General features: G+C 48.2%; 1 protein-coding gene across 1 annotated transcript; it reads left to right on the top strand.

The window, feature by feature from the left end:
* Positions 1 to 14901: 14901 nt before the first annotated feature.
* RRAGD (Ras related GTP binding D) lies at positions 14902 to 49255 on the top strand. Its single transcript, XM_048845026.2, has 7 exons — positions 14902 to 15236; positions 33056 to 33351; positions 33848 to 34047; positions 34843 to 34957; positions 40891 to 41033; positions 44328 to 44476; positions 48118 to 49255. Exons 1-7 carry the CDS (start codon positions 15098 to 15100, stop codon positions 48267 to 48269), a joined length of 1194 nt encoding a protein of 397 aa, XP_048700983.2. The 5' UTR covers positions 14902 to 15097; the 3' UTR covers positions 48270 to 49255.
* The last annotated feature ends 4998 nt before the right edge of the window (positions 49256 to 54253 follow it).

Raw genomic sequence — 54253 nt, 5'->3', positions numbered from 1 at the left:
GTGGGTGTGACTGGCCTGGGGCACAGCTCAGTGTGGCAGTGACTGTGAGTGATGGGGGAGGCTGTGGGTGTGACTGGCCTGGGGCACAGCTCAGTGTGGCAGTGACTGTGAGTGATGTGGGGAGGCTGTGAGTGTGACTGGCCTGGGGCACAGCTCAGTGTGGCAGTGACTGTGAGTGATGTGCGGAGGCTGTGAGTGTGACTGGCCTGGGGCACAGCTCAGTGTGGCAGTGACTGTGAGTGATGGGGGAGGCTGTGAGTGTGACTGGCCTGGGGCACAGCTCAGTGTGGCAGTGACTGTGAGTGATGGGGGAGGTTGTGAGTGTGACTGGCCGGGGGCACAGCTCAGTGTGGCAGTGACTGTGAGTGATGGGGGAGGCTGTGAGTATGACTGGCCTGGGGCACAACTCAGTGTGGCAGTGACTGTGAGTGATGGGGGAGGCTGTGAGTGTGACTGGCCTGGGGCACAGCTGTGTGTGGCAGTGACAGTGAGTGATGTGGGGAGGCTGTGAGTGTGACTGGCCCTGGGGCACAGCTCAGTGTGGCAGTGACTGTGAGTGATGGGGGAGGCTGTGGGTGTGACTGGCCGGGGGCACAGCTCAGTGTGGCAGTGACTGTGAGTGATGTGGGGAGGCTGTGAGTGTGACTGGCCTGGGGCACAGCTCAGTGTGGCAGTGACTGTGAGTGATGGGGGAGGTTGTGAGTGTGACTGGCCTGGGGCACAGCTCAGTGTGGCAGTGACTGTGAGTGATGGGGGGAGGCTGTGAGTGTGACTGGCCTGGGGCACAGCTCTGTGTGGCAGTGACTGTGAGTGATGTGGGGAGGCTGTGAGTGTGACTGGCCTGCGGCACAGCTCAGTGTGGCAGTGACTGTGAGTGATGGGGGGAGGCTGTGAGTGTGACTGGCCTGCGGCACAGCTCAGTGTGGCAGTGACTGTGAGTGATGGGGGGAGGCTGTGAGTGTGACTGGCCTGGGGCACAGCTGTGTGTGGCAGTGACTGTGAGTGATGTGGGGAGGCTGTGGGTGTGACTGGCCTGGGGTACAGCTCAGTGTGGCAGAGACTGTGAGTGATGTGCGGAGGCTGTGAGTGTGACTGGCCTGCGGCACAGCTCAGTGTGGCAGTGACTGTGAGTGATGTGGGGAGGCTGTGAGTGTGACTGGCCTGGGGCACAGCTCAGTGTGGCAGTGACTGTGAGTGTTGGGGGAGGCTGTGAGTGTGACTGGCCTGGGGCACAGCTCAGTGTGGCAGTGACTGTGAGTGATGGGGGAGGCTGTGAGTGTGACTGGCCGGGGGCACAGCTCAGTGTGGCAGTGACTGTGAGTGATGGGGGAGGCTGTGAGTGTGACTGGCCTGGGGCACAGCTCAGTGTGGCAGTGACTGTGAGTGATGTGGGGAGGCTGTGAGTGTGACTGGCCTGGGGCACAGCTGTGTGTGGCAGTGACTGTGAGTGATGTGGGGAGGCTGTGAGTGTGACTGGCCTGGGGCACAGCTCAGTGTGGCAGTGACTGTGAGTGATGGAGGAGGCTGTGGGTGTGACTGGCCTGGGGCACAGCTCAGTGTGGCAGTGACTGTGAGTGATGTGGGGAGGCTGTGAGTGTGACTGGCCTGGGGCACAGCTCAGTGTGGCAGTGACTGTGAGTGATGGGGGAGGTTGTGAGTGTGACTGGCCTGGGGCACAGCTCAGTGTGGCAGTGACTGTGAGTGATGGGGGGAGGCTGTGAGTGTGACTGGCCTGGGGCACAGCTCTGTGAGGCAGTGACTGTGAGTGATGTGGGGAGGCTGTGAGTGTGACTGGCCTGGGGCACAGCTCAGTGTGGCAGTGACTGTGAGTGATGGGGGAGGCTGTGGGTGTGACTGGCCTGGGGCACAGCTCAGTGTGGCAGTGACTGTGAGTGATGGGGGAGGCTGTGAGTGTGACTGGCCTGCGGCACAGCTCAGTGTGGCAGTGACTGTGAGTGATGGGGGAGGCTGTGAGTGTGACTGGCCAGGGGCACAGCTCAGTGTGGCAGTGACTGTGAGTGATGGGGGAGGCTGTGAGTGTGACTGGCCTGGGGCACAGCTGTGTGTGGCAGTGACTGTGAGTGATGTGGGGAGGCTGTGAGTGTGACTGGCCTGGGGCACAGCTCAGTGTGGCAGTGACTGTGAGTGATGGGGGAGGCTGTGGGTGTGACTGGCCTGGGGCACAGCTCAGTGTGGCAGTGACTGTGAGTGATGTGGGGAGGCTGTGTGGGTGTGATTGGCCTGGGGCACAGCTCAGTGTGGCAGTGACTGTGAGTGATGGGGGAGGCTGTGAGTGTGACTGGGCTGGGGCACAGCTCAGTGTGGCAGTGACTGTGAGTGATGGGGGAGGCTGTGGGTGTGACTGGCCTGGGGCACAGCTCAGTGTGGCAGTGACTGTGAGTGATGGGGGAGGCTGTGAGTGTGACTGGCCTGGGGCACAGCTCAGTGTGGCAGTGACTGTGAGTGATGTGGGGAGGCTGTGAGTGTGACTGGCCTGGGGCACAGCTCAGTGTGGCAGTGACTGTGAGTGATGTGGGGAGGCTGTGAGTGTGACTGGCCTGGGGCACAGCTCTGTGTGGCAGTGACTGTGAGTGATGGGGGAGGCTGTGAGTGTGACTGGCCTGGGGCACAGCTCTGTGTGGCAGTGACTGTGAGTGATGGGGGAGGCTGTGGGTGTGACTGGCCTGGGGCACAGTTCAGTGTGGCAGTGACTGTGAGTGATGTGGGGAGGCTGTGGGTGTGACTGGCCTGGGGCACAGCTCAGTGTGGCAGTGACTGTGAGTGATGGCAGAGGCTGTGAGTGTGACTGGCCGGGGGCACAGCTCAGTGTGGCAGTGACTGTGAGTGATGGGGGAGGCTGTGAGTGTGACTGGCCTGGGGCACAGCTGTGTGTGGCAGTGACTGTGAGTGATGTGGGGAGGCTGTGAGTGTGACTGGCCTGGGGCACAGCTCAGTGTGGCAGTGACTGTGAGTGATGGGGGAGGCTGTGGGTGTGACTGGCCTGGGGCACAGCTCAGTGTGGCAGTGACTGTGAGTGATGGGGGAGGCTGTGAGTGTGACTGGCCTGGGGCACAGCTCAGTGTGGCAGTGACTGTGAGTGATGGGGGAGGCTGTGAGTGTGACTGGCCTGGGGCACAGCTGTGTGTGGCAGTGACTGTGAGTGATGTGGGGAGGTTGTGAGTGTGACTGGCCTGGGGCACAGCTCTGTGTGGCAGTGACTGTGAGTGATGGGGGAGGCTGTGAGTGTGACTGGCCTGGGGCACAGCTCTGTGTGGCAGTGACTGTGAGTGATGTGGGGAGGCTGTGAGTGTGACTGGCCTGGGGCACAGCTCAGTGTGGCAGTGACTGTGAGTGATGGGGGAGGCTGTGAGTGTGACTGGCCTGGGGCACAGCTCAGTGTGGCAGTGACTGTGAGTGATGGGGGAGGCTGTGAGTGTGACTGGCCTGGGGCACAGCTCTGTGTGGCAGTGACTGTGAGTGATGTGGGGAGGCTGTGGGTGTGACTGGCCTGGGGCACAGCTCAGTGTGGCAGTGACTGTGAGTGATGGGGGAGGCTGTGAGTGTGACTGGCCTGGGGCACAGCTCAGTGTGGCAGTGACTGTGAGTGATGTGGGGAGGCTGTGAGTGTGACTGGCCTGGGGCACAGCTCAGTGTGGCAGTGACTGTGAGTGATGTGGGGAGGCTGTGAGTGTGACTGGCCTGGGGCACAGCTCTGTGTGGCAGTGACTGTGAGTGATGGGGGAGGCTGTGAGTGTGACTGGCCTGGGGCACAGCTCTGTGTGGCAGTGACTGTGAGTGATGTGGGGAGGCTGTGAGTGTGACTGGCCTGGGGCACAGCTCAGTGTGGCAGTGACTGTGAGTGATGGGGGAGGCTGTGGGTGTGACTGGCCTGGGGCACAGCTCAGTGTGGCAGTGACTGTGAGTGATGGGGGAGGCAGTGAGTGTGACTGGCCTGGGGCACAGCTCAGTGTGGCAGTGACTGTGAGTGATGTGGGGAGGCTGTGAGTGTGACTGGCCTGGGGCACAGCTCAGTGTGGCAGTGACTGTGAGTGATGTGCGGAGGCTGTGAGTGTGACTGGCCTGGGGCACAGCTCAGTGTGGCAGTGACTGTGAGTGATGGGGGAGGCTGTGAGTATGACTGGCCTGGGGCACAACTCAGTGTGGCAGTGACTGTGAGTGATGGGGGAGGCTGTGAGTGTGACTGGCCTGGGGCAGAGCTCTGTGTGGCAGTGACTGTGAGTGATGTGGGGAGGCTGTGAGTGTGACTGGCCTGGGGCACAGCTCAGTGTGGCAGTGACTGTGAGTGATGGGGGAGGCTGTGAGTGTGACTGGCCTGGGGCACAGCTCAGTGTGGCAGTGACTATGAGTGATGGGGGAGGCTGTGAGTGTGACTGGCCTGGGGCACAGCTCTGTGTGGCAGTGACTGTGAGTGATGTGGGGAGGCTGTGGGTGTGACTGGCCTGGGGCACAGCTCAGTGTGGCAGTGACTGTGAGTGATGGGGGAGGCTGTGAGTGTGACTGGCCTGAGGCACAGCTCAGTGTGGCAGTGACTGTGAGTGATGTGGGGAGGCTGTGAGTGTGACTGGCCTGGGGCACAGCTCAGTGTGGCAGTGACTGTGAGTGATGTGGGGAGGCTGTGAGTGTGACTGGCCTGGGGCACAGCTCTGTGTGGCAGTGACTGTGAGTGATGGGGGAGGCTGTGAGTGTGACTGGCCTGGGGCACAGCTCTGTGTGGCAGTGACTGTGAGTGATGTGGGGAGGCTGTGAGTGTGACTGGCCTGGGGCACAGCTCAGTGTGGCAGTGACTGTGAGTGATGGGGGAGGCTGTGGGTGTGACTGGCCTGGGGCACAGCTCAGTGTGGCAGTGACTGTGAGTGATGGGGGAGGCTGTGGGTGTGACTGGCCTGGGGCACAGCTCAGTGTGGCAGTGACTGTGAGTGATGTGGGGAGGCTGTGAGTGTGACTGGCCTGGGGCACAGCTCAGTGTGGCAGTGACTGTGAGTGATGTGCGGAGGCTGTGAGTGTGACTGGCCTGGGGCACAGCTCAGTGTGGCAGTGACTGTGAGTGATGGGGGAGGCTGTGAGTGTGACTGGCCTGGGGCACAGCTCAGTGTGGCAGTGACTGTGAGTGATGGGGGAGGTTGTGAGTGTGACTGGCCGGGGGCACAGCTCAGTGTGGCAGTGACTGTGAGTGATGGGGGAGGCTGTGAGTATGACTGGCCTGGGGCACAACTCAGTGTGGCAGTGACTGTGAGTGATGGGGGAGGCTGTGAGTGTGACTGGCCTGGGGCACAGCTGTGTGTGGCAGTGACAGTGAGTGATGTGGGGAGGCTGTGAGTGTGACTGGCCCTGGGGCACAGCTCAGTGTGGCAGTGACTGTGAGTGATGGGGGAGGCTGTGGGTGTGACTGGCCGGGGGCACAGCTCAGTGTGGCAGTGACTGTGAGTGATGTGGGGAGGCTGTGAGTGTGACTGGCCTGGGGCACAGCTCAGTGTGGCAGTGACTGTGAGTGATGGGGGAGGTTGTGAGTGTGACTGGCCTGGGGCACAGCTCAGTGTGGCAGTGACTGTGAGTGATGGGGGGAGGCTGTGAGTGTGACTGGCCTGGGGCACAGCTCTGTGTGGCAGTGACTGTGAGTGATGTGGGGAGGCTGTGAGTGTGACTGGCCTGCGGCACAGCTCAGTGTGGCAGTGACTGTGAGTGATGGGGGGAGGCTGTGAGTGTGACTGGCCTGCGGCACAGCTCAGTGTGGCAGTGACTGTGAGTGATGGGGGGAGGCTGTGAGTGTGACTGGCCTGGGGCACAGCTGTGTGTGGCAGTGACTGTGAGTGATGTGGGGAGGCTGTGGGTGTGACTGGCCTGGGGTACAGCTCAGTGTGGCAGAGACTGTGAGTGATGTGCGGAGGCTGTGAGTGTGACTGGCCTGCGGCACAGCTCAGTGTGGCAGTGACTGTGAGTGATGTGGGGAGGCTGTGAGTGTGACTGGCCTGGGGCACAGCTCAGTGTGGCAGTGACTGTGAGTGTTGGGGGAGGCTGTGAGTGTGACTGGCCTGGGGCACAGCTCAGTGTGGCAGTGACTGTGAGTGATGGGGGAGGCTGTGAGTGTGACTGGCCGGGGGCACAGCTCAGTGTGGCAGTGACTGTGAGTGATGGGGGAGGCTGTGAGTGTGACTGGCCTGGGGCACAGCTCAGTGTGGCAGTGACTGTGAGTGATGTGGGGAGGCTGTGAGTGTGACTGGCCTGGGGCACAGCTGTGTGTGGCAGTGACTGTGAGTGATGTGGGGAGGCTGTGAGTGTGACTGGCCTGGGGCACAGCTCAGTGTGGCAGTGACTGTGAGTGATGGAGGAGGCTGTGGGTGTGACTGGCCTGGGGCACAGCTCAGTGTGGCAGTGACTGTGAGTGATGTGGGGAGGCTGTGAGTGTGACTGGCCTGGGGCACAGCTCAGTGTGGCAGTGACTGTGAGTGATGGGGGAGGTTGTGAGTGTGACTGGCCTGGGGCACAGCTCAGTGTGGCAGTGACTGTGAGTGATGGGGGGAGGCTGTGAGTGTGACTGGCCTGGGGCACAGCTCTGTGAGGCAGTGACTGTGAGTGATGTGGGGAGGCTGTGAGTGTGACTGGCCTGGGGCACAGCTCAGTGTGGCAGTGACTGTGAGTGATGGGGGAGGCTGTGGGTGTGACTGGCCTGGGGCACAGCTCAGTGTGGCAGTGACTGTGAGTGATGGGGGAGGCTGTGAGTGTGACTGGCCTGCGGCACAGCTCAGTGTGGCAGTGACTGTGAGTGATGGGGGAGGCTGTGAGTGTGACTGGCCAGGGGCACAGCTCAGTGTGGCAGTGACTGTGAGTGATGGGGGAGGCTGTGGGTGTGACTGGCCTGGGGCACAGCTCAGTGTGGCAGTGACTGTGAGTGATGTGGGGAGGCTGTGAGTGTGACTGGCCTGGGGCACAGCTGTGTGAGGCAGTGACTGTGAGTGATGTGGGGAGGCTGTGAGTGTGACTGGCCTGGGGCACAGCTCAGTGTGGCAGTGACTGTGAGTGATGTGGGGAGGCTGTGAGTGTGACTGGCCGGGGGCACAGCTCAGTGTGGCAGTGACTGTGAGTGATGGGGGAGGCTGTGGGTGTGACTGGCCTGGGGCACAGCTCAGTGTGGCAGTGACTGTGAGTGATGGGGGAGGCTGTGGGTGTGACTGGCCTGGGGCACAGCTCAGTGTGGCAGTGACTGTGAGTGATGGGGGAGGCTGTGGGTGTGACTGGCCTGGGGCACAGCTCAGTGTGGCAGTGACTGTGAGTGATGTGGGGAGGCTGTGAGTGTGACTGGCCTGGGGCACAGCTCAGTGTGGCAGTGACTGTGAGTGATGTGCGGAGGCTGTGAGTGTGACTGGCCTGGGGCACAGCTCAGTGTGGCAGTGACTGTGAGTGATGGGGGAGGCTGTGAGTGTGACTGGCCTGGGGCACAGCTCAGTGTGGCAGTGACTGTGAGTGATGGGGGAGGCTGTGAGTGTGACTGGCCGGGGGCACAGCTCAGTGTGGCAGTGACTGTGAGTGATGGGGGAGGCTGTGAGTATGACTGGCCTGGGGCACAACTCAGTGTGGCAGTGACTGTGAGTGATGGGGGAGGCTGTGAGTGTGACTGGCCTGGGGCACAGCTGTGTGTGGCAGTGACAGTGAGTGATGTGGGGAGGCTGTGAGTGTGACTGGCCCTGGGGCACAGCTCAGTGTGGCAGTGACTGTGAGTGATGGGGGAGGCTGTGGGTGTGACTGGCCGGGGGCACAGCTCAGTGTGGCAGTGACTGTGAGTGATGTGGGGAGGCTGTGAGTGTGACTGGCCTGGGGCACAGCTCAGTGTGGCAGTGACTGTGAGTGATGGGGGAGGTTGTGAGTGTGACTGGCCTGGGGCACAGCTCAGTGTGGCAGTGACTGTGAGTGATGGGGGGAGGCTGTGAGTGTGACTGGCCTGGGGCACAGCTCTGTGTGGCAGTGACTGTGAGTGATGTGGGGAGGCTGTGAGTGTGACTGGCCTGCGGCACAGCTCAGTGTGGCAGTGACTGTGAGTGATGGGGGGAGGCTGTGAGTGTGACTGGCCTGCGGCACAGCTCAGTGTGGCAGTGACTGTGAGTGATGGGGGGAGGCTGTGAGTGTGACTGGCCTGGGGCACAGCTGTGTGTGGCAGTGACTGTGAGTGATGTGGGGAGGCTGTGGGTGTGACTGGCCTGGGGCACAGCTCAGTGTGGCAGTGACTGTGAGTGATGGGGGAGGCTGTGGGTGTGACTGGCCTGGGGTACAGCTCAGTGTGGCAGTGACTGTGAGTGATGTGCGGAGGCTGTGAGTGTGACTGGCCTGCGGCACAGCTCAGTGTGGCAGTGACTGTGAGTGTTGGGGGAGGCTGTGAGTGTGACTGGCCTGGGGCACAGCTCAGTGTGGCAGTGACTGTGAGTGATGGGGGAGGCTGTGAGTGTGACTGGCCGGGGGCACAGCTCAGTGTGGCAGTGACTGTGAGTGATGGGGGAGGCTGTGGGTGTGACTGGCCTGGGGCACAGCTCAGTGTGGCAGTGACTGTGAGTGATGTGGGGAGGCTGTGAGTGTGACTGGCCTGGGGCACAGCTGTGTGAGGCAGTGACTGTGAGTGATGTGGGGAGGCTGTGAGTGTGACTGGCCTGGGGCACAGCTCTGTGTCGCAGTGACTGTGAGTGATGTGGGGAGGCTGTGAGTGTGACTGGCCTGGGGCACAGCTCAGTGTGGCAGTGACTGTGAGTGATGTGGGGAGGCTGTGAGTGTGACTGGCCTGCGACACAGTTCAGTGTGGCAGTGACCGTGAGTGATGGGGGGAGGCTGTGAGTGTGACTGGCCTGGGGCACAGCTCAGTGTGGCAGTGACTGTGAGTGATGTGGGGAGGCTGTAAGTGTGACTGGCCTGGGGCACAGCTCTGTGTGGCAGTGACTGTGAGTGATGTGGGGAGGCTGTGGGTGTGACTGGCCTGGGGCACAGCTCAGTGTGGCAGTGACTGTGAGTGATGGGGGAGGCTGTGAGTGTGACTGGCCTGGGGCACAGCTCTGTGTGGCAGTGACTGTGAGTGATTTGGGGAGGCTGTGAGTGTGACTGGCCTGGGGCACAGCTCAGTGTGGCAGTGACTGTGAGTGATGTGGGGAGGCTGTGAGTGTGACTGGCCTGCGGCACAGCTCAGTGTGGCAGTGACTGTGAGTGATGGGGGGAGGCTGTGAGTGTGAGTGGCCTGCGGCACAGCTCAGTGTGGCAGTGACTGTGAGTGATGGGGGGAGGCTGTGAGTGTGACTGGCCTGGGGCACAGCTAAGTGTGGCAGTGACTGTGAGTGATGGGGGAGGCTGTGAGTGTGACTGGCCTGGGGCACAGCTCAGTGTGGCAGTGACTGTGAGTGATGGGGGAGGCTGTGAGTGTGACTGGGCTGGGGCACAGCTCAGTGTGGCAGTGACTGTGAGTGATGGGGGAGGCTGTGGGTGTGACTGGCCTGGGGCACAGCTGTGTGTGGCAGTGATTGTGAGTGATGGGGGAGGCTGTGGGTGTGACTGGCCTGGGGCACAGCTCAGTGTGACAGTGACTGTGAGTGATGGGGGAGGCTGTGAGTGTGACTGGCCTGGGGCACAGCTCAGTGTGGTAGTGACTGTGAGTGATGGGGGAGGCTGTGAGTGTGACTGGCCTGCGGCACAGCTCAGTGTGGCAGTGACTGTGAGTGATGGGGGAGGCTGTGAGTGTGACTGGCCTGCGGCACAGCTCAGTGTGGCAGTGACTGTGAGTGATGGGGGAGGCTGTGAGTGTGACTGGCCTGGGGCACAGCTCAGTGTGGCAGTGACTGTGAGTGATGTGGGGAGGCTGTGAGTGTGACTGGCCTGGGGCACAGCTAAGTGTGGCAGTGACTGTGAGTGATGGGGGAGGCTGTGAGTGTGACTGGCCTGGGGCACAGCTCAGTGTGGCAGTGACTGTGAGTGATGGGGGAGGCTGTGAGTGTGACTGGGCTGGGGCACAGCTCAGTGTGGCAGTGACTGTGAGTGATGGGGGAGGCTGTGGGTGTGACTGGCCTGGGGCACAGCTGTGTGTGGCAGTGATTGTGAGTGATGGGGGAGGCTGTGGGTGTGACTGGCCTGGGGCACAGCTCAGTGTGACAGTGACTGTGAGTGATGGGGGAGGCTGTGAGTGTGACTGGCCTGGGGCACAGCTCAGTGTGGCAGTGACTGTGAGTGATGGGGGAGGCTGTGAGTGTGACTGGCCTGCGGCACAGCTCAGTGTGGCAGTGACTGTGAGTGATGGGGGAGGCTGTGAGTGTGACTGGCCTGCGGCACAGCTCAGTGTGGCAGTGACTGTGAGTGATGGGGGAGGCTGTGAGTGTGACTGGCCTGGGGCACAGCTCTGTGTGGCAGTGACTGTGAGTGATGGGGGAGGCTGTGAGTGTGACTGGCCTGGGGCACAGCTCTGTGTGGCAGTGACTGTGAGTGATGGGGGAGGCTGTGGGTGTGACTGGCCTGGGGCACAGCTGTGTGTGGCAGTGATTGTGAGTGATGGGGGAGGCTGTGGGTGTGACTGGCCTGGGGCACAGCTCAGTGTGGCAGTAACTGTGAGTGATGTGCGGAGGCTGTTAGTGTGACTGGCCTGCGGCACAGCTCAGTGTGGCAGTGACTGTGAGTGATGTGGGGAGGCTGTGAGTGTGACTGGCCTGGGGCACAGCTCAGTGTGGCAGTGACTGTGAGTGTTGGGGGAGGCTGTGAGTGTGACTGGCCTGGGGCACAGCTCAGTGTGGCAGTGACTGTGAGTGATGGGGGAGGCTGTGAGTGTGACTGGCCGGGGGCACAGCTCAGTGTGGCAGTGACTGTGAGTGATGGGGGAGGCTGTGAGTATGACTGGCCTGGGGCACAACTCAGTGTGGCAGTGACTGTGAGTGATGTGGGGAGGCTGTGAGTGTGACTGGCCTGGGGCACAGCTGTGTGTGGCAGTGACTGTGAGTGATGTGGGGAGGCTGTGAGTGTGACTGGCCTGGGGCACAGCTCAGTGTGGCAGTGACTGTGAGTGATGGGGGAGGCTGTGGGTGTGACTGGCCTGGGGCACAGCTCAGTGTGGTAGTGACTGTGAGTGATGGGGGAGGCTGTGAGTGTGACTGGCCTGCGGCACAGCTCAGTGTGGCAGTGACTGTGAGTGATGGGGGAGGCTGTGAGTGTGACTGGCCTGCGGCACAGCTCAGTGTGGCAGTGACTGTGAGTGATGGGGGAGGCTGTGAGTGTGACTGGCCTGGGGCACAGCTCAGTGTGGCAGTGACTGTGAGTGATGTGGGGAGGCTGTGAGTGTGACTGGCCTGGGGCACAGCTAAGTGTGGCAGTGACTGTGAGTGATGGGGGAGGCTGTGAGTGTGACTGGCCTGGGGCACAGCTCAGTGTGGCAGTGACTGTGAGTGATGGGGGAGGCTGTGAGTGTGACTGGGCTGGGGCACAGCTCAGTGTGGCAGTGACTGTGAGTGATGGGGGAGGCTGTGGGTGTGACTGGCCTGGGGCACAGCTCAGTGTGACAGTGACTGTGAGTGATGGGGGAGGCTGTGAGTGTGACTGGCCTGGGGCACAGCTCAGTGTGGCAGTGACTGTGAGTGATGGGGGAGGCTGTGAGTGTGACTGGCCTGCGGCACAGCTCAGTGTGGCAGTGACTGTGAGTGATGGGGGAGGCTGTGAGTGTGACTGGCCTGCGGCACAGCTCAGTGTGGCAGTGACTGTGAGTGATGGGGGAGGCTGTGAGTGTGACTGGCCTGGGGCACAGCTCTGTGTGGCAGTGACTGTGAGTGATGGGGGAGGCTGTGAGTGTGACTGGCCTGGGGCACAGCTCTGTGTGGCAGTGACTGTGAGTGATGGGGGAGGCTGTGGGTGTGACTGGCCTGGGGCACAGCTGTGTGTGGCAGTGATTGTGAGTGATGGGGGAGGCTGTGGGTGTGACTGGCCTGGGGCACAGCTCAGTGTGACAGTGACTGTGAGTGATGGGGGAGGCTGTGAGTGTGACTGGCCTGGGGCACAGCTCAGTGTGGCAGTAACTGTGAGTGATGTGCGGAGGCTGTTAGTGTGACTGGCCTGCGGCACAGCTCAGTGTGGCAGTGACTGTGAGTGATGTGGGGAGGCTGTGAGTGTGACTGGCCTGGGGCACAGCTCAGTGTGGCAGTGACTGTGAGTGTTGGGGGAGGCTGTGAGTGTGACTGGCCTGGGGCACAGCTCAGTGTGGCAGTGACCGTGAGTGATGGGGGAGGCTGTGAGTGTGACTGGCCGGGGGCACAGCTCAGTGTGGCAGTGACTGTGAGTGATGGGGGAGGCTGTGAGTATGACTGGCCTGGGGCACAACTCAGTGTGGCAGTGACTGTGAGTGATGTGGGGAGGCTGTGAGTGTGACTGGCCTGGGGCACAGCTGTGTGTGGCAGTGACTGTGAGTGATGTGGGGAGGCTGTGAGTGTGACTGGCCTGGGGCACAGCTCAGTGTGGCAGTGACTGTGAGTGATGGGGGAGGCTGTGGGTGTGACTGGCCTGGGGCACAGCTCAGTGTGGCAGTGACTGTGAGTGATGTGGGGAGGCTGTGAGTGTGACTGGTCTGGGGCACAGCTCAGTGTGGCAGTGACTGTGAGTGATGGGGGAGGTTGTGAGTGTGACTGGCCTGGGGCACAGCTCAGTGTGGCAGTGACTGTGAGTGATGGGGGGAGGCTGTGAGTGTGACTGGCCTGGGGCACAGCTCAGTGTGGCAGTGACTGTGAGTGATGGGGGAGGTTGTGAGTGTGACTGGCCTGGGGCACAGCTCAGTGTGGCAGTGACTGTGAGTGATGGGGGGAGGCTGTGAGTGTGACTGGCCTGGGGCACAGCTCAGTGTGGCAGTGACTGTGAGTGATGGGGGAGGCTGTGGGTGTGACTGGCCTGGGGCACAGCTGTGTGTGGCAGTGATTGTGAGTGATGGGGGAGGCTGTGGGTGTGACTGGCCTGGGGCACAGCTCAGTGTGACAGTGACTGTGAGTGATGGGGGAGGCTGTGAGTGTGACTGGCCTGGGGCACAGCTCAGTGTGGCAGTGACTGTGAGTGATGGGGGAGGCTGTGAGTGTGACTGGCCTGCGGCACAGCTCAGTGTGGCAGTGACTGTGAGTGATGGGGGAGGCTGTGAGTGTGACTGGCCTGCGGCACAGCTCTGTGTGGCAGTGACTGTGAGTGATGGGGGAGGCTGTGAGTGTGACTGGCCTGGGGCACAGCTCTGTGTGGCAGTGACTGTGAGTGATGGGGGAGGCTGTGGGTGTGACTGCCCTGGGGCACAGCTGTGTGTGGCAGTGATTGTGAGTGATGGGGGAGGCTGTGGGTGTGACTGGCCTGGGGCACAGCTCAGTGTGACAGTGACTGTGAGTGATGGGGGAGGCTGTGAGTGTGACTGGCCTGGGGCACAGCTCAGTGTGGCAGTGACTGTGAGTGATGTGCGGAGGCTGTTAGTGTGACTGGCCTGCGGCACAGCTCAGTGTGGCAGTGACTGTGAGTGATGTGGGGAGGCTGTGAGTGTGACTGGCCTGGGGCACAGCTCAGTGTGGCAGTGACTGTGAGTGTTGGGGGAGGCTGTGAGTGTGACTGGCCTGGGGCACAGCTCAGTGTGGCAGTGACTGTGAGTGATGGGGGAGGCTGTGAGTGTGACTGGCCGGGGGCACAGCTCAGTGTGGCAGTGACTGTGAGTGATGGGGGAGGCTGTGAGTATGACTGGCCTGGGGCACAACTCAGTGTGGCAGTGACTGTGAGTGATGTGGGGAGGCTGTGAGTGTGACTGGCCTGGGGCACAGCTGTGTGTGGCAGTGACTGTGAGTGATGTGGGGAGGCTGTGAGTGTGACTGGCCTGGGGCACAGCTCAGTGTGGCAGTGACTGTGAGTGATGGGGGAGGCTGTGGGTGTGACTGGCCTGGGGCACAGCTCAGTGTGGCAGTGACTGTGAGTGATGTGGGGAGGCTGTGAGTGTGACTGGCCTGGGGCACAGCTCAGTGTGGCAGTGACTGTGAGTGATGGGGGAGGTTGTGAGTGTGACTGGCCTGGGGCACAGCTCAGTGTGGCAGTGACTGTGAGTGATGGGGGGAGGCTGTGAGTGTGACTGGCCTGGGGCACAGCTCAGTGTGGCAGTGACTGTGAGTGATGGGGGAGGTTGTGAGTGTGACTGGCCTGGGGCACAGCTCAGTGTGGCAGTGACTGTGAGTGATGGGGGGAGGCTGTGAGTGTGACTGGCCTGGGGCACAGCTCTGTGTGGCAGTGACTGTGAGTGATGTGGGGAGGCTGTGAGTGTGACTGGCCTGGGGCACAGCTCAGTGTGGCAGTGACTGTGAGTGATGGGGGAGGCTGTGGGTGTGACTGGCCTGGGGCACAGCTGTGTGTGGCAGTGACTGTGAGTGATGGGGGAGGCTGTGAGTGTGACTGGCCTGGGGCACAGCTGTGTGTGGCAGTGATTGTGAGTGATGGGGGAGGCTGTGGGTGTGATTGGCCTGGGGCACAGCTGTGTGTGGCAGTGACTGTGAGTGATGGGGGAGGCTGTGAGTGTGACTGGCCTGGGGCACAGCTGTGTGTGGCAGTGACTGTGAGTGATGTGGGGAGGCTGTGAGTGTGACTGGCCTGGGGCACAGCTCAGTGTGGCAGTGACTGTGAGTGATGTGGGGAGGCTGTGAGTGTGACTGGCCTGGGGCACAGCTCAGTGTGGCAGTGACTGTGAGTGATGTGGGGAGGCTGTGTGGGTGTGATTGGCTACCGCCTGGGGCACAACTCGGTGGGGCACTGCCTGTCTGTGGGTGACGGGGGCGGAAGGAGTGGGTGTGACTGGGCCGGCTCGGCGCGCAAGTGTGGCAGTGCCCCTGTGCCAGCGCCCGGGGCTGGGCGGAGTGCGTGGCCCTGCCGTGCGTGTGCAGAGCGTGGCGGCGGTGCCTGTGTGAGTAAGTGACCGCCCGACTGTGTCAGGTGACTCGGGTCACGCAGTCTCTCTCGCTCGCTCCGCTGGGAGGACGCGGGGCTCTGGCTGGCTGCTCCGGTCGCAGCACCGCCCGGCCCGAGACCTGCGGGGAAGGGATCGAATCGGAACCTCCCGCGGCAGCGGCGGGGGGCGGCCGCGATGAGCCAGGTGCCGAGGAAGCCGCAGGAGGAGGAGGAGGAGGAGGAGGAGGAAGATGAACTTGTTGGGCTCGCGGACTACGGGGATGGGGCCGAGTCCTTCTCGGATGGAGACCCGGAGACCGGCGCCGACGAAGCGTGTGAGTGCCCCGCCGTGCTGGGGAGGGCAGCGCCGCCGCCGCGCCAAGCCTGCGGGGCCGGGAGCGGACCCGGTGCTGGGGGAGGGGCTGGCACTGTAGGTACGGGGGAATGAGGCAAGGCAGGGGCTGGCTGTGTGGGGTGGGGAAGGGGCTGGCACTGTAGGTACGGGGGGATGAGGCAAGGCAGGGGCTGGCTGTGTGGGGTGGGGAAGGGGCTGGCACTGTAGGTACGGGGGGATGAGGCAAGGCAGGGGCTGGCTGTATGGGGTGGGGAAGGGGCTGGCACTGTAGGTATGGAGGGATGAGGCAAGGCAGGGGCTGGCTGTGTGGGGTGGGGAAGGGGCTGGCACTGTAGGTACGGAGGGATGAGGCAAGGCAGGGGCTGGCTGTGTGGGGTGGGGAAGGGGCTCGCACTGTAGGTACGGGGGGATGAGGCAAGGCAGGGGCTGGCTGTGTGGGGTGGGGAAGGGGCTGGCACTGTAGGTATGGAGGGATGAGGCAAGGCAGGGGCTGGCTGTGTGGGGTGGGGAAGGGGCTGGCACTGTAGGTACGGAGGGATGAGGCAAGGCAGGGGCTGGCTGTGTGGGGTGGGGAAGGGGCTCGCACTGTAGGTACGGGGGGATGAGGCAAGGCAGGGGCTGGCTGTGTGGGGTGGGGAAGGAGCTGGCACTGTAGGTACGGAGGGATGAGGCAAGGCAGGGGCTGGCTGTGTGGGGTGGGGAAAGGGCTGGCACTGTAGGTACGGGGGGATGAGGCAAGGCAGGGGCTGGCTGTGTGGGGTGGGGAAAGGGCTGGCACTGTAGGTACGGGGGGATGAGGCAAGGCAGGGGCTGGCTGTGTGGGGTGGGGAAGAGGCTGGCACTGTAGGTACGGAGGGATGAGGCAAGGCAGGGGCTGGCTGTGTGGGGTGGGGAAGAGGCTGGCACTGTGGGTACGGGGGGATGAGGCAAGGCAGGGGCTGGCTGTGTGGGGTGGGGAAGGGGCTGGCACTGTAGGTACGGGGGGATGAGGCAAGGCAGGGGCTGGCTGTGTGGGGTGGGGAAGGGGCTGGCACTGTAGGTACGGGGGGATGAGGCAAGGCAGGGGCTGGCTGTATGGGGTGGGGAAGGGGCTGGCACTGTAGGTACGGGGGGATGAGGCAAGGCAGGGGCTGGCTGTGTGGGGTGGGGAAGAGGCTGGCACTGTGGGTACGGGGGGATGAGGCAAGGCAGGGGCTGGCTGTGTGGGGTGGGGAAGAGGCTGGCACTGTGGGTACGGGGGGATGAGGCAAGGCAGGGGCTGGCTGTGTGGGGTGGGGAAGGGGCTGGCACTGTAGGTACGGGGGGATGAGGCAAGGCAGGGGCTGGCTGTGTGGGGTGGGGAAGGGGCTGGCACTGTAGGTACCGAGGGATGAGGCAAGGCAAGGGCTGGCTGTGTGGGGTGGGGAAGGGGCTGGCACTGTAGGTATGGGGGGATGAGGCAAGGCAGGGGCTGGCTGTGTGGGGTGGGGAAGGGACTGGCACTGTGGGTACGGGGGGATGAGGCAAGGCAGGGGCTGGCTGTGTGGGGTGGGGAAGGGGCTGGCACTGTAGGTACGGGGGGATGAGGCAAGGCAGGGGCTGGCTGTGTGGGGTGGGGAAGGGGCTGGCACTGTAGGTACGGGGGGATGAGGCAAGGCAGGGGCTGGCTGTGTGGGGTGGGGAAGGGGCTGGCACTGTAGGTACGGAGGGATGAGGCAAGGCAGGGGCTGGCTGTGTGGGGTGGGGAAGGGGCTCGCACTGTAGGTACGGGGGGATGAGGCAAGGCAGGGGCTGGCTGTGTGGGGTGGGGAAGGGGCTGGCACTGTAGGTATGGAGGGATGAGGCAAGGCAGGGGCTGGCTGTGTGGGGTGGGGAAGGGGCTGGCACTGTAGGTACGGAGGGATGAGGCAAGGCAGGGGCTGGCTGTGTGGGGTGGGGAAGGGGCTCGCACTGTAGGTACGGGGGGATGAGGCAAGGCAGGGGCTGGCTGTGTGGGGTGGGGAAGGAGCTGGCACTGTAGGTACGGAGGGATGAGGCAAGGCAGGGGCTGGCTGTGTGGGGTGGGGAAAGGGCTGGCACTGTAGGTACGGGGGGATGAGGCAAGGCAGGGGCTGGCTGTGTGGGGTGGGGAAAGGGCTGGCACTGTAGGTACGGGGGGATGAGGCAAGGCAGGGGCTGGCTGTGTGGGGTGGGGAAGAGGCTGGCACTGTAGGTACGGAGGGATGAGGCAAGGCAGGGGCTGGCTGTGTGGGGTGGGGAAGAGGCTGGCACTGTGGGTACGGGGGGATGAGGCAAGGCAGGGGCTGGCTGTGTGGGGTGGGGAAGGGGCTGGCACTGTAGGTACGGGGGGATGAGGCAAGGCAGGGGCTGGCTGTGTGGGGTGGGGAAGGGGCTGGCACTGTAGGTACGGGGGGATGAGGCAAGGCAGGGGCTGGCTGTATGGGGTGGGGAAGGGGCTGGCACTGTAGGTACGGGGGGATGAGGCAAGGCAGGGGCTGGCTGTGTGGGGTGGGGAAGAGGCTGGCACTGTGGGTACGGGGGGATGAGGCAAGGCAGGGGCTGGCTGTGTGGGGTGGGGAAGAGGCTGGCACTGTGGGTACGGGGGGATGAGGCAAGGCAGGGGCTGGCTGTGTGGGGTGGGGAAGGGGCTGGCACTGTAGGTACGGGGGGATGAGGCAAGGCAGGGGCTGGCTGTGTGGGGTGGGGAAGGGGCTGGCACTGTAGGTACCGAGGGATGAGGCAAGGCAAGGGCTGGCTGTGTGGGGTGGGGAAGGGGCTGGCACTGTAGGTATGGGGGGATGAGGCAAGGCAGGGGCTGGCTGTGTGGGGTGGGGAAGGGACTGGCACTGTGGGTACGGGGGGATGAGGCAAGGCAGGGGCTGGCTGTGTGGGGTGGGGAAGGGGCTGGCACTGTAGGTACGGGGGGATGAGGCAAGGCAGGGGCTGGCTGTGTGGGGTGGGGAAGGGGCTGGCACTGTAGGTACGGGGGGATGAGGCAAGGCAGGGGCTGGCTGTGTGGGGTGGGGAAGGGGCTGGCACTGTAGGTACGGGGGGATGAGGCAAGGAAGGGGCTGGCACTGTAGATATGGAGGGATGAGGCAAGATGGGCTGTCTGTGAGGGGCATGGGCTGGGGTGACTGGCTCTCTCGGGAGGGCACAGAGGCAGGCACTATGGCAATGAGGGACTGCGTCTGGGTGTGGGGGAACAGGGAATGGGGCAGGGCTGGGGCTGGTTTTATGGGGATGGGGAGGAGCTGGCTCCGGATGCGGGGATAGGATAAAGGCATACACTGACTGGAGAGTGGGTAGGGGCTAGAGAGACTGGACTGGCTCTGTGGGGAGGGGGGACTGGCTCTGGGGGTAGGGGGATGGACCAAGGTAGGGTCTGAGTGTGGGGGAGGGAGAAGAGTCTGGCTCTTTGGGAATAGGGGGAGGTCCTGGCCCTGAGGATGGGATAAAGGAAGGGGTTGGCTGGGTGGGTGTGGGATGGGACAGGATTTGGTGATGGGAGGGGGTATAGGATGGGGTTAGGGCAGGGGTAAGCAAACGTTTTGGTCTGAAGGCCACATCTGGGTATGGAAATTGTACAGCAGGCCATGAATGCTCATGAAATTGGAGGTTGCAGTGTGGGTGGGTATGCGGGCTCTGGGGTGGGGCGTGAAATGTGAAGTTCAGGGTGCAGGAGGGGGCTCCGGGCTGGGGCAGGGTTTGGGGTGTGAAGGGGATCGAGGGCTCTGACTGGGGATACAGGCTCTGGGGTGGGGCTGGGGATGAGGGGTTGGGGGTGCAGGAGGGTACTCCGGGCTGGGACCAAGGTGTTCGGAGGGTGGGAGGGGGATCAGGGCAGGGGTTGGGGTGTGGGAGGGGGTCAGGGGTGCAGTCTCCAGCCGGCGCTTACCTCAAGCAACTCCCGGAAGCAGCAGCATGTCCACCCTCTGGCTTCTAAGGGGAGGCGCAGCCGGGCATCTCTGCATGCTCCCCGTCCGCAGGTGCCGCCCCTGCAGCTCCCATTGGCCATGGTTTCTGGCCAATGGGAGTTGCAGAGGCTGTGTGTGGAGCGCCCTGGTTGCCTTTAGGCATAGAAGCTGGAGCGGGGACATGGCACTGCTTTTGGGAGCTGCACAGAGCGGGGCAAGCCCCCGGCTAGAGCGCTGGAGTGAGGCAAGCACCGGACCCCGCTCCCCAGCAGGAGCTGAAGGGTTGTATTAAAACTTCTGAAGGGCCAGATATGGCCCCCAGGCCGTAGTTTGCCCACCCCTGGGATAGGGTCTGTTTTGGGAGGGTGTAAGGGATACTGAGTAGGGAGGTAGGGCAGTGATCACTGTATTGTGGCGGGAGGGAGAGTAAGCAAGTGTGAGCTTGTCAAAGTTGGCTGTGTTATGGAGTAGGAGGCAGGAAGGGAGAACAAGGTGGCTGTATGGTGAAGAGAATGTACAAGGAATAGGGATGCATTAGGAAATGTGAACAGGAATGGATGGTGGGACATGGGGACTCAGTGTTCTGGTGGGGGGAGAAGGAGAGCAGCACTGGTTATATGTGTTAGGGAATGGGAATAGGAGACATTCAAACACAAAAACATCTCCATATAGTACTTACCATGTCTTCTGCCATGAAAGTTTTCCATGTATAATATGAATGGACATAGCTTGGTGATGTTTCTTTAGAGTGCCAAGAAGCGGGGAGGACAGATGTCAGGCTATAAAAGGCAGCAGCAAGCAAATAGTTCTGTGTCCAGGGCTGCTCTGCAGCTGTGAATGTCAGTCCCCAGATTTCCAGGCTCTGCTTAAATGCCTGTGTGACTGTGTGCATATACGTGTTGCTGTGGGTGCCTGCGTTGCCATTTGCTTCATCCTTCAGTGCATGTGGAGGCAACAGTGATGCTACAAAACAAATGCTTGTTGGGAAATACATTACAAAAGAGGTAGGCCAGGCCAACACCTGTTGCTTTCACTTAGAATGTGCACTGTTTTTCCCTTGAAACACTGTTACATTTTACAAAAGAGCTTGGAGAACACTGAATATTTCAGGGAGTTGCTTTTTAAGTACAAAGCCAAATATTCATTGATATACAATGATATGGTGCAATAGGTATTATTACTTTTAAAATCACTTAAAAAATCTGAGTAAGGGATTTTCTGTGTTTTTCAAACTACTTATTTATTTAGGAAGTTTTAACTAGTTTACAAATCCTTGTCATGTAAATGTCAGAAACAAAGCAATTCATTACAACAGTTAGCTTTTGTTTAAAGAGATACAGGAATATATTCATCCAATCTTTCTGTTTAACAGGATATTACCATATTACAGAATGAACATCATTATAACACTTATGTAATTTCTAGTGATTTTATTATATTGAGTGAAATCTCTGTATACACATTTAACAGACCAGGTATGTCTATCAAATGTCAATATATATCAATATTCAAAAAAATTGGACAGGTGTCCTGGTGTTTTTGCAGGTGAATGTACTACGTCTGAATATTGAATAAAATGCAACCAAATAGCTAAGTATCTATCTGTTCTCTGTCTATTTTGCTGGATACATAGTTTTTGTGTTAATTTTTTCATAACCGCAGCCTTCCATATTTTTGAAGCATTCCTCCGAAGTTGGACTATTTTTCTTTTTACAGTGAGATGCCACCAATATCCTAGCAGCTACTAGCAGATGAGAGATTAATTCTTTATTTCCTTTGTGTGACCACTAGGAAGTCCCAGGATGATTACCAAAGGATCATTTGATAATAAATATCCAATAGTTTGTGATATGTGGCTACAGATTGCATCCCAATACTTTCTAATGACTGGACATGTCCTGCATACATACATAAAATCTCATCTTTCACCACAGTTTCTCAACATTTATCCCCATACAATCTCTCTCTCTTTTTAAGCTGTCTGGTATGAGGTACAATTGAAACAGTATCTTAAAGAAATTTTATTTTGTTGTGCTACAGATGTGTGTTGCTGATCCTCTTTGCCAAATCAAACCCCATTCCTCTGGAGTAATTTGTCTGTCCACATCTTTTTCCCAACGTGTCATATATGAACACTTTTGCTAGGAAAGCTGTCTGCAAAGATTGATATAAATTAGTTATAATTTTTTTGTTTCCTAATTGACAGCATGTTTATTTTTAAATAACTCTTAATTTGGGTAGAGTTTAAGACTTGCTGTAGACAAGTAATCCAAAGGAATTTACTGAGAAGAGAATGGTGATTATTTCTCAGTAGACCCTTGCTGTCACTGCAGCAGTTAAAAAAAACAACTCTAGAAAACATTTTTTTCATAGTAGCATAATAATATTATATTTAACTGATGAAAACAGCTGTGTCCCAGAAACATCTGGAGGAGGCAAAAGCACTGAGGGAGGGATCCCCTTATGGAATTTATCCTCTGTTGTTCCTTCAGGGGTACTCTCTTTCCCTTGAATGAACCATGAGACCCTCTTCTAAACAGGATGCTCTCTGGAATCCACAGGTGGGTAGGGCAGTTCATAGAGACTCTGTGTCTCCAAGAAGGCTCTGGCCACCAACAGCTCTCTTGGAAATTGAGTGGATCTGACCTGCCTGTTGCTTCTGAGGCCTGAAAAGGGCAGAGTCTCTATAGAGGGATCCTGGAGCTGTGTTATCTCCTTTACTTAACTTCCATTGGGCTGGAGAGAAACATGTCTTTCTCTTACCCTTGGCTTACTTGACTTACCTGTACCCTTGTCTGTGACCCATGGAGCAAACTCTGAAAAGATCAGAGTCACAGATCCCTCCTTCCCATGAAAGAGGAGTGGAGGAAGATCAATACATGGCAGATAACTTTTTCCAAAAGTTATTAGTTTGCTTTGTCCCTGTACTCCAACATATAAACATAGGGGTTATGATTGTACATGCAAAGGGAGTGTCTGAACATACTGTGGATCACCTCCCAAGACTAGTAGTTACTTGCCTTTTGGCTGAACACTGGAAAATGTTAGTGCATAAAACACAGTAATCTTCTAGCTTTCCACATATAATCATTCTTTGTTTTTCCATTCAAAGACCTCAGAGCACTTAATTTTGTAAAGCTTCACAACCCACTTGAGAGTATGTAATAAAAAATCTTCTCACTTGCAGATGGGAAACTGTACAACAAAGCACCTACGTGACTGGCCAAAAATCATACAGGACCAGAATGCCAGATCTGGGTTCTGTTCTGCCACAGACCCACCAGATCTTCTGATTCTCAGTTTGTTCTTTAGCGATAAGAACATCATCTCTCTCCCACCCCCACTTCTAGTATGTATGAACTAGGGCTGTTGATTAATTGCAGTTAACTCACATGATTAACTCAAAAAATTAACCACAATTTCATAGAATCATATAATATCAGGATTGGAAGGGACCTCAGGAGGTCATCTAGTCCAACCCCCTGCTCAAAGCAGGACCAATCCCCAATTTTTGCCCCAAATCCCTAAATGGCCCCCTCAAGGATTGAACTCACAACCCTGGGTTTAGCAGGCCAATGCTCAAACCACTGAGCTATCCCTCCCCTCAAAAAATTTAAAAAATTAATCACGATTAATTGTAGTTTTAATCACACTGTTAAACAATAGAATACCAGTTGAAATTTATTAAATATTTTGGATGTTTTTCTACATTTTCAGATACATTGATTTCAATTACAACAAAAATACAAAGAGCACAGTGGTCACTTTATATTACACCTATACCCCAATATAATGCAGTCCGCGGGAGCCAAAAAATCTTACCGCATTATATGTGAAATTGAATTATATCGAACTTGCTTTGGCCCCCCTGCTCCTTGTCTCCTGACCGCCCCCTCCAGAGGACCCCCCCCATCCCTAATCATCCCCAGGACGCCACCCCTTACCTAACTCCCCTGCTCCTTGTCCCCTGACTGCCCCGACTTCTATCCACACCCCAGCCCCCTGACAGGCACTCACTGCCAGCTCCCAGCTACGGCGCTCTGCTTCCCACCACCGGTGAGCGCGGGGAAGTTGGGCAAAGGACGCCCCCCTCACTCACCGGTGGCAGGAAGCAGAGCGCCGCGGCTGGGAGCTGGCGGAGTGAGGTGGGCTGGGGCCTTGCTGCTCTGCTTCCACTGCTGCCGGTGAGTGCGGGGAGGTTGGGAAAAGGATGCCTCGCGCACTCACCTGCGGTGGGAAGCAGAGCGACGCGGCCCCAGCCCCCTCGACTCCGCTAGCTCCCAGCTGCGGCGCTCCGCTTCCCGCCGCCGGTGAGTGTGGGGAGGTTGGGGAAAGGACACCCCTGTATTCACCGGTGGCGGGAAATGGAGCGCCGCAGCTGGGAGGTAGCGGAGTGGAGCGGGCTGGGGCCGCTGCCGGTGAGTGTGGGGCAGGATCCCTTCCCCCAAGTCCCCTCCCCTGAGCGAAGGGGCTGGGGCGTGGGAAGCAGAGCAGGCTGCTCCCAGCCCCCCGTTAATCACCCGGGCCGCTCTGGGCCTGTGGGGCCCCCAATAGTGCCCCCCCACAGCTCCTGCCTCCCAGACCTGGGCCGGGGGGCAGGGAAGAAGAGGCTTGCTTTGCTGCGTTGTATGCGAACCAGTGTTATATCAGGTTGCGTTATATCGGGGTAGAGGTGTATTTTTATTACAAATATTTGCACTGTAAAAATGATAAACAGAAATAATAATATTTTTCAATTTACTTCCTATTGCAATCTCTTTATCGTGAAAGCTCAACTTACAAATACAGATTTTTTTTGTAACATAACTGCACTCAAAAACAAAACAATATAAAACTTTAGCGCCTACAAGTCCACTCAGTCCTACTTCTTGTTCAGCCAATCACTAAGAGAAACAAGTTTGTTTACATTTACGAGAGATAATGCTGCCCACTGCTTATTTACAATGTCACCTGAAAGTGAGAACAGACATTCACATGGCACTTTTATAGCCGGCATTGGAAGGTATTTATGTACTAGATATGCCAAACATTCATATGCCCCTTCGTGCTTTGGCCACCATTCCAGAGGACATGCTTCCATGCTGATGACACTCGTTAAAAAAATAATGCGTTAATCAAATTTGTGATTGATCTCCTTGGGGAAGAATTATATGTCTCCTGCTCTGCGTTTTACCTGCATTCTGCCATGTATTTTGTATTATAGCAGTCTCAGATGATGACCCAGCACATGTTGTTCATCTTAAAAACACTTTTCACTGCAGATTTGACAAAACACAAAGAAGGTACCAATGTGATATTTCTAAAGATAGCTACAGCATTCGACCCAAGATTTAAGAATCTGAAGTGCCTTCCAAAATTTGAGAGGGACAGATGTGGAGCATGCTTTCAGAAGTCTTAAAAGAGCAACATTCCAATGCAGAAACTACAGAACCCGAACTACCAAAAAAGAAAATCAACTTTTTGCTGGTGGCATCTGACTCAGATGATGAAAATGAACATGCGTTGGTCTGCACTACTCTGGATAGTTATCGAGCAGAACCCATCATCAGCATGGACGCATGTCCTCTGGAACGATGGTTGAAGCATGAAGGGATATATGAATCTTTAGCGGATGTGGCACGTACATGTCTTGCAACGCCAGCTTCTGTGAACTAGGCAAGGGATATATCGTAATTGTCCCCCACTATTTGGTGTGGGACACAGGATAGGGACTTAAAGAGGACTATTTGAAAGAAACCTATAAAGCATGGAATTTCAGAGTAACAGCCGTGTTAGTCTGTATTCGCAAAAAGAAAAGGAGTACTTGTGGCACACCTTGATTATCATGCACATTGTAGGGACAGTGGTCACTTTGAATGAACTATTACCAGCAGGAGAGTGAGTTTGTGTGTGTATGGGGGTGGGGGGTGAGAAAACCTGGATTTGTGCTGGAAATGGCCCACCTTGATTATCATGCACATTGTAAAGAGAGTGGTCACTTTGGATGGGCTATTACCAGCAGGAGAGTGAGTTTGTGTGTGTGTGTGGGGGGGGGGGGGGGGGCGGAGGGTGAGAAAACCTGGATTTGTGCTGGAAATGGCCCAACTTGATTATCATACACATTGTAAGGAGAGTGATCACTTTAGATAAGCTATTACCAGCAGGAGAGTGGGGTGGGAGGAGGTATTGTTTCATGGTCTCTGTGTATATAATGTCTTCTGCAGTTTCCACAGTATGCATCCGATGAAGTGAGCTGTAGCTCACGAAAGCTTATGCTCAAATAAATTGGTTAGTCTCTAAGGTGCCACAAGTACTCCTTTTCTTAAAGCATGGAGTGTTGCTTTAAATATTAGTGAGCATCTCCAGTAATGTGAGGGAGCTAATATGGTATAGACTATGTACTACCCTCACTAGCAGAACACAGTAAAGACTATATACTGCTCTCAATGATTATAAATTCTCTGAGAAGGGCTTTTGTTTTGCTTTTTCTCTATAACACAGTGTGTATGCCAGTGACACTGTATAAATATGTGCAAAACTGCTGTCGATATCTGAATTCTGTCATGGCCTAAAGGCATCTCCACTGTGTAAGAAAGTGCTTCTGGATAGGTTGTTTTGCACAAAACTTGATTTGTGAATACTTCCGAAGGGCACATTATTTAACTAGCAATCTGGATTTTCATGGTTTCAGATGAAAATTAAGATAAAGGATCATGCTGCCCTCCAGTGGAAACTGTTGACATCTTTAAGATTTGTACTATGCGTAAACTTCACTTTTATAAATGTTAGCCTTTTCAGTAAGAAATATCAATGATTATACTAAGTTTATTCTGTAAAGGGAAGAATAGATTTTTTTCCCCACTACCAGAGTAAGTGAAATGTGTAGAGTAGTGTTTGTCATATCATAACTACAATTCAGTAACCTAGTCTGGAAAGTTGTAGTGACGTATCTACAGGCATTTCTGTGGCAAGCTGGGGAGGGACTTGTCATGCATTCAACAAAAGAATGTGGGCGGACAATGTATCTTCCCATTCCTCTACATATAAGGAAATCTCTAATCTTCTCAAAGGAAAATGCTCTAGCAATTCTGCCATCTCGTCATAGGTCTGAAAATATAATTTATCTATCTCCAGCTCTGAAACTTGAAAAATAAGAAAGCTAAATTACAGTCCTAAAAGCAATAGAATTCACATCAATTGTTTTTAAGTATAGTTTTAACATTAAGCAGTCTTTAAATTAGGATTTCAGAAAAAGTTGAGCAGTTTGGCAAAGTTTACCCAACATGACAATTCATTTAAAAATTCAAGTCATTAAGAATAATTGGTTTTGGACAAAATAATTTTTTTTTAATTCTTTGAAACATGCAAAAAAAAAAAAAAAAGCACAGACTAGAAGGAAAGCAAAAGACAGTCTTTCATCCAAAGTGTTTTTTATTAAATAAATCATCAAAAGTTTTTCACTTATGATCTTGAGTTGGCCAAGACAGTTAGCAAATTGCCCTATATAGGTATATCTACACTGTAATTAAAAACCCGCACTGGCCTGTGTCAAGTGGCTTGTGTGCTCGGGCGAAGGGGCTGTTTAATTTCAGTGTAGATGTTCAGGCTTGAACTGGAGCCTGGGCTCTAGTACACTGCAATGTGGGAGGGTCTCAGAGCTTGGGCTGCGGTCCAAGCCCGAATGTCTTCACCACAATTAAGCAGCCCCTTAGTCCCAAGCCTGCGAGCCTGAGTCACGGGGCATGGGCCAGCTGCAGATATCTAATTACAGTGTAGGCATACCCTATATAAACACGTGTACATACACATTGATGCGACTGTACTGTATATTTTGAAGCAATGGGAATCTTTCAAACACCTTTTTTTCTTTTTCTTTTCTAGAAAAAAACAAACTATGAAGTCCCAGAACTTTGGTTTGTTTTGTCCACAAGACCATACCTCCAGCAATGGAATTATCACAACACCATGCTTGAGCTAGGGTTTGTTATTCATGAAGAATAATGAGGTCCCTCCCTTCGCCCCCCGCACCGAATTGCCAACACCACTTTCTGCAACAACTATGTTTTACTTGGAGGGCTTTCATCCATGTATTATCCAACCTGACACTGTTTAACTCGTGATATCTAATGGGATCATAGTACAAGGGGGTATGGGTACAGGCCTTTTAAAATTATCTAAAAATCATGGGATCAGGGAGTTTATAGCATCATCTGCACTTAACCTCAGCCATTCCGATAACACTATGTCACAATCAGTGGCTGCCTAGTCTAGCTGCTCTTGAGCCAGTAGGTGGTGCCAATGTGATGCTCTGTGCCAATACAGACAAGATATTAGTTCCCCTGGAATAACACTTGAATAATTAACGCAAGACACATAGCAGGATATGCACTACATTTTTTTACATGCCTGATGTGCACACCCCAAGCATGTGTACTTCAAGTAACATACCCAATTTCTGGAAGAACATATAGGCTTGATGACAACACATAGCTTACACTTTATGGGCAAAATTCACCCAGTGCAGAGAATCTATACTACTTCAACCCCTCTTAGGTTCTTGTGTAGGTCTCCCTGCACTGACATGAATTTTTCCCGCATGCAAACAAAACATCAATTTATGTAACATTAGTCATCAAGAGGTGCCTGTACTTGTTTAACTTTAATAGTATTTCACTTTGAATACATACACTTGTGTAGCGATAAGAGTACATTAGATTACTACTCTAGAATCTTTTGTCATGTCATACATAACTGTCTCCTACAGTACTTTATAAAGATGGGCCTGAGCTACAACATTTATTTCTGGATTTCAAACCTTCCAAAGCTGGGAGATGGTTGAGTTTGGGGAGATTAGTTCAGGTCATTAAATTTTTCTCTTGAAATTGGAACTGAGTTTGAATTTCAGATGCTCAAAGTTTGACTCTGGATCCAGATTACATATTAAATGCTTGGTGATCAGAAGATGACATTCAAGTATGCCAGTCATTGAGATAATTTTCCATACCAGATTTACTTAGAGTGTTTCCCTGAATTAAGTCAATTATAAATTATGACAGTGTCATTAATTGTAAAATGTTTATTGGGGAATGAATACTATGAGTTAGATTGGATCTTAGACTGATCTCATAAAGCTCCTTTCATTGTCAGGTATCTTGCAGATCTCCCTTCCCCAGCAACTGTTTTTGCTGAAGGCATATATATGGTCCTAATCAGCAGTCAAGAACTTGCAGGATCAAATCCTTCATTTGCCATTCCTGAACTCATTCGTTTTGAATTTTGGTACCTTTTCATGAAGGTTGGTCCTTTGTCTAAAAAGTATCATTTTTGGTTTTTGGTCCAAAAGATGTTTTCAGAGAAGTGAAGGAAGAAGAGTAATTGTTACACACACAACAAGTGAAGACAATCTCTCTTTTCTGCTATAATATATCTGTACACTACACCAACAGTGAACTAACAATATGTCTTTCATGGTGGGTGTGAGAGTTCTCTTTTCTGTTGAGGTGATTAGTTGTTGCCAATGTTGTTAGTCTGCTGCAACGTTTGTTCTCTGAGGCAGACCACTGTCTGCTGCTATCTTGATCCTTCATATATGCTGTGTTCATGTGTCTGTTCCTTATATGTGCTTTATGGTACAGACAAAATGTTGCAGAACTGCATGAAAGTACTTTGTAATTATATCCAGTAACACCTTTCAGCCTAAGGTCTCAAAACATTTTAAAAACTCATAAGCCTCATATAAAGCTTTTTGTCAATTTAACTATTTCGGTTATCTTTGTAATTTACTGAAAAAGTTAAATTGTTATGTCCCTTTGTGTGGATGCTTATACTGGTACACTGGTGCTTATGCTGGAATAGTTTGTTCCTCTAAATTTCACCTCTGTTGAAAAGCAACCACCTCTGGAGTTTAATACAAGCTGTCTAATAGCACACAGTAACATCTCTTCTGTTGGAGATCGAACTTCCAACAGCCCAATGAGCCTCAACGCTGTGCTGAGGCTTTGGTTCAGTACTGGCCTAGAAGGAAGACTGCTGCCTGCTAAGTTGCCACCTTCTCCTCCTGAAGCACCTATGGCATGTATTTTCTTTAGAGGCTTACAATCCTGCATAGGATGGTCTGTAACTCTAGCAGACTGAGTCAGCAAGAAAAAGTATTATTCTACTCTTCCCCCTTCCTCCCACCCCCAACTGGATAGAGCCAGTAGCTGTCTGGATAACCAACAATAATCCTTGCTATTGGATAAAGAGAAATTAGATTATTTTAAAAAACATTTTTAAAGTATTTCAAGTTTAATTAGACAACAAAAGGACAGTGATATTAGAATCACATTGTTGATACTTTTCAGAGGAACAGCCGTGTTAGTCTGTATTCGCAAAAAGAAAAGGAGTACTTGTGGCACCTTAGAGACTAACCAATTTATTTGAGCATGAGCTTTCGTGAGCTACAGCTCACTTCATCAGATGTTTACCGTGGAAACTGCAGCAGACTTTATATACACACAGAGAATATGAAACAATACCTCCTCCCACCCCACTGTCCTGCTGGTAATAGCTTATCTAAAGTGATCAACAGGTGGGCCATTTCCAGCACAAATCCAGGTTTTCTCACCCTCCACCCCCCCCCACAAACTCACTCTCCTGCTGCTAATAGCTCATCTAAACTGACCACTCTCCAAGTTTAAATCCAAGTTAAACCAGAACATCTGGGGGGGGGGGGTAGGAAAAAACAAGAGGAAACAGGCTACCTTGCATAATGACTTAGCCACTCCCAGTCTCTATTTAAGCCTAAATTAATAGTATCCAATTTGCAAATGAATTCCAATTCAGCAGTTTCTCGCTGGAGTCTGGATTTGAAGTTTTTTTGTTTTAAGATAGCGACCTTCATGTCTGTGATTGCGTGACCAGAGAGATTGAAGTGTTCTCCGACTGGTTTATGAATGTTATAATTCTTGACATCTGATTTGTGTCCATTTATTCTTTTACGTAGAGACTGTCCAGTTTGACCAATGTACATGGCAGAGGGGCATTGCTGGCACATGATGGCATATATCACATTGGTGGATGTGCAGGTGAACGAGCCTCTGATAGTGTGGCTGATGTTATTAGGCCCTGTGATGGTGTTCCCTGAATAGATATGTGGGCACAATTGGCAACGGGCTTTGTTGCAAGGATAAGTTCCTGGGTTAGTGGTTCTGTTGTGTGGTATGTGGTTGTTGGTGAGTATTTGCTTCAGATTGCGGGGCTGTCTGTAGGCAAGGACTGGCCTGTCTCCCAAGACTTGTGAGAGTGTTGGGTCATCCTTTAGGATAGGTTGTAGATCCTTAATAATGCGTTGGAGGGGTTTTAGTTGGGGGCTGAAGGTGACCGCTAGTGGCGTTCTGTTATTTTCTTTGTTAGGCCTGTCCTGTAGTAGGTAACTTCTGGGAACTCTTCTGGCTCTATCAATCTGTTTCTTTACTTCTGCAGGTGGGTATTGTAGTTGTAAGAAAGCTTGACAGAGATCTTGTAGGTGTTTGTCTCTGTCTGAGGGGTTGGAGCAAATGCGGTTGTATCGCAGAGCTTGGTTGTCTTTTGCATAGAAATACAAGGAAGATCACTAGGCAAGTGCTTTCTGAGTCTGTGTCAAGATCCACAAAATTATCTCTCTTGAATCAAAATGACATAAATGAAGGCTAAACTGCAGCCTGGTAATCACTTTCTCTTTGCATTACTAGTGGGACCATCGTTTCCTACCTACATCAGTACTATGACAATCTGTCTCTGGTGTTGTTTTTGAATGCTATGGCTGTTAACAGATAACATGCCTGCACATATGCACAGATACATACATACATATGCAAGTTTTCAAAGCTGGGTTGCATGTGAGAGAATACTGTTAGTTTTTTTTTAAATAAAACCAAATAAGAAAGAAGCAAATTGTTTAAAACAAAGCATTAATCCAAAAAGAGAGATGCTTCTAACATTTCTTTGATAGTTACACAATTGTGGATGGAAGGACTGAGTCATAAAATGAGAGTGCAATAGAAAATGATCTTGGTTTGTTTTTTTTTTTAGTTTGAGCTGCAGTGGCAGGTGTTATAAGAATGAAGATTTTTAGACTAGAGCTGTGGACAATAGCTCCCCTGTGCCAAAAACTACCTGATAATTTTATTATCTGTGATTCTTTTACAGTTTGTGAGAGGCTCTCTGATCTCCACCTCATGCACATATTCCTGAGGTGATACATGATAGTGTGTATTCAGTCTGGGTGAAAAGAGGCACGTGCTCCAAAAGATTTTATTATCTAAAGACATGGTATAACAGGTGTCTAAAATAAGCAATCAGGATGGGTGGATGAGGTAACAGTAACAGAAGCATGTTTCATCAAATGTTGGTGAACCGTTCACACACAGCTAATCAGCAGTAATAGCAACCTTCTACCTACTGAACCATTTTCAGTCAGCAGTGACTTGTAGGCATTGTCGTAGAGGTGCCTTTTTAGGAAAGATCTGAAGGAGAATAAGGAGGTAGCCGTACGGATTTTGACAAGGAATCTTTCCCTTGTGTATAGGTAAGCATAAGAGAAAGAGTGAAGGGAAGCCGATAAGCAGGTGATGAAGACTGGCATCCTTGGCAGAACAAAGGCAGGGATTTATCTCATAACAGAACAGTTAATTAGGTAGGTCTAAATTAAGAAAGGCCATTAAAAAATCAAGGAAAAGTTTGTACAGTATTTGTTGTGGTGGAGGAGGGAGAGCCAATGGAGGGACTCGAAGAGGGGAGTAATGTAGTTAGAGTGACAAGCCAGGTAGAGTATCTCAGCAAAAGTAATTTGAAAAGAGTTGCGGGGTTGCAGCAGTCAAGGCCAAAAGGAGTACGTATTCTTAAAATCCTATACTCCAAAGCAGCTGATGCAGGTAGAGTGAGAGTCTGAAAGGTTGCTGGGTTGCAGACTTACTGTAAAAAAAAAAATGGTGATCTTGCTGTGGCTGTAAGGCTTCAAGCTGGGGAGAAATGAAAAGCGATTATACTTCTGGCTTTATATCAATGAATGGGTACATTTTAAAGCCCTCTGTCATCTCAGTCACTGCAAAACGTGTTATCACTTTACACTGTGGAAAAATATATGGCCTCACTGGGGACTTGCAACACACATTTGATTCCCCCTCATGCCGTACTGTACATCATTTAAAAATGTTCATTGAGGCTTCAATCCTGCAAATGCACAGCACACAGAACTGTGATTTCTTCAGTGGGAGTTCTGCACATGATGATTTGCAATATGAGGTCCAAAATTGTCAGCACTGATAGGTCTGGTCTATTAACTCTGTTCTGATGCCAATTACAGTGCAGTACAGTAGTAGCATACCAAATTCTCATTCTAGGGCTGCTGAGCATTCAGGCTACATGGTGGGCATCAGTGAGCAGTAAGATAAATAGTGAAGTGACAGCAGGGAGTGATGGTCCTTAAGAGTGTACATTCCCTAACTGGATGCTGGTTATTTCTATTACTCCACAAAAACACAGCTGCAAAATACGTATCTGATTATAATGCAAATTAGACCTAGATGTTTTTAGGTTGTGGGAGGCATGAAGAGTTTGTTTTTGTGTGAACATGTGTGTTTGATGCCACCTAATAGCTCTCTACTCAGGTATCTTGCCCTGAGCACTCTTCATCTTTTTTTCAGGTGAGAAGTAGTAGGTTCTCAAATATTAGTTTAGGAGGGGGGAAGAAATCTTATTTTAAATATCTTTCTTTCCACTTTCTGAGGTTGGCAGTTGTAGTCTAGGTGCAGATATAAATGCACGTAAAATAAAGTACTGTAATTAACACTGCAAAATGTAAATAAATATAAAGTGCATATAATATAGTATTTAATATAAATACAACTGTTGTAATTTATCCCTGCTGGAGTGTATCATTCTGCTTATTGTGTGGTTTATTCAGTTTTGGATTTCAGTGACCCCTTCAGTACTGAAGTTAAGCCAAGAATCCTACTTATGGGACTGAGAAGAAGTGGGAAGTCTTCCATTCAGAAAGTTGTCTTTCACAAAATGTCTCCAAATGAAACCCTTTTCTTGGAGAGCACTAACAAGATCTGCAGAGAAGATGTTTCCAACAGCTCCTTTGTTAACTTTCAGATATGGGACTTTCCTGGGCAAATTGACTTCTTTGACCCTACATTTGACTATGAGATGATTTTCAGAGGCACTGGAGCACTGATATTTGTCATAGATTCTCAGGTAAAGAGAAAGTTATAAGGGTGGTATTCAGGTCACCTGTTTGTCTTCGTTGTTTTTCTCCTCCAGCTATAAGCAAATGGAATGGCAAACATGGAGACAGTCAAATTTTCAAAAGCACGTAAGGGACTTAGAGCCGAAGTCCTGTTGACTTTTAATGGGACTTAAGTGCTTTTGAAGACTATAACCACCAATTACAATTAAGTTGATAGAGTTGGTTTATTTTTTAACCTCTTTTTTGCAAATAAAGATTCAAAACCTAGTTTAGTTTTTATTTTAAATGCAAAAATAACTAGTCTGCTTTAAAGTCTCTGGTTCCTTTCATGGAGTTGCTAGTGACGGCAATTGGACTTTGTGCAGATATAGGCCTTTATGATCCCAGAAGTTTAAAACAAAGGAATTTTGAACTGTAGAAGTGTCTGCAAGTATCTTATAAAATTTAGCTTTTGTCTCATAACTGTTTGTCGTAAGGTTGTGGGTTTTATTTTTCCATTATTAGGATGATTATATGGAGGCCTTGGCTAGGTTGCATCTCACTGTGACCAGAGCTTATAAAGTGAATCCAGACATCAACTTTGAAATCTTTATTCATAAAGTGGATGGTTTGTCTGATGATCACAAGATTGAAACCCAAAGAGACATTCACCAGAGGGCAAATGATGACCTTGCAGATGCTGGATTAGAGAAAATTCACCTCAGGTGAGTGAAGCAACTGTGCACAGAGTCTGCTGGAAAAGAATAAAAGCCATGTTTATTGCTAAAGCCAGAACCCAGAGCAACCTATCTTATAGACAGTTTATCACTTTCTAATCTATTGAAGTAGCAGGCAACGAGAATTTATTAGATATGACTATTAAGGGAAAAGGTAATGCCTTTGACTAAATTATTCAGTCTGTAGAAAGAACAACAGGTTATTTTAGCAAATAATTGAAAATAATGCACTTCAACAAACTGGGAGCTACAGGACATTAAAAACTTTAATGCTGTTCTTGGGACTTGTGAAATAAGAAATGCCATCATAATGCATATAGTGCTTCACAAACATGTTAATTCATAGAGTAGCTAATCACTTTGGTGGCATTTTTTCATTGTTAATTTCATCCCTACTATTTTCAAGATGTAAAGCAATACATAAAAGCTATGTAATATTGCTCTCCTGGTATACAGAAAATGTTTTCCAGAGGATATTGAAGTGAGAACTACATCATTAAACTCCAGATATAGCACAGATTTGCAGTATCTATGGTTTTATGTATTCATATTGTATACTGTCATGCTAAATATAGCCTTGAAAATATATGTAATTGTTTTAATTATTGACTTCAGTTTGTTGAAGAGCTGTGTTTTAGAAACATTATGCAACTTCTGATCACAAGGGAAAAATGTATAACTTCAAGTACTTTGTGTTTCAAAATATTTTACACGCTCATTATGACAGATTCAGAATGTTCCTTTTATATGGCTAAAAGGAAAATATGGTGACATTTTTTCCAGCTTTTATCTGACAAGCATATATGATCATTCTATATTTGAAGCCTTTAGCAAAGTGGTACAGAAACTGATTCCACAGCTCCCAACCCTGGAAAACCTCCTTAACATCTTTATCTCAGTAAGTACTTTTGTGTACTTTCTAGATTTTTGCATAGAACTGATTGAGTACAAGAAAACTTGTGATTTATTCTGTAACAATTGAATCCTAAAAACTGCTATGTGCCTTTTTGAAAGATGCTGTGCACACCCAGTTTCAAGTGAAGTTAGTAGGAGCTGAGGGTTTCTACCTCATGAAGGATTTGCACCCAAATGCCTGCAAGATTTACAGAACAATGTAGCTGCATTTTTTCTAAACTGAAAATATTTTGAGATCGTCAAATTATTTTTCAAGGTTAGATGGTGCATAGAGTGAGCTGACAGTCATCCCTCATCTGTTTAGACATTGGTTTGAATGTGACCTAGGTCTGTGTGGTATGGCTTCTGTCTGTTTGTTTTTAAACAGCACTTGACATTTTCATAAATTATAAGGCCAGAAGGGATCCTTGTGATCATCTAGTCTCACCCATTCCCAATCTCCCATTATCATAGACAGTGATTGAAAAGGTGGTGGTAGTTCAGTTCTGGAGGCACTTGGACAACAGTACTAAGATACCGTACTGAGCATTATACAAGATCTGAGACAGACAGATAGCCGTATAGCAGTATCCTGGATAGGTTCCCATTTGGGTGACAGCCTTCACTGATGTTGACAACATGCCAGTCATTAAGAATCAGGGTCATAAATAATCTTATGTTGGGATCAGCTGCCCGTTCTGGAACTAGCAGAGGGTTTGTGCTGAACCATTCTGCAGCTCTTGAGATGATTGACCATAGGCTGTTTCTTCAGTGATGGAGGGATGTTCTGGTGTGTCTGGAGATGCCCTGTAGGTGTTTTCAGTTATGCCTAGAATGCAGGAATCAGTTGATAGTGATGAACAGTTCTCTATCAAGTCCTTGAAAAATGGTGTCCTTGAAGGATCTGTACTGAGCCTCCCATGTTGCGCAGGGTATATCTTGCCAAGGAGGCTTGTCCAATTCGTAAACACAGGGTAAAGTATAATCAGTAAACAGTGACATACAACTGCCTCTCTTTTGCCTTTTGTACCTGGCTAGCTCTGCAACATATGAACAACACTGTAGGTGTGATGGCTGAGAACTATCTTATCTTCAGTGTTGGGAAAATCAAATTCTTACTCCTGGGTAGAGGTAAACAGATCACAAAATTAAGAGGCTTGTTCTTCCTTCACTTCAGATATAATAAATCAGATTAAGAATCTTGATATCAGTTTTGATCAGGCTTTTTCCATGGGAAGCCATGTGTTGGAGATGAAGGGTGTTTTTTCAGCTGAGCAATATGCACAGGTTATGTTTTCACTTATCCCACTAAGACCTTCCAACAGCAATAGTGATCTATTGTAATGATTCTGGGGGTGGAGTAGTTGTAGCAAAGTTTCTCTGTCACTGGGAACTCTTTCAGAATGCAGTAATATATTTGCAATCATGATCATAGTATGCCTGACCTGTAGTCTTTATAGACTACCTACTGCTTTCCAGGCAGCCAAAATAAACTAGCACTGTTGGTCCTTAACTGTGTAGGCCTTTGCTACATACAAATCCTTCCTTTTGAGCCTCAGTCAGAGGAATGTTTGTTGTTTGGTTTGGTTTTTAGCAGGATTTTGTTTATTTTTTATCAGAGTATCCCCTAGGATATAGAATTTGTTTGGTCCAGGGGAGATAAAAATCAATAACTTTTTGAATTAAAATCAAACTAAAGCTTACTTTTGTTTTTTAAATCTGACACTCTCTTAAAAAAACTGAAATTGGATTTACAACAATCTATCTAAAGGGTTCAGTTCAAAATCAGTTTAATACTATGGAATGGATCAATATGTGACAAAAAATGCAAAATACTAGAAATCATTATGTGTCCTGTACACTGTATAGCTTATTGAATAAAAATCCTAAATACAGCTGGATGAAAACGTTACAGGCCTGACTGTGGAATGACTTCTGATATTCCTTAAAACTCCATATATATTTAGGGACAAATCCTGGCCCCCTTCACTTTGAGGATAGACACACAGTTTGTTTCTGTTCCTTAATTAGATAAATGTCATACATCATAGCTATCCCATCACTAAGCAACACAGCTTGAATTTCAGATATTGAATATCTCTAATCAATCCACAGAGTAAAGAAATGTGTCAGACATATTTGATTACTGAGGAAATGGTTATTTGTTTTGTTTTTCGTTTTTTGCTTGCAGATATTTAGCAAGAGAAAGACGCTAAATGAATGAGAAATTATTCATTATGAATTACTCAGCTATATTGAGAACTCTTGGGAAAATCTCAGTCCCAGAGCATTCTAAGGGGCAGTTACTGCAAACACTCACTACTGGACGTAATCCATGTGAGTAGTCCCATTGAAGACAATGGGACTATTACCAGACATAGTGCTTGGTAGGCATTTTGGAGCATGGAGTACGTCTTCCCTTTATGGAGAACACTTAGCATGTTTTAGATTTTAATACAATCTAAGTAATAAGCAATTTTTAGGGTTGTGTCCCAAGTTACTTGTGAATGCTTAGATCCTTAGTCTGCTGCTGTTGAAGTCAAAGGCAAATTTCCATTGAGTAAAACAAAAAGTGGGAGCAGGTATTTGCTTTTGTTCTGTTTTATGGCATCCTGAACACTTGGGAGGAAGTAACAACAAAACCTATGTTTTAAATAGCATAATCCTTCATGTGACGGGAATGTACTGGCAATGTCTTTTTAACTTTCAAGCAGTGAAATACTTTGTTGATTGTAAAATTATAAACACAAAACATTAATTTCTAACATACCAAGTTCAGTGGTTTTGTTTCATTCTCACAACCTAACTTACATATCCTATATATATGTACTATATACGGATGAATATAGTAAGATGAGTAAAATTATCAAGTGCCTAAGTGCAATTTCCAAAAGTAACGTAGGGTATGTGTGCAGCACAACTAAACACCTATAGCTGGCCTGTACCAGCCAACTCGGGCTCGCAGGGCTTGCGCTGCATGGGGCTGTTTCACTGCTGTGTGGACATCTGGACTCAGGCAGGAGCCTAGGCTATAGGACCCTGCAAAGTGAAAGGGTCCCAGAGCTCAGGCGTCAGCCCAAGCACAGAAGTCTACACAGCAATGAAACAGCCCCGCAGCCCAAGTCTCGCGATGTTCACAAACCTGACTTGGCTGGCACAGGCCAGCTTCAGGTTTTTTTTCCCCTGTGTAAACGTACCCCTAGGCACTTGGTAGCCTACATCTCATTGGATGTGAATGAGATTTAGACCCCTAAGCCAATTACGCACTTTTCAAAATTTTATCTGATATCTATGAAAATTAAAAGTAAATATTCTCCATTTTTACAAGAATTAATTTTGTTAAACCAGGTGTCTGCATAAAGAGACGTACATTTTACTAAGCCAAAGATTTAGCTTGGTGGATTGGGAATATTTCACTTTAAAATACATCAAACAGTTACATGTTGTTGGCTCTAACACCTGCTGATGAAAGTGAAGTTTTCGTTAGGAAACTTTAAAGATAAAGTTGATTTTTAAATTAAGCTTCTCTACAATAGATTTAAACTGGTGATTTTAATTGCCTTAGTTTAAATCGATTCTCTCTAGTTTCACCTCCTTTAAATCCAGGGCAGCTGGATATTACCTCTTCCTTCCATTTCTTTTTCCTACTTATGTATTATCACTCTCTCAGATTTGTTTAATATGTTTACTTTTAATGTGTGTTTACATTTTTGGATATATTAGAAACTATTTTTATGTTGTACAGCACCTTTCTTATCTGTGAAGTGTTGTGGGGTACTCTGAAAACAATAAAAGACACCTTATTTAGAAGTGGGCCCAAACTAGAATCACAGGTGCACATCCCTGAAACTTCAGTGCTGATTTTTTTTGAGGTAAAACAAACTTGACTCGCTTTCTTAAAAGCAAAACAGTATATAAGGCACAATCCCATCAAAGTCTGTTAGGGTATTGTCAGTGTTTTCAACAAGGGCAAGTTTGAGCCAATGATATTTCAATCATTCTTCATACACTTTCCTAAAAAGTAACATAATGCTGATATTCTATGCACTTCCTATTATTATTACTGGAATATTTTAGGGTATTGACTTGTTACTATATCTTACCTGACTAACTAACAATATATAATGATATTGATCCTTCTTGTTTCATATTTTCAGACTTCTTTTTCTGTGTATGTGTATGTGTACCCTTTTTTGTACTGTCGCTAATTTTATCTGAGCAATTTCTTCTTTCCTTCTGAATTCTCTCATCAACCCTCTCCTTTCTCCACTAAAGGTATACTATGTTGATTATGCCCTCTTAGATTATAAAACTCTGATTTTACATTTATCTTTACTCTTCTTTACTCTGTATTTCTCACACTTGGAAATACAAAATAGAGTAGTCATTTTAATTCTTTTTACAGAACTTTTCTATTCAGTTTCATATTCAACTCATGTATGAAACTACAATATTTGAGTTTCAAACACTGCAGGAGACTAAAATAATAGGGGATTTAAATAATTTAAATTGAAATTAAAATCTTGTGTTTTTGTAAAACCTGAATTTTTAGATGAATTTTGACATCTGCTGAAGTACATGAGGAATTTTTGTGTTAAAATGAATCTTTTTTTCTCTTTTTAAATTGTACAGATGCCATTTTGGTCAGATGTGACAATCAAATATTATTTTTTTGTTCTTGGGTTTTGAGGAATTGTAAGATATCCAGAGTGTGTAGTCTGTAAATTTCAATATACTAGAAAGTGTTATTAAGAACAATCTATGGTGTATGTTTTCCAATTGAAATAAAAGAAATTCAAGCCCATGACACCTATTATTACTGATGGGAGTTCCCAGGATTAGTCCCCTTTGTATTGATGGATGAATTTAGGTCCTTTAAAATTAAGCTGCCCAAAATGTTATGGGCTACTGTGCTGAACAATACCCCGAGCTGAAATCCCTTAATTCCTGGAAATGGGTGAAAGGTAGCAGGAAAGTCACTTTAATCTATAAATATTTGTTAAATAGTTCTTTTGAAAGAAAACAGGACTGAGTGAAATGATTGTTAACTGAGTTTGTCTGAACTATCAAAACTGTTTATCAGAGGTTTTCAAGGCTTCTGATGGAATTATGGAATTGCTGTAGCAACAGTTCAGACCTGTATTAGGCAGCACCCATAAATGGACTTTCTTCTTATCTGAAACTTACTTTGATTGGCAAGTTTGGAAAAGTTGCCTCTCCTTCTGGATGTTTCTTTTCTGGGGAGCACTTGGCAATTTTGTCATGATCCCCACTGAGAATTTTCCCTTTGTTTCAGCCGCTGGTGCAAATCTTTATTGTTAACACTATGTTTTAGTCATGGGTATTTTCAGTAAAAGTCATGGACAGGTCATGGGCAGCACACAAAAATTCACGGCCAGTGACCTGTCCATGACTTTTACTACATACCCCTAACTAAAACTTGGGCTGGAATGCCGCCGGTGCTCTGGGGAGTGTGTGTGAGGGGGTGATCTTGGGGCCCTGCAGGTGCTGGGGGTGTGTGGCCAAGGATCCCCGCTGGTGCTGGAGCATAGTGGGTGGGCTGCGGCATGCAGCTGGGACCCTCACTGGTGCTGGGAGGAGGGGGTGGTGCTGGTGGGGGAGGGGATTGGTGGGTCTCACAAGCTCCCTACTGGGCTCCGCATGTCTGCATAGCTCCAGTCAGGAGGGCTCCTCGCGCTGCTCCTGCCACAAGCACTGGCTCCTCAGGCGCAGCTCCCATTGGCCTTAATCCTGACTGTGGGGGCGCCTCTATGCGTTACCATACTATAAATATGAAACTGCTTTAATGTATGGTTAATATGATTGCATATTAATTTTCACTTGTACTTGCTGTCTGTGTGGTAGGGGTGGGGTATACAAGCTTGGTATTATTTGAAGAGACGTATACCTTGAAAGGATTTTTTTCTTTGTTTCTAGAATTCTGGGATTGAGAAAGCATTTCTGTTTGATGTAGTCAGTAAAATTTATATTGCAACGGACAGTACTCCAGTGGATATGCAAACTTATGAGCTCTGCTGTGATATGATAGATGTTGTTATCGATATTTCTTGTATCTATGGGTAAGTAGATTGTTGTTAATCATGCTCGTTAATCTTGTTTGGCCACCTTGTTAGGCTAGAATACATAATATGGTAACTAAAAACTGACTGTCGTACAGATTGGAATGACTTCGAAACATTGCAGATTTACAGGCAACACAGTACTTACTGTATGTCGCAGTGAATGGGAAATCGCCTAAAGTATCCCAAATACCTGTAATCCCACAGAGACTTTAAATATGCTATGATAATAGCTAGAGCCTTACCTAATACACCATCCATTTTGGTCAATTTCATGGTCGTAGGATTTTAAAAATTATCAATTTCATGGTTTCGGATATTTATATCTGAAATTTCATTGTGTTATAAGCATGAGGTCCCAACCCAAAAGAGGGTTGAGGGGAGGTCTCAAGGCTATTGTAGGGGTGTTGTGGTGTTGCCACCCTTACTTCTGCGCTGCTGCTGATGGAGGTGCTGCCTTCAGAGCTGGGCAGCCGGAGAGCAGCGGGCAGCACAGACATGGGAGTTGCTTGATGTGTGCGGGGTCATCACTTTTTTGTGGGGGAGAAAGGGCTGGCCTTATGGGTGGGTGACCGCCTCTGGCCCCGTAGTCAGGGGGTGCTGTGGATCCCCCCCTTGCCAGCCCAAGGGCCCTTTAACCCTTGAGCGCTGGGGAGGGGCAGGTCTGGGGACAAGGTTCCAAAAGCTTTGTAGAAGTGGGTGTCCACCAGTACCAGGCAGGCTGGGGGCAAGGATGTTGTTGCGCCTCTAAACTGCAAGCCTCGGGCAGACACGGATCAGCACTGGCAGTTCCCCCTCTGTGAAGCGCAGTCCCAGCTGGCGCCACTTCAGGCCTGCCTGAGGCTTGCAGTTTGGGGCGGACAGTATCACCCCCAAACTATGCCCATGTTAAAAGTGGTGGGGCATGGCGCCCTGGTTCTGGTGCAGTTGGCTGGGGGCACCCCAGCCGGAGGCTCCTACCATGCGCCAGGCTCCAGCTGCTAGTCCTGGCTGGGCTGGGGAGGGACAGGACTTCTGCTTCTCTTGCAGGAGCCACTCCTGGCACCAGGTCAGATCCGCTTCCGGGACACTGCCTGGCTGCAAGAAGCTCTGCTCCTGCTCTCTGTAAAGTGACCCCTCCCTCTGTGGCTGGGGAGCAATGGGGGCAGGAAGCGGGGTGGGGGCGCAGAGCTTCCGGCAGCCAGGGAAGGTTCCCAGCGGTGCGTCTGACCTGGCCCTGGGAGTGGCCTCTGCAGAAGAAGAGGAAGTCCTGTCCCTCCCCAGACCCGCCAGGACTGGCAGCTGGAGACTGGCGCATGGTAGGAGCCCTGGCTGGGGGACCCCCAACTCTGCCCTTCCCTGTCAGATTTCACAGGGGAGGCAAGATTTCATGGTCTGGGATGTGTTTTTCATTGTCATGAATTTGTTAGATCCCTAATAATAGCCATTAACATAGAAATGGGGAGGGGAGGGGACCATTCTTTTAAAATGACATTCTTTTGTGAATCTCACTGTTGAATTTCACACACAAATGCTTGCCATTTTGTTTTAAAGTGCAGCTTCCATTACTATTCTTGTTTAGTTTGCCACCAAATGGTACTTGAGCATATGCTACTCCTTGCCTCCTTCCTCCTCGTACTCTTGTTCCCAGCTATCTTGACTTTCATTTTCCCATCCCCTTCCATTAGCAATCTTACACTTCACTGCTGTAACTGTAAATCTTCTAAGGTATCTGTTATAGCTTGATCCTGAGATATGTGGAACATCCACTGTTCCCACTGAAGTCAGGATCATAGTGAGGTAGAAATAGAGCATCCTGGAACACGGCCCTCTAAAGGCTAATCCATAAAATACTCAATAAAAAGTGTGTGGTGGCCTTTGGTACCTGCAAACACTGCAATAGGGTCTTTAACGATAACAAGTGGGCAAAGCTCTTTCTAAAAAAAGGATCCTATCTTAAAGGTACCAGTTGAATCATTTGCCTGGCTCTCAAAGTTCTACAGTCCTGTTAAACGTATAAAGCATAGTTTTGGCTGAGGTACAGTACACTTAGATTTTTAAAAAGGGAGAAAAATTGTAGAATGTTCTTATAGTTTATATTTTATTACAGATTGCACACGTTCAGATGCTTCACTAATCTTACAAAAGCTTGTGCCTTGCAGATACATACAATACTTCGGGATCAGCTTCTGTAACATTATATTTTAAGGAAAAAGCTGCTGCTGTGTACATCAAAAATAAACAGATCTAATTTATTACTTGTTGTGCACCATTAGTGGACATGGCACCTTAAACAGTATAGGTGTGCAAAAACTGTGACTGTCCCATGCGCTCTTTAAATAACGGTTTAGCATTTGTGACCAGTTAAAAATCTCTGTTTGTCATCTTATTGAGATATAGTGTAGCTTAGATACATAAGGTAAGACTTGGGTATAAAGATTTTTTTAACTGATTAGGATTATTTTAGCTTGCAGAGATGTGCGAGAGTGAGAAGAGTAAGTGATTGAGACATTAAACTGCAGAGATGCTGCTCTGATGCACATTTGACCTTTCCCCAAATACAAGATCAAGAGGCCATATAATGAATTGAAGACAAATGTAAAAGCAATAAAAGGAAATGCATATCCACAGAATGTGGAATCTTGAACTTGCTGCCCCAAGATATTGATGCGAATAGTTCATGAAACTGAGGCGCCCATTTAGAATAATAAAATTGCTATGTGCATTTACACTACTGGGATCAAATTACAAGGTTTATCACAGGTATTTGCTGATTATCAGCTTGAGTCAGGAAGAAGTCTCTCCTCTTGGTATACTGTTGCATAAGTAGGTGCATTGTGGGGAATTTAATGCATTGACTTGAACTGTCAGTCATCTGCCACTGCCCAAATCAAGTTACTGAACTCAGAATTATCAGGCCAGAATAGAGTAATTGTTTCACAGTCTTTGTTTGGACTAAGGTCAGAGTGTTGTATATTAATAAAAATGCAAACAAGTTTGTGGTAGATTGGTCTATAACAGACAGGAAAGAAGTGTGGTTTTACTTCAGGTATGTGACAGTCAGGATATCTGGGTTCTGTTCCCAGCTCTCATAGACTTCCTATGTGACTTTAAACAAGTCCTTTAATCTTCCTCTCTGTCTCCATTTTCATAGTGTGTAAAATAAGGATAATACGTATCTCACAGTGAAGTTATGAAGCTGAATTTTTTATAAGCACATTTTGAGGTATTTAGGTGGAATATATCTATACAGATAAGTAATTTACATTTGTCCAGTGACTTACTACATGTTTTTTTTTTAATTTTGCCATTTAGGCTCAAAGAAGATGGCGCAGGAACACCTTATGACAAAGAGTCAACAGCAATCATAAAACTGAACAATACAACTGTCCTTTATCTAAAGGAGGTGACAAAATTCCTTGCTCTTGTTTGCTTTGTAAGAGAAGAAAGCTTTGAGAGAAAAGGTATTTTTTATTTTTTGGTAGTAATAGATTTTTTACTTTCTAGTGGTATCACAAATATAAAATAAAAGCATATTTTGATATGGCTTACATATCATTGTGCTTAAAAGTATGAGGTGTTTGTGTTGCCACTCAGATAAGATGAAATGATAAATACATTAACAACTTTCCTGTATGAAAGAAAGCCTTACAATCAAATGTCAATGCAATAAGACTTCCATTTATACTAATACAAAAATAATGATTGTTTCAGCACACCCTTACTAACTTTGCATTGCACTTATTGGTATTAGAATATGCAATTGTAATATCTTATCCACACAACCCAAGGGAAAATCATTTGAGTCCTTACTTTTCAATAAGAAAAGACTTGTTTTGTTATTGCCTCTTCAAGATTTTTTTTTAAACTGCATGTTTGGAAACCAGGCAGTTTTCAGGTTTTGTGTATCAGGTACTAAGCTTGTGAGTGACCATTCTGACTCTTGCCAAGGTGAGTATTAACAAATCTAGTTCACTGTCCAGCTGTTCATTGTCCTGTGTGTATTGAGCTTTTGGTCTTAGTCAGATTCCTAGTGGAGAGGTATCTGTGTGTCTCACAATCCACCCTTACTATTGGTTCTAATAACCATACTTGACAGTCTCATAGACTGAGCTGTGAAGAATGAACTATTGTTGTAGCCCTAGAATGCACCTCCTCCCTCCCTCTCAAGATTACTGTACGTAAGCAGGTCAGTATGTAGTAGTCAGCAATACTGGTGCTATCCCTGTTCAGTGAATTGATTAGAGGACTTGTCTCATTTTATGGAATTCCAGTCATAGTGGGTATCTTATCAACATTGAATGATTGATTGGTGTTGGTGTGAATATATAGCTCTAGTATCTTTGGTGTTGTCAAACTGGGATATTTCCTTAGCCCTGAAGCTGGAATTAACTTTTATATTTTTAATATTACAAGTTGTACTAACACTAATAGTCATCAGAGTAACAGCCGTGTTAGTCTGTATTCGCAAAAAGAAAAGGAGTACTTGTGGCACCTTAGAGACTAACCAATTTATTTGAGCATGAGCTTTCGTGAGCTACAGCTCACTTCATCGGATGCATACCGTGGAAACTGCAGCAGATATTATATACACACAGAGATCATGAAACAATACCTCCTCCTACCCCACTGTCCTGCTGGTAATAGCTTATCTAAAAGAGACTGGGAGTGGCTAAGTCATTATGCAAGGTAGCCTATTTCCCCTTGTTTTTTCCTACACCCCCCTCCCCCCCGGACGTTCTGGTTAAACTTGGATTTAAACTTGGAGAGTGGTCAGTTTGGATGAGCTATTGCCAGCAGGAGAGTGAGTTTGTGTGTGTGTGTGTCCCCCGGGGGGGGAGGGGGGAAAAATGGGGAGGGTGAGAGAGCCTGGATTTGTGCTGGACATGGCCCACCTTGATTACCGTGCACATTGTAGGGAGAGTGGTCACTTTGGATGAGCTATTACCAGCAGGAGAGTGAGTTTGTGTGTGTGGTTTTTGGAGGGGGGTGAGGGGGTGAGAGAACCTGGATTTGTGCAGGAAATGGCCCACCTTGATTATCATGCACATTGTGAAGAGAGTTGTCACTTTGGATGGGCTATTACCAGCAGGAGAGTGAGTTTGTGTGTAGGGGGGTGGAGGGTGAGAAAACCTGGATTTGTGCTGGAAATGGCCCAACTTGATGATCACTTTAGATAAGCTATTACCAGCAGGACAGTGGGGTGGGAGGAGGTATTGTTTCATGATCTCTGTTTGTATATAATATCTGCTGCAGTTTCCACGGTATGCATCCGATGAAGTGAGCTGTAGCTCACGAAAGCTCATGCTCAAATAAATTGGTTAGTCTCTAAGGTGCCACAAGTACTCCTTTTCTTTTTACTAATAGTCATGACATTGTAAAGAACTCCAAAGCAAGTCTGCCAGGCTTAACCCAAATTTTGCTGTACTTGCGCTACTGTGTTAAGACCTTCTCCAGTATATCCTTTTATTATGGTGAATTTTTCTTTAACTATACTGCATTATAGTGTACAAGGAGTGTAATTTTGGGGTGCTTATTGAAAAGGCTACACTTTAGAAAACAAAGCATGTAGTGAACAAACAATGCTTAATAGGTTTGGTGCTAGATCAGGGGAGGGCAAACTACAGCCCATGGCCAGATCCAACCCATCAGGGCTTTGGATCCGGCCTGCAGGATTGCCACCCCCATGACACCACGGGGCTAAGGCAGGTCCCTGCCTACCCAGGCCCAGTGCTGCTCTCAGAAGCGGCCGGCACCTGCGGCTCTGTGCTCTGCCCTCGCCTGCAGGCACCGCCCACGACAGCTCCAATTGGCCGAACCCGCACCCCCTCCTGCACTGCCTGCCTTGAGACCCCTGCCGCACTCCGCACCCCTCCTGCACCCCAACCCCCTGCCCTGAGCCCCCTGCTACACTCCGCGCTCCCTCCCACACCCCTGCCCAAGCCCTACATTCATTGCCCTGCATACAATTTCCCCACCCAGATGTGCCCCTCGGGCCAAAAAGTTTGCCCAGCCTTGTGCTAGATCATTCATTATTTTATATACTTTTATCATGTCCCCTTTTATTCATCTCCTTTCTAACAATCCCATTCTTTTCAATCTCTCTTCATATGAGAGTCTTTCCAGGCTCTTTATCATTTTTTTTCCACTCTTCTCTGAACCTCCACTGGTTCAGCAGTAACCTTTTTGAGATTGGATGACCAGTACTGCACACAGTATTCCAGCTGATACTGCAACATTGATTAATATAAAAAGCATTATAAGATTAACCATCCCATTCCTTATGCAACCTAACATCTTGTTCGTTTTTTTTTAACATATTTGCACACTGATCAGAAGTCTTCTCTGCAGTGATGCCCAGGGCCCACCTGTGAGCTGATCCAGTTAATTTAGAACCCTGTTTGCTCTATGAGAAGTTTTAAATGTTTTCCCTCCAATATATATTACTTAGCATTTATAGACATGGAATGTCATTTGCCATCGTGTTGCCTGTTCACCTACCTTGTTTAGGTCTCTCTGAAGTTCCTTTTAGTCCTACTTGGTCCTGACTAAGGCTATGTCCTGGCTACAGTGGAAGGGGTTTTTCCATCAGTGTAGGTGATTCACTCTCTGAGAGGTGATCGCTAGGTCTCCCGTTGACCTAGCTGCATTTATAGAGGAGGGGGGTTAGATCAACTTAAGTACATTACACATGGCACAAAACTTTTTCCAGCCCTGAGTGATGTGGCTAGGTTGATCTAATTTTTAGGTGTAGACCAGGGCCAAGTTAAATAATTCTGTCACGTGCAAATTTTGCTACCACCTTCTCTCTCCACCGCTTTTGCTTTTCAGATCATTAATAAATATATTAAATAATATGGGAATCTAGTATAGAATCATTAGCTACTACACTGTAAATAATTCTGTTTTAATATTAAATGTGCTTTTGCAGTAAATGAAAAATTGTTGTCCATAAGATTGACTGACTATAGCCCAAGGCCAGTTAAGTGAGTCATTAGTAAATAAAATATGGAAATAACTTAATTTGATATTGTATTTTAATATTGTGTAAAGATTTTAAAATTAAAAAATCTTTTTTTTCCTTTTTGTCTCCCTCTTTTTCTAGGACTAATAGACTATAACTTCCATTGTTTTCGCAAGGCCATACATGAAGTATTTGAAGTGAGAATGAAAGTAGTGAGATCTAGAAAACATCAGAGCCAGATGCAAAAAAATAAGAGAACCACCCCTAATGGCACACCTAGAGCACCACTGTAGCTGAAGTTCTAATGGCATTGTTGACAGCAAGGCTCTTGTTGCACTGACTGAAGGGGAAGAGAAATGGGACTGATGTATTACATGGATTTTCCTCCCAACGCCTCAAAAAAACACTGTTTAAACATTTTTATCCAGTCAGTTTTTTCATATACAGTGAATACTTTGAGCAAAATATTGTATATAAACATTGAGGTGAATATATGTTCTTGTAAGGATTCTCTGAATATATGCTGTAAACTTTTTTTCCAGGTCATATTAAGAAAAATCAGCTGTGACAGAAATGTTGGGTACATAATTTGCACTTTTTTCGTGTTCTCCTCATGGAGTTAAACTTTGATAAACTTAGTTTTTTATGCTGATTTTCATGCATGGTGTCAGGTAAAACGTATAGTGTAGTTTATATACGTGCTACAATCAAATTGTTTACTAAACAATCAAGAAAACTTGATACAATTACTTTTTTAAAATTTATGACAGAATACATAACATTCATACAAATCTAACTTCATATATTTTTTTCAATTTGTAAGTTGAAGAATTCTTATTTTGAAGTATGATAGCAATAAGAGCTTTACCAACTGGTAGGTAAAAATTAGCTTTTGTAAAACAGGCCTTTGGCTAAACTCTACCCAAACTTCTCCATAACACTGGTAATGCCCTCTCAGTTGGGCTTTTTATTATAATTTACCTCAACATATGCTCTAAAATAACTTTCTATAAAGATATTATTTTGTAATACTGCTTTATGTTGCATTGGTGTTTTTATAACATTTCAGGAATAGGGTATGTAACTAAAGGATTTTATTTATATGCTTAGTTTGAGAGTCTGAGCCTCTACAATTGGAGGAAGAAAAAGTCTGTATTTCATTTCTGCCGTACCACTATAATATAATGTTTCAGGTATATTAAAGCATTAGAGAAAAATCCTAATAAAAGTTGCTCATGTTGGGGCCCAGTTCTGCTTGCTTTACTTGGGTCAAATTGTTTCATGGTCTCTGTGTATATAATGTCTTCTGCAGTTTCCACAGTATGCATCCGATGAAGTGAGCTGTAGCTCACGAAAGCTTATGCTCAAATAAATTGGTTAGTCTCTAAGGTGCCACAAGTCCTCCTTTTCTTTTTGCGAATACAGACTAACACGGCTGTTACTCTGAAACCTTTGATTTCAGAGAGAGTTCTTAAGTAAGGACTGAGGAATTGGTCTCTTTTACTCTAATCTACATAGATGTAACTACTTTCTGTTTTAACACTGATCACAGTGGCATATCTGTCCTTGCAGCAATTATGGCACTGCCCACCCCAGAAAGGAGGGCACGGGGAAGTAAAACTTGCCTTCTCAATTCTGTATTAATTTTATAGTTGTAGCTTAAAGAATAGCTCTTCCAAATGAAAGAGCACACAGGGAAGAGCAGCTCCTGTACCCATGCCTCCTATATAGGGCTTATGTGCACATGGCTCTAGAACAGCTGCAAGAGTTCATTGAATAACCTGGTAGCCAGAAAAGATAACGGAGGAGCACTTTTGAAAGTTTCCTTTGTTAAAAAGCACACGTTCAGTTAAAACAAATTGTAATGCTGCACCTTTAATTGTGCATTAGAACCACCAGTATTTTCTGGCTTATGACAGAAATGGAGAGTTTTTACCAACAGCAAACATAGTCATTGAGAGACTTGCTGAATACATACACTGTACTCTTTTATAAGACCATCTTGAAATGTCTTATGCAATTCTTTAGCTTCTGTTACTGTGCCCAACATCAAGGTAGTAGAGTGCCAGCTGATATAAGATGGAAGATACTACTATAACCAGTAGTATCTTCTTTGGGAGTTAATAGTCATGTCAGTGAGTGCTCCCCTGTATTCTCCCCTCCATAGCACTTCCCCAGAAGTGGATTTGGGCCACAGTGTGTGCATATTTGTCTCCCTCTTTTGTTGCAGTGGTGTGTCATGAGTATCGGTCTTCACCACTTCACTTCTCTTAGATGTATCTGATTATGTGGGGCAAGGAACATCTTCAGTGCTGCCCATGTATTGGACCAGACACTTCAAAGAATGCTACTGTTTTTTTCCTGCCACAGAGATGCTGCTGTGGGAACCAGGAGAGGTTAATTAAGATGTCTGGTTTCTTTATGTAAGCATCCACATTTTTCCATTAAACATGCAATCACAGTAACATATTTGTGTCAACTTAGTTAAGCCTTACATTTTACATTATGTTGTGCATTATACTGTAACCAGGATGACTCTTGCAGCTATCATACAAAACTTCCAAATGGATAAAATCAGGGTAAAAATCAAATAATCTTACCTATGTTACAAATAATATGTTGGATTATTAAAGCTGAAAGAACTGAAAGAATGTTAAAATAAAACTACTTTTGTTGTTCACTTTTTGCATTCCTCAGCTTGGATGATGATTCATCTTTCACTTTTGATTAGTCAGTTACTAAAAAAAAGCCTTGTTAGGTACTCTGAAGTGTTTGAGCAGTGAAGCGTAAGGGAGATTTTTTTTTTTTTCAAAAGAACACGGGGTTTCCTTTCTGTTTCTTTAAATTTCATAGTCATTTTACATTTTGTAAAAACAAGCTTTTACATAACCTAATTTAGGGCTGTATTTGAACAGACAGTGCCTCTTTAAAATAAACAGCTTGAATGTCCTTTATATATTTTTTTACTTCCAGCTGCAGGAGTTGGTCAGTGTTAACATACACATTTCCATCAACTTGATTTTGTGGAGTAGGGCTATATAACTAATGCAGTAAGCAGAAGCCCAGAGTACATAAATGCAACTGATAGCAGTGTGATTTCTTTTAAGAAGTTAAAATGTGTCCTGTCTTTCTGGGACTGGGAAGATTTTTAAAGATTAGAATATCAGAATACCTTTCTATAATGCTGTGATTACAGGTACAAAGTGCATTATTGAAGATGTGTGTTCAGCAAGAAGGTGCTTCAGTGATATGTAATTGAAAACATAGTCTCTCAAGAGAAGGGTTGCCAACCCTCCCGGATTGGCCGGGAGTCGTCTGGAATCGGCATCGATCTCCTGGTGACTATTGAAAGCAATCCGGGAGATTTTAATAAATACAGTACAATGAATGACATTACATCGTGTAGAAAAAAAAATCTCCCGGAATAGCTTCAGTCAGAGTTAGCTCAAGAGTTAACTTTTTTTTGTGATGGCACAAAATAGTTTCTAGAAAATATTAAAATTGTGACTTGTATCATGGGGCCTGAAGCTTCATTCTTGTGAGGGGAAAATACTTTGTGAAAAGTTTGAGCCTAATCTGACAAGGTATTATGGGACAAGGTGGGTGAGATAATATCTTTTATTTGACCAACTTCTGTTGATGAGAGACTCAAGCTTACACAAGCTCTTCTGCAGGTTTGGGAAATGTATTTGTGTTGCCAGACCTGAAGAAGAGCTCTGCCTCAGCTCAAAAGCTTGTCTCTTTCACCAACAGAAATTGGTCCACTAAAAGATTTTACCTCACCCACCTTGTCTCTCTAATAGCTTGGGACCAACATGGTTACAACACTGCATAAGGCATTATAGAAACTTGGGGCAGGGAGAAGTCTGCACATTTGCAAGCTTACTAACAATTTTTTAGTTGTGTAGTATCTCAGAAATGACTTGCCGTATAAACCTCAAATCCATTTTTAAGCACTCTCAAAGTAAATCGACTATTTCAATAAATTGAGGAATTAGTAAAGTTAAATAATCCTATACAGGTCACCATGTACGGTATCGATTGTTTGCTTCAGAGAGACAATTCCTGGATTCTTTTCTTTTCCAGATCTTTTAATAGTAATCATTACAGTTGTGTTACATTTTATAGGAGATTTTAAAAAACTTCTCTTTTGCTAGCTAGAGCAAAATGGGAAATGACTGCCTAGGGTAGAATACTGCGGAAAGGGATCTGGGGGGTCATAATGGACCACAGGCTAAATATGAGTCAACAGTGTAATGCTGTTGCAAAAAAAGTGAACATTGTTCTGGGATGTATTAGCAGGAGTGTTGTAAGCAAGACATGAGAAGTAATTCTTTCGCTCTACTTCACGCTGGTTAGGCCTCCACTGGAGTATTGTGTCTAGTTCTGGGTGCCACATTTCAGGAAAGATGTGGACAAATTGGAGAAAGTCCAGAGAAGAGCAACAAAAATGATTAAAGGTCTAGAAAACATGACCTGTGAGGAAGATTGAAAAAATTGTGTTTGTTTAGTCTGGAAAAGAGAAGACTGAGAGGGGACATAACAGTTTTCAAGTACATAAAAGGTTTTTACAAGGAGAAGGGAGAAAAACTGTTCTTGTTAACTTCTTAGGATGGGAAAAGATGCAATGGCCTTAAATTGCAGCAAGAAAGGTTTAGGTTGGACATTAGGAAAAATTTCCTGTCAGGGTGTTTAAGCATTGGAAAAAATTGCCTAGGGAGGTTGTGGAATCTCCATCATTGGAGATTTTTAAGAGCAGGTTGGACAAACAACTGTCGGGCATGGTCTAGATAATACTTAGTCCTGCCATGAGTTCAGGGGACTATACTAGATGACCTCTCAAGATCCCTTCCAGTCCAATGATTCTATACTCTAGAATAGTAACGCCATATGTTCCCCTCACTGAGGAAAGCCTATGAGTATAAGTTTAAAGCTAAGGAAAACTGAGACGTCTTCACATAAGAGAAGGTGACTACAGCATCTTCAGTAGCTTAATCTAGGCCCTGGAGCACTAAATTGTGAACAACTGCAGTATAACCTGAAAAATAGGATGGAAGTGGGGAAGGAACAGGAGACCAACAAGTACACCTAGCATTTTCTCCTTGCAAAGCAGTTATTAGATCCAACAATATTATTAACCAAAATCAGTTCTGGCTATGAAACTCTTATTTCTGCTATCTGCGTTGCTCTGGATACATACCAGAAACATTTGCTATTATTTCCATATCCGGAAGATGTGAAAACTAGAACAGTGAGGGACCTGAAAGCAAGAGCACCCAAATGCAGCCACCCAGTCAGCAGTATGCAGGTCCTAACACAGGCCTTCATCAGCTCCTTCTGTACTTTTGAACCACTATTCAGTTAATTCTCTGGCTACAACCTTGTCCCCTCAATGTGTGTTGTATGTCCATTCCAACTAGGTATCTGTGGTGCAAGTTTCCATGCTATCAAAAGAAATAAGAACAATTTTTAAAAGGAACCCCACAGCATGGTACACCACAGCTTAACACAAGCCATTTGGATGGAGATTGGTAGATTTTTTTTTTCTCCTTCCGTGCTGTTGCTCTATGGAAGATATGAATCTGACTTAGAAATTAGGGATGGAAAAGACCTATCAGGTTATCTTGTCTGTTCTGATCAATATTTCTTACACTATATTCTCTCTTGCTGTGTCCAATCTAGTTCTAAATTGAAAATAAAATGTCTTCCACTGCTAATATTTGAGAAATTGTTTTACAGTTTCATAGACCTCACTAGCAGGAAACTTTTTTTCTGATATTTAACCTAAATGTTCTTATGCTTAGCTTCAACCCTTTTTATAATTCAAACTGATTTAAAACTATGGTGAAAAGGGAAAGCAATACCGTAATTTGATATTATTCCTCCCTCTTTGCAAAAAAAAACAATTTTTTCTTAATTTAGACTTCAGACAATGAAGACTATGCTAAACAACTGAAAGTTCTGCTTCAGCCAATCAAATCAAACAAAGCTGGTTCCTTAGTTCTTTGTTTCATTTGTGCGGTACCACTAATTACAAAATGATTTGGCAAAGCTCTTGGTTTCATTACACTGTAGTTTTAGAATTAAACTCAGTGGAAACACAGTAATCTTTCACCTGGAAAGAAGGTGCTATGTGTGGCGGTTCAATGATGAGACAGAACACAGCTTTATGCAAGCAAGCAGGCTGGTCAGCTGAGATGGGCTGTTCTGCCCCCCGCCTTCCACCTTCTCCTTTTATTATATTTCTCCCCCCTATGCATTATACACTTCTACCGCA

The sequence above is a fragment of the Caretta caretta genome, chromosome 3, assembly GCF_965140235.1.
Source record: "Caretta caretta isolate rCarCar2 chromosome 3, rCarCar1.hap1, whole genome shotgun sequence".
NCBI lineage: Eukaryota > Metazoa > Chordata > Testudines > Cheloniidae > Caretta > Caretta caretta.
The sequence above is the reverse complement of the archived record's forward strand: the minus strand, read 5'-3'. Positions and strand labels throughout refer to the sequence as shown.

Excerpts from the sequence above, each read along its gene's own strand:
- RRAGD (XM_048845026.2), top strand. The coding sequence starts at position 15,098 with ATGAGCCAGGTGCCGAGGAAGCCGCAGGAGGAGGAGGAGGAGGAGGAG. Across the intron at positions 33,352-33,847 it reads TATTTGTCATAGATTCTCAG|GATGATTATATGGAGGCCTT; the intron begins GTAAAGAGAAAG and ends TTCCATTATTAG. Across the intron at positions 44,477-48,117 it reads AGAAAGCTTTGAGAGAAAAG|GACTAATAGACTATAACTTC; the intron begins GTATTTTTTATT and ends CTCTTTTTCTAG.